The sequence below is a fragment of the Ambystoma mexicanum genome, chromosome 1q (genome assembly GCF_040938575.1).
Source record: "Ambystoma mexicanum isolate Mex_15411 chromosome 1q, UKY_AmexF1_1, whole genome shotgun sequence".
Classification (NCBI taxonomy): Eukaryota; Metazoa; Chordata; class Amphibia; order Caudata; family Ambystomatidae; genus Ambystoma; species Ambystoma mexicanum.
In genome coordinates, this window is record NC_090922.1 from 1,209,423,300 (window position 1) to 1,209,495,388 (window position 72,089).

A 72,089-nucleotide genomic window follows, 5' to 3' on the forward strand; every position below is an offset into this window, starting at 1 on the left:
AATGTGTGATAGAGGTGTGAAGGCCCTTGACATTTGAGTTATGATCGTATTTGTAGGAAACGATTGCATACATTTTTTTTTATCATTTGGTGTTTTTTCGTTTCTTTCAATTCTTTAATACAACTAAAAAAAAAACATAACAGAGATATATTGTGTCATGAATATGAGAGTACAGACACTAAATGTAATAGATTTCTGCCAATGCGTTGCGTTTAAACTTGGTCAAAAGTTATGATATTTCGTGTCAGCGTATTGTGATGTATCTGATGGAGTCATCACTTATTCCCCGGCTGTGACCTCCTCCTATGTGGCCAGGGGATGGCAGCTGCTACCTTATCCTGACCCTGGGGGCAGCGATATGAGGGAGGATCACATGGGGGGAGACAACCTCTCCGGAGATGTCATAGCTTCATCTGGTGAGACATGGTATCCCCCATTTTCTCTTGAAAATAAACCTCACATAATCAACACCCTCATGGCCTATTGATATACATCCAGTCCTTATCCCATGAAGAATAAGGAAATCACCCCCTCCAATTCCACTTATCAATCATCCAGAACTGATTCATTATTTAAGACTACTGGAAATGTTTATTCAAGTTTTCCAAATCAATCGTCAAACTTGAACCTCATCTCCCAAAATGACACCAATACTGGGACGAGGAAGAGGAATCAAGTACTACAGAGCGAAAGAGGCCAAAAGCCAGGCGAGCGCTCTAGTGGTTATGTTATGTAATGTTATGTGAAATGAACGTATAAAGTGCACGATCGCTGAAGCATCTTGGCGCTAGAAGGAGATGAACCAGGGTTTAAAGGCGGGTGATATAGCAATTAGAACAAATAGGTTTTCAGTGCGCGCCGGAAAGCCAAATGATTGCTTGTGGCTCGAAGAGTAGGTCGCCTAGAATTCCAAAGTGTTGCAGCCACCACAGGAAAAGGTTGGCCACCTACTCACTCTTAGTGATAGCAGAGAACTGAAAGAAGGCAGACATCTTTAGAGCAAAGCACACAGGGTGATAAACATAGCCAGAATAGTTCCTTCAAATAATCCACTCCTATGCCATAGAAAGCTCACTGGACAATGGTGAGAGACTTAAACTGCACTCACTGTAAATCAGCAAGCCAGTGGAGCGAGCAGAGGACCTGTGAGCACTTGTTAACGTGTAATCTTCTTTTCCACTTTGATAGTTCACTCGATTCTTTACTTCATCATTTGTCTTCTAGGATCCATACATCATCTTCATTCAGTATCTTGGGACGTTGTGCACACTTTCTTATGAAATCATCAGTTCATTTTCTTAGCTCTTTTTCATATTACTTCAGAGAGTTCTTCCTGTAGGTTGTCACACAGGAAAGCTGGTGTCAGACAAGGCATGGTCTCATGTTTCCAATACAGAGGAGGTAGGTTGGCAGGCTCTCCTGAGGATGTATACATCTGCTCCTCTACATTTCCCCCTCTGGTCGAGTCCTCAAACACCTCCTAAAGTTTTCTGCCTCTTTGTATCTTCTCTTGAAGAAGGGTTTCTTGGGTATCCATATCTTCGTCACCCCCCTCATTGTGCCCGCTTTTCTAATGTGTTCATCCACACTCCAGGTCATGTAACTGCACTCTCAATTTGTGGTGCAGAAGACCCAACATCCCACGTAGTTCTTATGATGCTTTGGATACCAGAATTTTGTTCCTTCGGGCACCACAATACTTGCTTTTATGCAGTCTCTGATGGTACTATCGGTCAGCACATTGTCTTCTGTTCCATCCTTTGTGTCAATCATGATCTTCATTCCAACTGCTGTCTTTGCCGTTATCTCTGGCATTGTCTAATTATTATCCTTACCATACAAAATCCAATTATTATCACCAATATTTCTCCCAGGAACTTGAATAAGTTTGCCATCCAATGCGGAATCCATGGAAACAGGAGTGAAAACCAACTATCATCTTCAATGGCCTCTGTCTCATCTACCATTTTTACGTGTAGATCTGTCAACATCGATATGCTTCTGTCCTGTTCTCGCCATCATGAGATGGTACGAATGTACAACATTATGGCCCAATCTTGGCGCAAACACCTCCTTCCATTACTGTAGCCATGTCGAGGACATATCTATTCTGGACGTCATCAACCTTCTGGCACTCAGCTCTTCTTTTATGGTGTTAAATCCCTTTATAGTGGCATTGATTGTTTGCAGCAGTTCCCACCTGGTGATCTATAGCCATTTGGCATTCACAGATGTTTGAAGTCCAGACATAAACATAGATGTGAACATCACCGCACTCCTGCTGAACAGTTTGTGCTCTTCAAGGATTTCTTCATAACCCGTTAGTGATTTCTGTGAGAAATAATTCCCTTTCTTCATTTGCCAGAGTTCTAGTGACCTTCTTTTCCTCATATGCTCGTCCACTTTTGGTAATCCCTCAATCTTCAGGTCACTCTGTGGAATCACCAATGCTGGAACATGGATATGTACCAAAGAACACTACCAAAGAACACACTCCACCCCAATTCCTGGGCAGTTTGATATATGCTGTAGATGCGCAGGTCCAATATCGATCCATTAAGACAGCCGTCCCTCTCCTCATTCCTGGAACATCATTTGTGTTCTTGCACCCTATATTATGCCCAATGTGATTTTATTTCCCTTGCTCCGAAAGCACAGTGTCGCACTAACCAACAGGAATACAGCCACTGGGCCTGATTCATCTTCCACCCATGTCAGCAATTTAGAGTATTTGGCCTATGACTTTAGACACTCATCATTCACCTTCTGCACCTCCTTCACTGCTTCCTTCCTCAGCGCATGAGCTGCACAGGCATCATTCCATCTTCCCATCCTTTGGTCGAACTCGCGTGTCCATAGATTAGCAGCTGTGAGTGTTCCCAGCAACCAGGCATTCCAGTCTTTTCCATCACGTCAGAGCAGTTCATCCTCTTCATTTCTTCAACAATCATCTTGTCTTGTCCTGCAGCAGGATACACAAGCACACAAGCATCTTGTCTGTCCATTCAGGCTCCTTTTTTATTCGGGTTGTCTTGATACAATCATCCTGGTATGGAAATGCCCTTGAAACTGTCCTCTTGTAGTACATGCTGCTAGATGACTGAGGCACTTCACATCTTGCACGACATCTCTTTAGAAATGAAGGGTCTTACTGTTGTCATGGCATGGGATAGGGGATGAGAGAGGGGATGAGAGAGCACATGTAGCCATTCTCATCAGATGATCTCTTCCCCACCTTCCCCCACCGTTCTAATGTCTTGGTACCACATGTTATTCCACAGGTGAGCCGAATTATCATGACTGATTAGATGACTGGAGTATAAATAAAAATTAGCAACTACAAGCCGATGTCAGTCACTGTCAATGGGTATCACAGATTATCCTTGAAATAGATATGTTCCTAAAAACAAATCTGGGTATTGATCTCTATTCCCATTTCCAAACCAGAACTGAAGTTGAGGCTTAGTACTGATGCAGTTTTATTTTTTCAAATAATTTCTGAAAAGTATGTTTTGTAGCATCTGCAATTCTCTGCAATTCCTGCTAAAAAATGTAAAGGAGTGTCCACTGAATTCCAGCCCAAGTTGTAAATGATTCCAATCGGGTGTCACACACCAGATCAGGACTCTTACCCTTAGCCTAGGATGTAGCGCTCAATTAGAACACTTTTCCTTTATTTTCAACGAATTCTAATTGAGCTGGCACCCAACCCGTCTCACACCCCCTTTTACCAATACCCCGGGTTACAATGGACCATGAACCAGGCCGATTGGTGGGAACACAATATTTATTTATTTTAAATTCAAAGAAAATCACACACGTTTTATATTGGGCAGCAATCACCAATGGGGTGATAATTACAATGAAAACCACTGAAATACACTTGGGTAACCTTCTACAAGAACACATCCAAAGCACAAATGAATAGGAGCACTCTTTGAATTAGGATAGATGGCACCCGAGTTAAGGTTTCCCCCTGCAATGTTCACTCAAACCTCATTCAATCATGTTGTTGAGGCAAACATGGATTTTAAAAGCCTTTGCAATGGCATAAAATGACACTCAGAATTTGACAAATAATTAATTATATGTGTGGTTAAATAATGAGATACATATGTTTTATCACAGGATCAGGGATGTAATATCACTAGCAACTACAAGGCAAGGTATCAGCAAAGGGCATACAGTTCAAAAAGCTTTGAATGAAAACAGTGCAGTCAAATTCACACGTTGAAAAGTCGCAATATAGACTTTTTTTGCAGTTTTAAATGTCAAAACAGATTTTTTTTAAACGGGTGAAATACACAGAATTGGAATGCGGTTTTTAGGCTGGGTGATAGATGCACATCACAGGGATAATATAGAAGTGAAAGAGTGACTATAGCTGAATAATTGGATGAGATTTTCAAGGAGAAAGAAATTCGGTTTTGGTAAAATAAAGCAGTTAGAAAGAGAAAATCGGTTTGGAAAGAAAAAGGACAAATTTCACTTACACTACATTTAATGGCTAGAACCCACCCGTGAATGTAAAAGTTACACTGCAGTTGTAACCCTTCATGCAGTGTACCCCTTTTCTTTAGGGAACATTTATTTATTTAATCAAAATATTGTTAAGGAGTTACAAGATGAGGTATATGAAAGAATGGCACTAACACTAATGGCGCTAACACTAGGAATTCAAGGACGGATGCACAGAGAATTCTAAAAGTCTTAAACAAGTTACCAGGGTATGAATAGGATTATTTAAAGAGTAGCACAAAGACAAAGGTTCAAGATGGGGTAGGCTATGTGTGGCTATGGGATGGGGAAATACTCACAATCCGCACTTGAGTTTGGGAGCTGGGACCACCAACTGGGTTTCTGGGCTCAAGGGTCTGGTCACCGCACAGCGGACTCTCCTGGCAAAAGAGAGCTGGGCAAGTCTGATCACTGGATGGCAAGGGTACAGCGGGCAGGCAGAAATTTGGCAAAAAGCCGGTCTGGTCACAGGATGCTCCCATAAGGGTATCACAGCTTTTGCCCCTTGTTATTGGGATTTTTGTTGGGTTTCTGGATCAATTGCCTTGCTGGGATAGGGTCAGCTATGCTTTGGCCTGGCAGTAGAGTCTGGAATCTTGCAAAGGAGGATCTGGAGTGTCTGGATACGCATGCGCTGGAAATTCAGGAGAGAGTGTCCTGCCCCTGTGAGCTCCCACCCCTTATATAAAAGTGGGTGACATCACTGGGTTTATTGTTGGGCAGAACTATGCTAGACCTACCCCCAAGAACTGGATAGGTCAGCCCCTAATGGTCGCTTCCTTCAGGAGGGGACTCATTTAAGGGGTTGTGTTTTATGTGTTTTATGAGGTGCAAAGCCATCCCACAGTCCTCTTTGCCAAAAATCAATCTTAACATAAATCACACATTTGTACAGTTGTGGCACTTTGGCAAATTACATAAACAGATTACATTTTTCACATAGAGGATGGCAGTCCAATTCTCACGTTTGTAGGACTTTTTATCGAATGTCTAATAATTTTTCGTAATTTTCAATGAAATTATTTTACCTAAAATTCTATAACTTTATAAATGTGTAGATATTATCATAAGGCAGGTAAGTATTGAATTTCAAAGCATCATATACACTTTACTCAGAATATCCAATTCTCTGCCATTTCTGTCCACAATATGCCAGTGAAGGCTACCACGTCTTGTTTAAAAGCCACAAAAATTATATTTAAACTGTGAAACATTTACATTCCTGCGAAGTCCTGTTGCAGAGATAAAAGTCTTAAAGGTTTATCAATAAAATAGTCTTTTTTGCCCAATGGCCAGCATTGCCTACCAAATAAGTGCATAGCTTACAATGCTGCTCTGGATTTGGTTTTGAAGCTCCCCAGTAGAAGTTGCGGGGAAGTGTTAGATGAATTTTCACATGTAGGCATCCCAGAATCTATTGTGTCAACCTGGAGCACAGACAGAAGTCTGACGAGTGTGTGATATTCTGCCTCCTGGTCCATTCAAAGTTTCAAAGGGCATAGTTAACACAGAGGTGTCCCAGAATCTACTGTGGCTTCTGTTGGGGGTAGGGCACTCCTGTTGTCAGCACCCAACTGTCCCTTGAGCCATGGCAGAAATCTATTTGGGCTGATTTCCCAGTCCAGCCAATACATTTATTTCTTTATTTTATTTTATTTTGTTCTGAATCAGAAGTAAGACTGTTGAAATAAAACATCCCATATATGTTTCCCAGCAAAACCCCCTTTACATTGCTAGGCCAGGAAAGGGCCTTAATCGAGATTACACTTTTAAAACAGGTATTTTTCTTATTTGCAAAAGCACATTTTGACACGTGGTGAAGTCTGCTGGGATGTCCCTCTCAGATTCGGTTTTTCTCTTCCATCTGAATTCCCAATATTGTTTTGCAGCCCTAGTCAGTTTCTCTCACACAGCAGTATGTTCAAGGCAAAGGTCCACTGACATTGACCTATGTGCCGAGATCTAGGGTTTGTTTTGAAGGGTTTATTTTGACATTTTGTAGCACAAAAGTCAGGCGTTTTCCCGTGCGGCTGAAAGTAAAGCTTCTGTTGATTTCCCAGATCTGGTCTGACACAGCCTCTCGTTCAGGGATAATGCTCTCTTCTGCTGGAGCACCATCTGAATATGGATGGGCATGGCTGGGTCTCTCCGATAAAAGCAGCGTGATGTTAAACAGATGAAAAGAGCATCATAGCAGCATCCTTTTCAATGTAAAATATTCCAATGGGAACTTTTTTAACAAACAGTAGAGCATCCCAGCTTTTCACTTCGCTTCTTTAATGAACACAAGAAAACACACTGGCGGCCTTTCTGGGTGTGCTCCCTGCTCCAACTTGCCTACTAGGTGCTTGGCAAGACAGTGCAGCCATCATTTTGTAGCTGCAAAACACAGTTTTGATGCATGGCCGTGGTGCTCAAAGGAGCCAGCACAGCCATTTTGCTGTTAACTGCTGAAGTGCAGCTTGGATATGCATGGGAATTCTGCTGAGTGGGTCAATGTATCCCACAAAAAGAAATATGTGCTAACCACACACTGTTTTATCATCCTTCTTCTTGGTCATCAACCAATTCTGCACAAGCAGAAATTCTTCTTCTTGTCGTGCTTCTTGGTCAACAAGTGCTGGAGGGGTGGTCTTGCCTTTGTAGATTTTTATGTCTCCTAAATGTAACCAAGCTCTTCTTCCAATTACCCTAACTACAGAAGGGGAAACGTCTTCTACACAGAAAAGACCATTAAATCTCAGTACGTGCCATCTACAGGTGTAATTCTTGATAAGGATCTGATCTCCATCATACAACTTTGATGGTGGCACTCGGGTTGGTTACTTGCCCATCCTCTTCCATGTTTCTTGACCCTTCCCTCCAATGTTTGACTTGATCTGCAATGAAAGAAACACTGGTAGTCATACATGTCAAATAATTGTGCATCTGCGCTACACTCTGGGCATCACTCCTGACTCTAGATGAGGGTGTAAGAGGTGTCCTCATGTGATGCCCTGTCACTAACTCGTGGGGCATACCATGATGGGCTGAGCATGGCCGATTTCGAAGGTCATATAAGGCTAGGGATAGGCAGTATAGACATCCCTTTTTCAAAGTTAATCTAATCTTGGTTATTCTCTCTTTTAGGAGGCCATTGAGTCTCTCACATAACCCGTTTGCTTGTGGATGATAGGCAGAAGAAAACATATGTTTAATATTATATAGAAGTCCTATTTGTTCAAATTGCTCATTGACTAAATGTGGGTAATTATTGGACCTCAGTACTTCGCACACACCACATCTTGTAAATACTTTGCACACAAAATACTTCGCTGTGAAAGTGGCATCAGGATGTGTATACGGACCGCTTCCACCTTGAGAAGGGACACAGTCCCACTAATAGATACCTATATCCATTACATGGCTGGAGCATATCAACGTAATCGATATGCAAATGTTGAAACTGACCATTTGGTCGAGGTATTACTCTAATTGTTCTCAGTGTAGGCCCAGCTGTAAACTTCTGACACACAATGCAATTCTCAATGAACTGTGCAACGTGTTCCAATAGACTGGGAACAAAACAATCTTCTGTAATGGTGGCAGCAAGAATTTCTCTGGTTATATGTGTGGGGTAATGCAATTTCATGAGCGCGGCTTTCAACAACCATGCTGGCATCACTGGTTTTCCAGTTCTGTCCTGTCTCCATAATCCTTCTGTGGGGGGTTAAACAACACCTCCTACATTTCCATAGCTCCTGCTCTTCTTGTGGGGCTCTACCCTGAATCTTTATTAGTTGCGTAACTGACAGCATATTAAACCCTTCTCATACTGGCATGCTTCTATTCAATATTTCCTTGACATTCTCAGTATCAAAACTCAAATCTTCGGAAGAATATGCAACCATTTTGGCTTCCAAATGTGCGGCTTTGTTTCCATGTGAGATAAACTCTGTAAGCTTAGTGTGCGCTGCACATTTTACGACCGCTATGGCTACTAGGGGTTGCAGTGTCTTAGTGAGCCTGTCCAATAAGGATGCATGTTGCACTGGAGTGCCATCTGCGCGGAGATAACGTCTCCTTTTCCAGCATGACAGCCCTGCATGTACAGTTGAGCTCACATAGGCAGAGTCACTGTACACCATCACTTCCTGCCCTTTGTGTTTTTTGAGCCCCACAATATGCGCTACCAATTCTGCTGCTATTGCTGAAAAAGTAACCGGTAGTTTGGCACTCGCCACTACCTCAAATTCACTGTTTAATCTGTTTCTTACAACTGCGGATCCTGAATGCCTCTCCCCACTAGTTTGGTTAATTTTCAAAGAGAATTTCCCCTCCTGCTAGAGCATTTTCTTTCACACAGGGTATATCATCATAAAATCCGACATAATTTGAGTAGTCATGCACATGATCACCTTCTTCCACAGGTATAGCTACAAACATGGCCAAATTCACTGTTTTACACCTCACTACCTTAATCGCTGGATTAGAAATAATCCCCTCATATGCAGATGCTCTTTGCGATGTTAATGTACCCTTGGGTTTCTCTAAAATGTCAAATAAGGTATGCTCCACGTAGAGAGTCATGGGACAGCCCATGGTAATAATTGTGGATTTCTCAATTGCAAATGCCACAGCAGCCAAGGATTGTTGGCATGGAAAATGTCCTCTCAGAACTGGATATGGAATCCCACTGTAGTACGCCAGAGGTTTATACCTTAGTGCTGTGTTTTGTGTGAGTACTGCTGTCATTACTGACACATTGGTGTGTGAAAACAAATAAAATTGTTCGTTATAATTGGGAATTCCTAAAACGTGAATTGTACAAATTTATTTTTTTAATTCCTCAAATCCTTCCTCCATTTCTTCAGACCATTCTATGTTTTCCTTACCAACTTATGCTTTCTTAAGTACTTACAAAAGCGGTTTTGTATATATGCTATAGTTAAACACCCAGGCCCTGCTGCATTTGACTTACTTTGTTTGGCTTTGGTGTCTTCGTGATAGCCTCAGCTCTTTCAGGTGTCACTTTCTTTCCTTCATGTGAAATTAACTGGCCTATGCACAACACCTCTTCCTGACAATACTGTAATTTCCCCTTGTCTACCTTGTATTCCTTGTCTGCCAATATAGTCATTAAGTGGACAGAATCTTGTCTACATTCATCCTCTGTTTCACTGCAGATTAATATGTCATCTACGTACTAAATACCGCAATCTTAAGTTCAATGTTGCCTAGATCCATCATTAGGACCCTGTTAAAGATTGACGGGGACTCACAATACCCTTGAGGTAAAAAAGTATGTTTTAGTATTTTTTGTCTGAATGTAAAGGAAGTAAGGTCTTGTGAGTATTTGTGTAACAGGATTGAGAAAAAAACATTTTTCAAATCAATCACTATGAAATATGCTTAGCTTCAACTGGGATACTACTCAATATTGTTGCAGGATTTGGAACTAATGGAAACTTGGCTTCTACAATCTGATCAAGAGGGCGCAGGTCCTGGATAAATCTCTACGACCTCCTTTTTGATTTTTTTTATAGGAAACACCACAGTATTGCACAGGGATTCCAATGGCACTAAGATTCCCTGATTCATCAATGCTGAAATAATCTTAAATATGGCTTCACCAGCTTCTCGAGACATAGGGTACTGCTTTGCTCGTGGTAAAATTGCTCCTGGCTTGAGTTTTATTTTAACGTCTCCTATTCCCTTCAATGGGCCTACACCATTGTTAGGAAAGATTTCATAATTGTAGGTAATTTTCCTTCCGTGTGGCAACCCCCAAACTTTTTGCTGTTGTTTTACACCCTGATCTAGACTTTGCCAGAGAAGCGCAGCCTTCCGCCGCGCTCCTCTGGGCTTTCGCTCAATTCTTACGGGGAAACTGACATGCCCTTAAGACAGTCAGTACCGGGAGACTTTGTTTCCCTTAGTCCTTTCCTCATGTTGCAGCTTTTGAGCAACATGGAACACGAGTGCACCGTAACTTACATTACCGCGCTCTTGGGTCTCTAGTCATTCCAAAGGCCCTAGAAACTCTCGCTGGACTTATCATGAAATGTGCAAGTGTGTCACGCACAGGACTGGTGGCAGCTATCGTTTCTTTGTGTTTTGAACCCCTTTTTTCCATGTTAACCGCGCTTCCCGCGTTTGGCCCAAATGGGTGGCCTGGCCTCCAAAATGGCCATGCCACGAGGTTGTTTGTCCTGTCCGCTGACCGTCTTGCCCCTTCACCTTCCCCCAGGTCGAGCCGATCTGGGGCAGTCTTTATTTGGTCATGCACTTTCCCGCGAAACACAACGCTTTCGCGGGCTTCTGCATGCCTTGTGTGTGCCTCCAGGATGTGGGCTGGGATGTCTGTTCCCAATACACATCCTGGGTGCCAGAGAGTCTAGAGTGTCCTGAATGCCTGGGACCACCATGGTCCGTGATAGGTCCACGTAAGGTGTGAGTGTTTGTGAGCGGATCTCCCATTGGGCCCTCTCCGTTTTGACGCAAAGGGAACTTTGGATAAGAGGAGGCTGAAAACCTCACTACCATGTCGATCTCCTGAGTTCTCACGAACAAAGGATAAGGAGCCAAGTATCCTGCAACTAAGAAGCTGAGTCAAGGAATCGCTGGTGACCCGCTGAAGGTTTGGCACCCTGCACTGCTGTCATCCTGCGAAACCACTCAGCCTCTGATCGAACGAGAAGGTCTGCAAAGGCGCTTCGACCCTTTCGAAAAGTGGGAACAACTATTCTCGGCATCTTCACCAAATCATGTACGTAAGCCTTCGGAAGCGTCCCTGGGCCATCCAGCGGACTGCCAGCCTACACAGGAATCTTGCTCTGTCACCGCCATCTGGTTTACTGCTAAATTCCGAGTCCTCGGCACTCTCACACGATTCGTACACTTGGCGTTCCCAGGTCTGAAGTGAGACGTGTGCTTTGCGACCGGAATACATGCGGTTGCCATGTTGCCCTGCTGTGGTAACAATCTGTGCATGTTCACTGCATTTGGGACACCCTCGCCCCTGACTCCTGCTGTCGCGGAATCTACACGGCGTGGAGACATCCTGCTGATCGCATCTGAACCTGCCAGTACCGAAACAGAACTGGAGAAGCCTGGGTCTACCCGCATCGGGGACCGGTGAGTAGTCAATACCCTAACCGGTCGCCCTCCCGCAGGAGCCTGTGGCTCTCCATCGCTGTCGTAAACAGCAACCCTTTTCCACACTCGCGCCCTGCTTCTGCCCACAAGTGGAGGCCGCGTTTGAGTAGCAGGGATCTGTTCATCATCGTTTTGTCCACCTCTCTGAACTGCCTGATTTCCCTGAAGAGACTCCCCTTTGCCCGTTGGCACCCACGTGTGCAGGTACTTTTGAGCACAAGGCTCCACTCTTCATAGGGCTCAGACTTCCTTCTAGTTAGGTGGCCTCTGATGTTGAACTGGGTCTAACGATTACTTGCACTGCCTGTTTTCCTCCCCATCTAGGTAGTCTGCATATTTTGTGCTTCTAATTCCTTAGACCCCTTGGTCTTGTATATTTATTGTATTGCTTGTGATGTGTTGGTTTATTTCAGTTTTACCGTGATTCTTTACTATGGTCGATGTTACAAAGGCCTTGTAATAAATGTGTCTATATTTTTAATATAACACCTGTCTGGAGTAATTTGTAAGCGTCCTTGCTTTGTGTGCTCATTGCGGCTTTCAGTCATCCTCACCCCTCTTGAGACCTAGTCTTGACCGCCGCCATTGCTACCCTGATTGGTCTGGCTTGTCCAGAGGTTACCCTATTCCAAGAAACTAGACTGGACTTCTGAACCTCTGCCCCTCCAGGACAGAGTTCAGAAATCCATCTTAACAACCATATGGGCCCATAGTCAAAAGGACACTTGCAACCTTTTCTAGGCCTTCCTAAAAGAACACTTGTCGGTGCTGCACTAGCACCATTTGCTGTGGGACTTCCCTTTTCTCTATCTTTATCCAGTATGTAATGCTCATGAAAAACACTACCTTATCATCTATATGTTCATCTCTGAACATATCTTCATCTGTTATGTCAGTCAATCTGTGTCCTTCCTCAAGAGCTATCACTGTCCTCCATGATCTGCCTTTGTCATCTACTCCTTCAAGCATTGCTATTTCTCCTCTTACTACAGCTGCTTCCACGTCTATAGCAATAGTCTGCCCTTCTTCCTCATCCATAGGTACTTGTGGTCTGAATAAGAACTCATCAGGTATTCTCACAATCTTCCCTACTAATCCAGGTAGCCATGCTAATAAAATGCTCACACCATACATGAAGACTTCTGGATCTACCAGGACTCCCTGTAGAGCCACTTGCCCTGTAAACACCAGTATTAACTCTCCTTAATTTAAATAGTGTATTCCTGGATAGGGACACGCTATTCCTTGATCAATGAATGTAATCGTCATGTTAAGTTTCGTCATTAAATCTCTTCCCAAAATGTTAACTGGTGTTTGTCGCAAATACAACAAGGGGACAAACATGTCACATTCCCCTATAGAAATAGGTAATTTATCAGTAAAAGAAACTATATTCATAGCTCTTGAGAATCCTTTAGCATTCATGACAATACCTGACATTGGATATTTCCCTCCCTTATACAAGAGTGAGTCACCCCAGTGTCTACAAGAAAAGAAAAAGATTTTGCCTCCTATCGTCACATCGACCGTTGGTTCCTCTTGGGGGGTCTGGTGTTATGGATAGTACTGAACACATCAAGTCACCCTGTGAGCTGTCCTATTGAGGGTACACATTCATCCCTGTCCCTGTGAAAGGGTTCCCTCCTACCACAGTGGCACTTTCTATGCTAGGTGTTAATATTTGCCCTATGTTCGCATTATGTTGTGTTTGCATAGGTGCTTATTGCGATTGCCCTTGCGGTGGGTGCATTTGCACTGACCCCTGCTGCTGTGCCTGTTGTGCTTGTGGCACCTTTGTCTGGTAGGATGTGTGATCCTGAGCAAACCCCTCTCGTGTTTGTGTTGCCTTCGTTCTTCCCTTCTCCCTTTCCATTCCCACCAGCAGGTGAGTGCAGCCATACCCCCACCCTCCATTTTCACTAAAATTGTGTAGGCAAAGTATCCCAAGGTCCTGTGTGCCCGATCACCGTGGCATCTCCTTCCTGGTTTCGCCCCTCCACCACCTTGGATTGACCTGCTCACATTGTTGCCGCGGGTCTAGTAACCCAGCCGCTGCCTCCTGCTTCCTTTCCATTCCCATCGGCAGGGGAGTGCAGCCGTGCCCCCACCCTCCAGTTTTACTAAAATTGTGTAGGCGAAATATCCCAGGGCCCCGTGTGCCCCGATCACCCCGGCATCCCCTTCCTGGTTTCTCCCCTCCTCCCACCCTCCACCTCCTGGGATTGGCCCTCTCATGTTGTTTCCATGGGTCTAGTAACCCAGCAGCTGCATCCTGCTTTCTTTCCATTCCCACCAGCAGGTGAGTGCAGCCGTAGCCCCACCCTCCATTTTTACTAAAATTGTGTAGGCCATGTATCCCGAGGCCCTGTGTGTCCGATCACCCCGGCATCTCCTTCCTGGCGTCGCCCCTCCACCACCTCGGATTGGCCCGCTCACGTTGTTGCCGCGGGTCTATTAACCCAGCAGCTGCCTCCTGCTTCCTTTCCATTCCCACCAGCAGGTGAGTGCAGCCGTATCTCCACCCTCCATTTTTACTAGAATTGTGTAGGCAAAGTATCCTGAGGCCCCGTGTGCCCTGATCCCCATAGCATCTCCTTCCTGGTTTTGCCCATCCTCCTGCTCTCCACCGCCTGGGATTGGCCCTCTCACGTTGTTGTCGCGGTTCTAGTAACCCAGCAGCTGCATCCTGCTTCCTTTCCATTCCCACCAGCAGGTGAGTGCAGCCGTACCCCCACCCTCCATTATTACTAGAATTGTGTAGGAAAAGTATCCCAAGGCCATGTGTGCCCCGATCAACCCGGCATCTCCTTCCTGGTTTCGTCCCTCCTCCCGCCCTCCACCTCTTGGGATTGGCCGACTCGCCTGGTCATAACTGACCCTCCAAGGGCAGCCCTCTGCCCAGCAGCCCTTTGGCTAAGGGCCCTAAATTCAAGGGCGGCTCCAACAGAGGTGGCTCCAGAAAGTGTCTGCAGGTGTCCGCAGGGGAAGCCAGTGAGGCCAGCAGTGAACAGACACCAACGAAACTGTAAGTGGGGCCTGGGTGGGGTGTAGAGCAATTACTCTACTCCAGAAAGCCCCTGCCACTCTACCTTACCTTTCCATAACACAAACTGCCACAGACTTACACCATGCACACCTAGAGAGATTTGGCCACCAACCTAAATCTATTCATAGCTGGACTGTAAATGATGTCCTGCATAACATACTAACATACTTGCCAATGTTAACTAGTGCCACTCCCCTAGAGAATGGTGAAGATTAGCCAGCCTCACATTAGACAGGTGTAACAATGTTAGCATGAGCCACACTTAGATGAAACTGTGGTTGTTACCAAATGCCACACTTCGATGGAATCGTGATCACTAGCCTGCCACACATCTAGACAGGATATTGAAGATTAGCAAACGCCACACTTAGATGGAATGATGGAATTCTTAACTTTAGCCTGCATCACATCTAGATAGGATTATGAATGTTAGCATGTGCCACACTCAGATGGAATTCTTAACTTTAGCCTGCGTTGCATCTAGATAGAAATGTGAATGTTAACATGCACCACACTCAGATGGAATTCTTAACTTTAGCCTGCGTTGCATCTAGATAGAAATGTGAATGTTAGCATACACCGCACTCAGATGGAATCCTTAACTTTAACCTGTGTCACATCTGGATAGAAATGTGAATGTTAGCATACACCACACTTTGATCGTACTCTTAACTTCAGCCTGCGTCACATCTAGATAGGATCATGGATGTTAGCATGTGCTACACTCACATGGAATTCTTAACTTTAGGCTGTGTTGCATCTAGATAGAAATGTGAATGTTAGCATGCGCCACACTTAAATGAAACTGTGAATGTTACTAAGTGTCACACTTAAATGGAATTGCAAATGGTAGCATGTGCCACACTTTGATGGAATTGTGAATGATAGCATGTACCTCACCTAGATAGAAGTATGATTGGTAACATATCCCTCATTTGGTTGGAATTGGAAATGGTAGCATGTGCCACACTTTGATTAAATTGTGAATGATAGCATGTACCACACTTAGATGGAATTAGAAATGATAAAAATGTGCCGCACCTAGATAGAATTATGATTGGTAGCATATCCCTCACTTGGATGGAATTGTAGATGATAGCATGTGCCACACTTGGATGGAATTGTGAATGGCAGCATGTGCCACACTTAGATGGAATTAGAAATGATAAAAATGTGCCGCACCTAGATAGAATTATGATTGGCAGCATATCCCTCACTTGGTTGGAATTGTAGATGATAGCATGTGCCACACTTAGATGGAATTAGAAATTATAGCATCTACCTCATCTAGATAGAACTATGATTGGTACCATACCCCTCACTTAGTTGGAATTGTAAATGATAGCACATGCCTCACTTAGATGGAATTGTGAATGATATCATGTGCCGCACTTAGATTGAATTGTGAATGGTAGCATTTGCCACACTTAGATGGAATTGTGAATGTTAGCATGTGCCACACTTAGACGGAATTTTGAATGATAGCATGTCCCATACTTAGGTGCAATAGCGAATGATAGCATGTCCCCCGCTTAGATGGAATTGTGAATGATAGCATATGCCACACTTAGATGGAATTGTGAATGATAGCATATGCCACACTTAGATGGAATTGTGAATGATAGCATGTCCCACACTTAGGTGGAATATGTGTGATTATTCCTGTCATTAAAGATGAATTCATAGGCCCGATGGATGCGAGTTTGCGCATCAAGTGGCCTGTCCTGCATGCATGTATCCCTTGAATGGAACGCGCGCCATTCAAGGGATACAACCCAGGACGACTTTTGCATGTAGGGCAGGCTAATTGATGCGCAAACTCGCATCCATCAGTCCTACGAATGACTCTTTAATGACAGGAATAATCACACATATTTCAGTCTGTGGGGCGAGAACTATAGAGAATCATAATTTTGGGGGAATATTCAATTTAAAGTATTCAACTCAGCTGGAGAAGTAACCACAGTTACTCCAACTCCAAGGACGTTTACCTTGAAGACGACTTTGGTCGAAACACTTGTCGGCTGACCCTGTGGCGAATTAAATATATATTTGTGTTGCAATCTCTGCAGTTATTTCATATTTCATTCATCAACCATATGATTTCAATTAAATTGAACAAGCGGAGCGTGACACGCCAAATCTGAAAACATTTTCTAGTTTCCACCATTCCCCGGTGGACATGGAACTGCAATGCCACCTCTGGAAGGACCAAATGAAGGATGTAAGACAGTTCTCTTCTTCCTCCTGCATGGAGAAAGAGGGAGGACTGCAGGCCGCCACTCAACCCTGGGAGGACAATGCTGTAAAATTGTATTTTTTCGATTGATGCCAGAGCCAGAGCACCCAAAGACACTGCCAACCAAAGTGCGTGGGACATCTGCCCCACTCACTCAGTCACAGCTTCCCATCCTAGAGGATGCTACTAAAACAGCACTGCAACACAAGCCCTGACCAGTCATCACCAGGATACCTGCTCTTCCTTAGCAAATGTTAATACCCTGCTACCAATATGTGTGCAAGTCAAAGGTCATGCTCCATGACAAGTCAGCAGCTAGGCCTCAGCCAGGACCTTCCTTTAACTCTGGCTGTTGCTGTGATTCGTGGCATAGTAGTTGCATAATGGTGGGGCAGTAGCGACAGCATGGCTCTCTCTCAAATCATCCTCCCCTCAAAGGAAATGGAGCCTCAAAGGTCAGTGTTGGTTCTGTAGAGCTTGCGCAGCTTGGAGATCATTTACAGCTATAGGAAATTGGAGTGTAGGGCGTACACAAAGGATTTGTTGTGGCAGACCTATAAGAGGGTACTCCAACACTGCTGCAACCTTCACCATTCTAATGTGTTATACACTTACTGGTAGTTAATTGCAAAATCAAGTGTAAGTATGATTATTAATGATTTTTAAGAAAAGCATGAATTCAAATAACTTTTGGAAGGCACTCTCAAAATGACCTGACAAGACGAGTAGAGCTGTTGGTGGCCCTCTAGGTTCAGACAGTGAGTATTCTTCTTGAAATGGGGATAAACTGTGGAATAACGTATCAACAGTCAACAAAGGGACACATGTAAAGGTGTAATAAGGCAGGACTCCAAGTATTTTGTATTCTCAAAGACCTTCAACGCCTGTGTTCGGGCAGAATTCCATTTTTGGGGATTCTGCTTTCTCATTTTATGGGATCACTACTCTTTTTGCAGTTCACCTTTGTTTTGTGGGTTTTCAAGTTTATTTTGGTAGTCAGAGGGACTTCTACTGAAGTCCCCCCGCAACTACATCTCTTATTCCCTTATTAAGAGTATATGGTAAATGGTCACCCATACTCCCAAGCCCAAGGGTACTTCTTAAGCAGCTCCATTTTGCTTTACAGTGATTTCACCCTCCATTGGTTTTAGGGGGTAGCCTGATGGCAGCTAATATTTCATTTGTGTCACCGAGCGTGCAAGACGATTTACCCTATAAATAGCCCAATGAACCATTATCGTAGCCATTGGGGTTCTGTTTTTTTTAAGTCCTAGTCTCAGCCATTTTGTTTTAGGGACTTCCTTTGTTCAGGGAAACAATGAGGCAGGCCTCAAATGGACATTGTACCTGCGCGTACTCTTTTTGAGCCCAAGATGGAACCCTCTAAAGTGGTTTGAAGTGGGGTAGCTCAGCTCCTGGCCCTGGGCAGGCCACTACACTTTCTATGGGGGTTGGTATGGCTCTTTGGTGGTTTTTGGGGTTAACCTGATTGGCTGGCTATGAAAACCTATATTTCAAATCCCCTAATGGGAATGGTGAGCTGGCAGGAGCCAGCACCTGTGAATTAAGTTGCATATTGGGGAAACCCTGTTCCTACACATTTTTCTGCTCGATTTTTGTAATGTATTTGTATTTGTATTTATTTGTATATATAGCGCTTTACACCAAAGCGCTGCACAATTGAACAACTTAATACATGAAACATAAAACAATATAACGGTAGAAGCAAATTACAATATGAATCAGTCAACAAAACAGTAAGAAGAGCAATTAACTGAAGGGAATAGGGAGAGTAGTGGAGTAGGACTGTGTGGGAGGGGGAGGGGTGAGGAGGAGAAGGATGAGGGAAGGGGAAAAGGTGAAAGTGGGGAGGTGGGGGAGGGGAGGGAGATATTCAAGGGGAAAGATAAAGTAGGGAGGGGAAGCAGGAGGGGGAAGGGGTTTCAAGGAGGAGAATGTAGAAGGAGAGATTTAAGGGAGGTGCGGAATGAGGAGAAGGTAGGGGTAGAGCAGATTGCGAGAAGTAGCCTTGTTGGCTTGCCTGCTGGATGATTAAGCCAATCAAAGCCATTGTGAACAATTTTCAGACCCAGTGTGGCAATACTGGTGGGACTGGTGTCTCTTTCCTCTGCTCTGGATTGCATTTTCAAGTGGTGGGCCATCCTTATAGGGTCTTCCTCATCCTGCTGCTGGTGCTCCTCATCTACTTGGGCAAGGCCTCGCATCCAAAAATAGAAGTAGAGTTTCCTCTTAGTGCGCAAAAGTACATCCATCCCGTTTGTGTAGATGCCAAAGCAACTACTGGGTTATGAGACACTTCTGCAAGTCCGATTGTTGTAGACACTACTTTCTTTGGTACAGAGGATCTGGTAAATAACCCCTTGAAATCGACTAATTTATCTAGTGGTCTCCTTCAGACCTACCCTGTAGTTCATGTTATCTCTAGATAGTTGACAAGAAGTAAGTCCTTCCTATTAGAGACCAAGAAAAAGTCCCTGACTGAGTGTTACTGTGGAATGACTTGGAAGTGAGGGGTATCTTTAGAGGGACAACTCTCCTTGTAGGAGCTGTGAGGTTAAACTCCTCTCTTTAGTGAATTTGATTGTCAAGTGGCAACCTCTAGCTATGAACACCTACCCAGATCCAAGAGGAAGAGGAACACTAGGCCTAATTCTTCCCCTAGACCTTGTGTCAAGAAGCATGTGAACCAACCTGTTCTTACCCTAGAGGTGGATAGGATTCCTGAGGGGTCTAGGATCTAATTTGATGGAGACCACCACTCTGGATCATTAGGACCCTCTACTGAGGGCCCTGTTAAAAAGCCTACTATAGGTAGAGAGGAAGAAACCTTATTTGTGTGTATTTCAGAACAGACCCACTCTCTTAGTAGGAAGAACATTTCAAAAGGGTGTTGTAGGTCCTTCAGTCTACCGAGGCTGAGTCTTATCAGCAAAGTTTAGTTAGAGACAACTCCAAAAAGTTATTATGTCATCCAAGGGCATTTTAACTGACAAGAACTGGGTGACCTCCCTTGAAAGGGATTTGTTGCTTCTGCTTAACGTCTGTGGTGTGGTGTTTTAGAGCAGAATTCAGTTTCTGGGGGTTCTACAGTCTCATCTTATGGGAACCCCTACCCTTTTAGCATTTTCGTCCCTTTGGTTTTGGGGTTTTCGAAAATGTTGGTGTTCAGAGGGACTTCTGCTGACTTCTCACTGCCATCATATCTCTTTTTCACTCAATAAGAGTTTACGGTTCTGAGTCGCCCATGAAGCTCCCAAGCCAAGGGATGCTACTTAAGCACCACATGTTTGCCCCATGGAGATTTTATCAATCTAAATTGGTTTTAGGGGATAGACTGATGGCAGATAATCTTTAGTTTTGTCTTCTTCAGGGCTGCAAGACGCTTTGCTGCATTAGTAACTGAATGTACCTCAATGGTAGCCATTGGGCTCTAATGGTATTGTATTTTAGGGGGTTCCTTTGTTCAGGGAATCCATTAGGCAGGCATAGCATTGCCATTATACACATTATACACATGTGGTATTTTTGTGAACCAATGATGGAACCCTGTGTAGTGGTTTGAACTGGTCTAGGCCAGTTCCTGGCCCTGGACCGGCCACTACTCTTCCCATGGGTGTGGACCTGGGTGTTTGGTGGTTTCTGGGGCCAACTTGGTTGGCTGGCCATCAAAACCTTTGTTTTAAATCCCCCTAAGGGGATTGGTGGGCTGGCAGAAGCCAGTCCCTATTGGGGAAATTACATATATGGGAAACCTTGTCCCAACCCTCAGTTCCTCTCAATTTTCAGAAGGTAAGCAGGTGGGATTACCTGCTGGTCATTTTGCCACCATAAACCATAGCTGATTTTGAGACCCAGTCTGGCCACAATGGCGGGACTGGTATCTCTTGCCTGTACTCCGGTTTGCATTTTCGTGTACTGGATGCCTTTCGTGGCACTTTCTCAGACGGTTGCTGGTCCTTCTCATCTGCTTGGGTCAGCCCTTCCATCCTGGGATCATTTTCCCTGCCACTTTACTGCAGCTTTCCAGCGTTTGTTGCCAGGGTCTCCTGCATTGGTGCTGGAAGCCTCCAATGCCTGAAAGGGACCCCAGCGCCCAAACAAATGTGCTTCTCTGGGCTGTCCTAGGTCACCATCACCATTGCCTTGCTATTGAGTTCATTTGTACTGGTGTGACCTCTGCGTTTACCTGCTGAACCAATGGGATTTGCCACATGCAGGTTCCTCCATACTCATCAAGCCATTTCTGATGCTGATTCCACTTCTGGATGGTAGGTCTCTTCTGTTAAGGACAATTGTTTGTCTTTTAGGCTATGGGGGTCATCATTGGTTCAGGATTCAAGTCCCTGTGTGACCGGATCCTTCACATCACCCTGTAAAATTGAAGCACTTACTTACCGTATTGCTGTGCTTTCCTGGAATGCTATTTTCAATAACTAACACTGTAGGTACTTACCTTTGGGTCTTTTGTTGGCGGGCTATTCAAGATACGTATTCAAGATACTGATCATCAGGGGTCCCCATGGTCTGTTGTTGTCAGGTTATGCAAGTTCCATTCAACTGCATTTCTGCATTAGTTTTCATTAGGGGATTAATCCTGCTCTGGTGCTGATGGGTCTTGACCCCTCTACTCAGTTTCTTCTTATAGGTCTCCACTGGGGTTGACTGGTTGGGCTGCTTTCTTCTAGGCACCTGTTGAGAGAAACTGGGACTTATCTGGATGTTCATCATAATCACAGGTCAGCCTACTGAGTTTGTCCTGTTGGTGCACTTTTGGGCCTAGCGACTGACTTACGAAAATATATCCTGGACTTTGGAAGCTCTTATGGGCTGTGTTGGACATGCAGAACATGAAGGGCATGCTGTATTTTCATGTCTACTACTTCTAAGTGCTATAACTGTATGGTGTGCATACGTATTCTGCATCCTGCTTGTATTTATGGTATAACAGGTGACGTGTGATACTCTTGGATTATGAACATGATTGTAATTACTGTTTGTAATATTATCTATGAGTCTAATCTCTATTTACCTCTAAAGGTACATTAGTGTACTATCTTCCACCGGGTATGTGGCTTGCATTTTAGGGTAAAGAGTGCATAAGGCCTTAACTGGCCATTAACTATTTGTATGTCTAAACTATGGTCTGCTGAGTGTTGTTTCACCTGAGTACTTAATTTTTCTTAAGATAGATCTGCAATGACTCTCTTGACACTGGATCTTTCCCCTCCTCCCTTAAGCACTCCCTTGTGTGTTCACTTCTGAAAAAACCTTCAGCAGACCCTACCTGCCCTGCCAAATACCGCCCTATTTCCATCACCCCCTTGCTGGGGAAGCTGCTGGAGAAGTTGGCATTGTCCGAACTCAACTCACACACTGAACTTGTTGATGTTCTCAACAACCATCAATCTGGATACCTAGCATCCAGAGGCACGGAAACGGCTCTTCTGTACACCCGTGAAGAACTGGTTCAATCGCTGGACTCCAACTCCCCAGCTGTCTTCATCCTTCTCGATCTCTCCTCTGCCTTTGACACAGTCAACTATTCCATCCTCATACAAAGGCATCCTTTCTTACTGACTGCTCTTCCCAAATCATCCTGGGCACCTTCTCCTCTTCTACTTCCTTTTCCACCTGTGGTCTCCACCAGGGTTCTATCTTCTCCTCTTGGCTCTTTAAAATCTACCTTGCTCTGCTTGCACACCTTATCTACTCCTCCTCCAACTTCCAGTGTTACGCAGATGACACACAGCACTTTTTCAAACTTCCTAATGACCCCCTTGCACCCTCCTTCATACCTGACTGCCTATCTGCCATCCAGTCTTGGTGCACCTCCAACGATCTCTGCCTAAACTGAGATCTTTCCCATTTGGACCCCTGCTCTCTCCTTCTTCCCTTCACTCTGGCCTTCCTCCGTGGGCTCTCCCCCTGCTCCTTTCGATTGAAACAGCCAGAAACCTCTTTCATTCCTTCCTCACACTCAGGACTTTGCCAAGAAGTCCCACTTTCAGCTCTTCCTTCTCAAAGGAATTCTCCCCTTCCTCACTTTCCCCAGAGGCTTAATGTTACCCGAGCCCTGGATCTCTCTAGGCTTGGCTATTACAACAGCCTCCTCCTTAATCTACCTTCACCCACTCTGCGACCACTCCAGCTAATCCGAATAAGTCAGCAAGACTTATCATTGGCCTTAAGAAAGGCTGTCTGGGCCCGGGGACCACACTATCTTCAACTTGATCTCACTAAATGCTCTACCTCTAGACCACTAAGCTCATCTGTAAACCAACTCTGTGTGTAAAGCGTTTTGCTAAGCAGAGGGTAGGTGGTCGATCGCTTTCCTCAGCTGGCTCCCTCCTATGGAACAGCCTTCTCCTGTCTCTGCGCCTTAAGCCTGACTTCCTTGAATTCCAGAAGCTCCTCAAGACTTGCTGTGACTGGTGTCCGGGGCCCTTATGCATCCTCAGGGCCCCTACCTCCCCCACCCAATTGTCTCAGCTCCTGTCTACCCTCAGCACTTGCCTTGCACACCCTCCACACTTGGATATTCGCACTTACACGTAGCATGGCCCCTGGCCATGCAGCACTCAATTAACACAAGCACTTCATCTGTGGTTCACCCATGAGCCCCGTCTCCCTAGCACTTACGGCCTCTTCCCACTTCCTTGCAGCACGTGCACCTTCTGAATACTCACAAGGCATAGTTGGTCCCTTCCCTCGCCCTGTTGGTGCTTTGAAACAGTATTTTACTAGCTGTATATGCACCTAACAAGAAAACAATGAATAAATAAAATATGTGTGTGAACTTGTAATATTTTTCAGTGTTGCAATGTGTTATATTCTTTTTACGGTAACTATTGGGATTAATTGTGCCTAACTGCTATCCTGACTGCTCTGCTGCGCTTATCATAAGAGTCTGGTCTTTTCGTCCGGGTCCCCCATAGTTCTACCTTTAGGACAGCCCCCAGAAATCACCCTAATAGGTTGCCTGCTAGGATGGACATCTGAATGATCCATGTATGTGCGTTATCTCTGGTTTTTATCAACTCGTACGTTGGCAGAATGGGGTGCCCAAGTCTTGCGCCTAATCAAAAAGCAGCATGTGAGGTATCCACGATCTTTTTCCCCCTTGAATGTAAAAGTGTATTTGCAGTATACCACTCCAGTATAAGGGGAGAACTGAAGGGTAGTGGCAAAAAAGTCAACACTGTGACTGCTCTTTTCTTGTGATCTCAAGAGGGATACATACGTATTGGATTTCTGTGGGCTAAAAACCCTTCTCGGCCAGTGCCGATTACAAGGGCATGCTTTAAGTGTCTCCCTTTGAGAGCGGAGGTTGCGGCGTGGGGCAGTGATGGCGATGTCCAGTCCTGTTTGCTGTGTGACGCTCCCAGGCAGGACTTGGCCCATTTCCTGCTGCTTTGCTCGATTTTTTCAGAAGTTAGAGCAAAAACCCTGAGACCGCGTTTGCGTGAATTAGGGTTTTTCCAGTATAGACCCGACTAGCTTTATTTGCGCTATGGGGCGACCCACCACGGCTGGCTGGGCTCTCGTGTCATTTTTGTTTACCATGCTCTGCATATAAGGAAATGTTTACTGAAATCTTACAATCTTAGATTGTAGATTGATTTGCCATTTTAATTGTGCGCCGGGGTGTATCACATTTTAAATATATCCTTTATCTCTTTTATCTGCACTACAATGTCTTATTATTGTATTTTTGTATGTTTTTCTTTTTATGGAAATTGTTTTCTTATTGCCGAAATAAAATGTATTTTATGGCTCATTGGAGTGAATATGAATTTTCAGTAATAAGGGTCAAGCGACATCAGGCGTCCTGCCCGTCCCTGTTCTAGAATGAGTGGATTGGAACTCACGCCAATATCACAAGGTTTTTTTGAGAAACTATTTTCACTTTAAAATTCACTAAATTTTTATGAGAACAATCTAGCAGTGAGAGCTTGTTTGAAATTATCATTTTCGGTTATTCATATAACTATGCATTCAATGTATACTGTGCTTTGGAGGACCCGGGCTTCCACACAGTGAAAGCAGAACCCTTATACTTTGCATAAAAACAAGCCCTTTGAAGGGATTCAAAACCTACGTACAAATTCATTCCAAACAGCTGGATGAATAGATCAATTTGTATAAGCCCTGATGAAGTGCGTCAGCGCAAAACACGTCATCTTCACTGCATTGCAAATGAGCGTAATCGACAGCATACATTGTGTATGGAATAATAGGAATAAATAAAATGACAATTTTACACACATGAGCTCTCACCACTGGATTAGTCCCTTAAAAGTGTGAGTTCATGCTCACGTTAAAATCTGTTCTCAACAACCATCCATATATAGGTTGAGTGGCGAGCCACTCATCTTTAAACAGGCATATACGCATAGGAGCCTTGCCTTTCCATGGAAAGAGGAGATCCACCGACTTAACGGGGCTTTGTTAAAGCACTGGTTTATTCTTGATTGAAACTTACGTTGTTTACTTATTTTCCTCCTCCCGCTGCTGCCTGTCATGGCTGAGTTGACACAGTATTTTGCATCCAGCTGAATAAGTGACGTGTAATTGGCTTGTAGTCATTCGTACATCAGCGAATGTTCGGCAATAAAACGACGTGCACGCAAGTGGATGCAGGCCCCAAAGTCTACAGAACATAAAGAGGAGAGGAAGACGGCCATTGCCGAATGTTTGCAGTAGGCCCCTAATGCCATGTTTACATCATTTGTGCTGGCATGGCGCTTCTAAATAGTCTTCTAATGGCTGTTTTACTAGACTGATGTGCACTAGGAAATGCCAAATCATGTAATGCCTTACTAGCTATGCCAGACTCATCCCCTAGCAAACAACAGGGGCATCATCAGGACACCGTCCATTAGCCAATAACCGGGCGGCAAAGTCAGTATAAATTGGCTGCAGTGTCTGAGCCACTTCACACCTCTCGCTGGCTTCCTTCCCTTTGCACGGAATCCAGCTCCTTTGGCAAACTCAGCTCTGCAAGTGCTTTTAGCAAGATGAGGGCTTCTCTTCTGTGTTTCTTTCTTCTCTCTCTCCTGGCTGCACATTCTGTAGTGAAAGCAGACGGCCCATCTGTGAAGCTTTGCGGCAGGGAGTTCATCAGAGCGGTGATCTACACGTGTGGAGGATCCAGATGGAGAAGAAATGTCCCGGGCCCTTCTCAAGACCTTCCAGGTACAGCAGCAATGCTAAAAACCTACATTCTTACTCAGTTTCATGATTTTAAACCCGTGTTCCCGAACGTAAGATGCTCCAGTCCCTCTTCCAGGTTTCCCTATTCTGATCTCAATTGCAGGCCACACATCACCTTGTTAGTATGGGTATTAGCATAATTGATCTAAAAAATGTGTTTTTCGGTCAAATTTGTTTCAATATATATTTATGGAGTGGGTATGGGTATAGATTAGGTTGAGGGGAAGTGGTGACGGGGTTGCAGAGGTCTCCCCCCTCATTTTAAACTGAAAAGGGGTCAAATAAATTTGATCAAATGTGATTAGGTCAAAGGTTTTAGGTCAAATAGACCCAAAGTGTTATATGTACAGCACGTCTTGATGGAGAGTGTTATATGTCTCTGTTGCTTCTTGGAGCTACAGTCGCCCTATTTCATGTGTCTAAAATGAATGCTGACATTATGTTTGGTGTAGCCATGAAAGGACATCTGGAAAACCGCCCTTTAAGTTCTTGATGCAAAAGTAGATCCCAAAAAAAACAGGTGCCCAGCTGCTGAAGACACTTTACAACAATCTACCCATTAAGCTGAAGAGGTAGGCCAGTACCATGGTAGGGACGGTGTTCTTTAAATGGTCCTACCTGGCCCTGAATAGATAATGGAATATGTTGCCTGGCTGCCTGAGAGTGGATTGTGGACTGGTATCCAATGAATTTATTGCTGAGTTCATGTTACAACTCTGCAATGCAGAGGATCAGGTGAGACCTAATTCTTCACAACCCTGTCCTCTCCTGATGAGCATATACACTAGAAAGGAGTTCACAAAAGCTTAAGGAGAGACATTGACCAAAGCGAATGCACGCCAATGGTGATGGTCACACAGATCTCCATTGAAGGTCCATGTATGCTCCTAGCAAGTGTGACATGAGAGGAGAGTTCTGATGAATACCTCACAGTTGAGGGATCTGGATATCTTCAAGATGAGGACACGGTGTGTTTCCACTCTTTGATGAACAATGATGCTTCGTCCGCTCCCCAGACGAGCAGAGAGGGTGGGCTGAGCAGAGCAGGCTACTTCCCCCCACAGGCTCAGCTTGCAGCATTCATCTGGACATAGAAGTTAGTCTTTGTCTAATGAGAGACACAGACCTGTGCAGGCCCACATGCCACACCGTGGCATGTGTGGTTGTGTCTATTTGTAGATCTCGGATGACACCTCACTGTCCAGTTCACAGGAGTTCTGAAGAACACAGCAATGTTACAGCCTGGGGCATTAATAGCACATGCACAGGTTGTGTTGGCTGCGAATGGGCTTGGAGGCATGATTGCAGAGATCGATAGCTTACAACCTCTATCCCTGCTTCTCTTTTCCTGTTTGCACCACCAGGAGACCACAGTAATCAGTTGCAATCTTGCAGTGGCGAGAGAAATAGGGCTTTAGTAAGGTTACTGCAATAATGGCCAGTGTACGGGGGTCGGAGCAATGGGGTCAATGTAGAAACTGGCATTTCAATATGGCACATGAATGACATGGCACTGATAAAACTGGCATGAGCAATTTTCGGGGGCAATGTTAAAATGGCATGGTCATTTTTGTGTGGTAGGTTAGGATGTTTTGGGGGGTACAATGTAGGAACTAGAATGTCAAGGTGCTTAACTAGGACAGAACTAGGGTAGCACTGTTAGACGTAGCCGTGTAGTACAGGATAAACTGGGGCAGTTTGAACCCAGCCTGGAATTGGCATGACAAAGTGTAAATTGACAGAGTGTGGCACTGAGCTGAACTCTAGCACACTGAGAGTGCCATTATGTATTTGGCAGGCACATTAAACATCCGTGTAGCAGCAGCACCCCTCAGCATGCAGCGAAAGCAGCCTTGCATACACTAGCAACTTTGATTCGATTTTCAGGCCACTGCGATTTATATTTTACTCGCCCATGAATGATGCTCTGCATTACAGTTCCTGGCATAGGATTCTCCATTTTGTAATGATCACTTATGATTATTCGGAAATGGGGTAGTTTCTACTCAAATGTGATTTAGGATTGGTGTATTCCCGTGTGTGGCAGCGGCACTCATGTGTATCCACTTTGCATGAAGTGTTCTTATTGGGTGCCCAGTTTTCTGATGAGCAGATGGTGTTCAGGACGGTCCCTGTGCACTGCGGCAGACCTGCCATCAGACGTATTGCAAGCAATCATGTGTTCCCCTTCAGGAATGCCTGTACATCCAATGCCATTTCATCTAATTTCTTCTGAAAACTGGGCTGCAAAATTCACATTTGAACCCAAATGTCCCAGTAGGATAGGATGTGCTCCGATTTCAGGTAGGTACTTACGTATCTGTTGTCTTTAGACTAAGGGGGCTGCCCATGCCTAAACCTTCCTAGCCCGCAGAGCGCTTCAGCATAAGACGCGGACACGGGAGCAATTGCCAACATGTCTTTATTCTTCGCTCCCCGCACTGCTCACCGGTCCCATGCCTAACACATACACTAGACAGCTTGCCCCGATGCCACAGTACCACTTGTTTGAAAGTTCACCATATGATGGGCCGCATAATAAGTTACAGAACGATACGTAAGATGTGAAAGGTCATAACAGAGACATTCTAATACCTGTCATGGTCCGAGGGAGCAACACAAGACAGACCAGGGACTCATATAGAGGATCAAAGATAAGGTTGGAACCAGGGTAAATGAGTGTGGATGGCTCTCTTTAAAGAAATATGAGAAGTCAGTCAGCAACAAAGGAAGTAGGGTGAATGCTCACATTTCCGGAGCTAGGCAAAGTTCCACTACCTCCTAAACTAGGGCTATGCTAGGAATGCCTAATTACCTAGTATCTTTCTTCCTCACCCATTTAGCCTTTTTATGCTGATACGCCATAGTTGGCATTTAACCTATTTGTATAAGGTAGGGAAGTCCTTGAATGTTTTCCCGCTTTATTTGCAAACATTTCCATGCAGTAGATTCCGGTCTTGGTCCTTAAGATTTCGGTTCAATTTATGACCGACAAAGGGGGTATTAGGTTCTAGACTTAAATGGCCTCTGACACAGAGAAATTGTCGGTTTTGCAATAACCATGGTAATTTGGAAACAGACATCTGGTGGTGAGCTGTCCGAAATGATTAGATGAGAGGAATATTTGTTTTACTAGGTATTTTAAGGATTTTAGACTCTTAACAGAGGATAAAGCATGGTTAATGATTTTCAGGGGAAAGCACATATCATTGATTTTAACAAACAAACTCCAAAGAGGACCTGGGACCAAAACACCAACCAGACCCCCTTCCCACCAAGGGAAGTAGGAATTGATACAAGGGGTCACGATGCACCAAAATGGGGCAAAACTCACAGGAACGACAAAGGGCTACCACCAGGACGCCGGGCCTAGTGCCCAGCTGCAGAGGACATTCATCTCTTGGTGGAAGATGACAGTCATGCCACCGACCTTGCACGTACATCCACCCAGGAACACCGTGAGAACTGCAACAGCCAAGGTATCTCCAAAGAGGAAAAACCCCACAAAAGGGAGCTGAAAGGCAGCCACTATGTGGGGTTCCCTGGCCTACCAACCCACAAATGGAGAGGATGCTTGGTGGAAACACAGACCCACATAGTCATGGCTCAGCCACATCCACCGAAGGAGAAACTGAAACTGAACGTAGAGCCAATAGCATCAGCATGGCAGCGAGGACAGGCGCCCAAGTGTAGAACCCATAGACGGCAGCACAGAGCATCCAACGGGAGTCCACAAGGGCCCACTGCAGAGTCGCAGCCGCCATATGGCCCACTGGGCCCCCAACAGCCTCCTCCACTACAGCCAAGAAGGACTTCCCACCAAACCAGGCAAGAGACCATTCTCGGTCACCAAGTCGGGGAGGAAGAAGTCGCAACCCTTAACAGGGACGACACATGCAGGAACCCACCAGCCACACAACTCTGAAGCCTAGAGTCCAAGAACAGGGAATTGTCACACAGGAGCGGGCTGAAACAGACAGACCTCGGAGAGGAGGACCCATCTCCTCCAACAGGATCCCAGAAGCCCATGGAAGCCGACACTAGAGAAACAACAGCAACCACTGAATCACAGCCAGGGACACCCCATGGAGGCAGAAGATGAGAAAGACGAAGAAGAGGACCAGACTCCCCTGATCAACTGGGCACCAAGAAGTGCCTCCATGACCTCATACCAGAGGTACTGAACCCCTCAGCTGAAGAAGGGGCAACAACAATTCCTCAAACCCACGAACCCTGCCCCTCAGAGGCAAGCACGACTAGAAGAGACCACTTCCTTGCCCACATGCATCCATCAGCCAGGGAAAGAATCCTCCGAACACAGGAAGAAGTAAACCAGCTGTGCCGATCAGGAGAGCACAGCCTGCAGCGACCGAAATTCCAGCACTCAATACGGCCCAAGAAGGACCCCCATGCAAACCTCTGAGACAGAAGGAGAGAAAGACTGCAGCCACCAGGCCAGTCTAATAGTTGTTGCCATAACCTGCCAGGCACCAGAATTATTATCTGGTATTGCCCTGCCTGCTGACAGCAGTGAAATAGCCCACAGCAGACTGTGTGTAATGTCAATATGGGTTGGCTGTGATATAATTGTGATTTTGAGGTGGGTGAAATTGTAATGTGGATGTTGTGACTGCATTGGGGATGTGATGTGAATGTGGGTGTAATGGTTTATAGACAAAAAGTCGAAAACATAATGTCGAATAGCAAAATGTCGAAAACACATACATATAATAGGAAAAGTCATAATTTAGAAAAAAAAATGTCAAAAAAAAAATTGAAAACCCAAAACACTTTTTTTTTTTTTTTTTTTTACCCAGATAGTAACATTTATTATGGGGGGGGTCCCCCCCAACCCCCCCCCCCCATCCCAAACACCTACCCCAACCCCCCCCTCCTCCCCATCCCCCCCACCCCCCATAGATATACCTTTAATTATTTTAAAAAAATCTTTAATATAATATTAAATAATTAATTAATTATTTAAAAAACCATCCCAAACCCCTATCCCCAACCCCCCCCATCCTCCCCATCACCCCCACCCCCCATGGAAATAGCTTTAATTATTTTTAAAAAAATTTTTAATAAAATATTTATTATTAACACATAAAATCGAAAAAAGTCGAAAAAAAGTCGACATTTTTGTTTTTCGACATTTTTGTTTTTCGACTAAATATTTTCGACATTTTTACTTTCGAATATATTGTATTCGAAATTATGACTGGATACCGGGTGTAATGCATTGTGGTTTTGATGGGAACTTTATGTGGACGGGATTTGGTTGTGAAATCATTGTGAGGAGTCACAAAAAGCATTACTCAGCCACTTGTTAAATGTTGCAGCATGTAAAAGTGATAAGTGTGAGGTAGGATGAATCCTGCAGAGTCATCACTCATCCCCAGCCTAAAGTGTCCTCCAATGTGGCCAGAGGAAAGTAGCCACTACCTGATCCTGACCCTTGGGGTGGCCTTCTGTGGGTGGATCACATAGGAGGAGATGGCTGTCAGGGGAGAGTGGTGACTCCAGCAGGAGAAAAGAAGTATTGTTCTCTTTCTTGTGAAGAAGATCCCTTAATTCCAGACTTTTTGATGGCATGTTGTCATTGTTCAGAACCATTTAGATGTAGATGTCTAATAGCTACTTTGTTCCAACAAAACCCTATTTCATTCTTCATGTGTGCATGATAAGCCTTGAACATATTCAACATCTAATGTTTATGGTGATTGTTGTCAGTATAAAGCTGTCCCACAATGTAACTTGAAATCATTGGAACTTCCTTGGATTCCAAGTCCCAGAAAGCCTCAAGTACTCATGTACTACGAGGAAGAGGAGCAAGGAGTCAATGTAGAGGGAATGTGACACCAAGTGTAATCTACAGGCTACTTGTCAGGCTCCAAGTCAGCTATGCAGGACATTTAAACCTGGATATCAACTGCAGCTGACAGATCAAAGAAGGGGAGAGGAGGGCTGCAGAGTGTGCAGAGCAGGAAGCAAGTTCATAGGTAGAGGCAAACACACAGAGAAGAACCGTGGGGAGAGCAGGAAACATCAGTAGCAGGCTGGCAGCGTGCAGGAGTAGAGAAGAGGAACTCTGGTGAAGTTGAAGTGAACAGTACGCAGCAGGGCCAGGTGAGACGTGGTCCTGCAGAGCTGCACTAGTTCTGTCCACGAAAGACTCTGAAGCCGACACAGGAGCCAAACACGACTCTGCTAAGAAGGAGAAGCTTGCCCAGCAAAATCTCTTCAAAGCAGCTGCACGTGAACCGATGCGTCAACCTAAAGAAGTAGGAGTGAGGAGAGGAAGAGAGCGGAAATGAGAGGGAGCGCCAGGAGCACGAGAGAGGGCAATGAGGTGAGCCACGGATGATCAAAGGGAGTGAAGAGGAGGGTAGGGAGAGAGATGAAACGATACAGAGGGTGGGGCAAGTCCGTGTATACTTTTGAAGATGATGAGAATGAGTATAAACGTTGCCCTCTGTCTCATGGATAAGCCCCCTAACTGACGATGGGCTGGGGAGGTGGATGTGAAGCGGAAAAAGAAGAGTGTATTGACAGCAAAGGTTAGGACTTTGTCAAGAGGTGAAAAAGCATGGTTGGAAAGGCCAAACTGCTAGGTCACATCCCTTCTGCACGAGACCACAAGCATCCCCAGACATGTTTCGGCCTTGTTGGGCATCATCAGTGTGCAGTAGCTTGAGTCTCTAGACCAGCAGGCTTGATACCCGTCCCACTCGGGGTGACGAAACAAAAACAAAGGTTGATGGCAATAGTGTTGTAAAGCGGTTTATTGGTTTGTGCAATGCAAAAAAGGTTAGTCGACATGTGTTTCACTAACTGGGTGCTTTTCAGAGCTGTCAATTTGTTACTAATCTGAACACTGAAATGACACCAGCCATTCAAAATAATTAATGTATTGCTTTGATTATCTTAGTTCTCAATTTTCGACTCCACTCTTAACAAACGCAAGAGGATTGTTATTGTTTTGTAGTCATGTATTTGTATATGCATATTTGTCATTGGTGGTTGGTGCAGGGCACCTCTAGTTGAGACATGGGAAAAGTGTGGCCTTCACCTAGCACAAGGATTGCTCTCTAAGTGAAAGTTATAAAATAACTAAAATTGCATTTGTGAATATTTTTTATAATTACACAAAAGTTGACCTTAATGTGTTGTGTTTCAACTGAGTTATTTCAAAAATATTTCCTAACTCAAACAGGACTACACATGATTTCCTGTTGCTTCAGGGTCCGTGTAGTACCATGCAATTTGCGGAAGGGGAAAAAGTGTACAGCAAATAAAGGTGAATACCTGAGGAGCGAATAAAGTGGGCAGCATTTCCCAGAAAAACATCTCTATACGGTTTGCACAGAGAGATTGTGCTTCTCAAAAACAGAGGTCGAAGTCAGCGGGAGCGGTCGGGCGCGGTGCTCCCATGCTTTTTATTTTTATGTTTCACTGTTCCTATACTTTTATTTTAAAAAGAAACCGTTCTTGAATGGTTTAGTTTTATTAATAAAAGTGTAGGAAGAAGTTGAAGCTTGCCCTTCAGTGCGCTGCACTGAACATTCCCATAAAAGGCAGGTGTGTTTATTTGGGGGTTTGTATTGTGAGTCGGAGGGGCTGTGGCGATGGGGTTTGTGGGGAGCGGGGGCAGGCCAGCAGGGAGCATAGTTCCACTACTTCTTTTCGTACACTTCGATCACTGACTTGCAGAAAACCACAGAGATGCAGAGAAATAGTTATTCAAAGCAGTGTCATCAAAATCAGCCTTGTGTGATGTGTACAATACCGGAATTCTTGATGTTGTCTGTTTTTTTTTCAGCACACTGGGTACATATGCAAATTTGTAAAAGGGATGGCAACACAGCATGACAAGTGATAGTTCATTGCAGTTGAACCTTTAATGCACGAATAAAAGCTAAAATAAATCCAACAAAAGCTCAGCAAAGTTTTCCCCCAACATTAAAACTCTAAATAACTCCAACAAAAATGTTGAAACTAGGTTGACATTGTCTCCTCAACATTTAAGTCCAAATAAACCCTGCATAAATGTGTGGCTGGCAATAAGTGTTACTGGATTGTTTTTACTAGGAAACAAGTTCTTAACAATCCACAACAAATCTTCCAATTTAAGACAAAACAATCCCTGCTTGTAAAAACCATGAATAAGTCTTAAATAAAGCCAGAAAAAATTAAACTTGAAAACAATCTAGAGGTAATCCAAAAATAATCCAAAAAGTGGATTTCTTTTTTGATAGACCTATTGCCACCTCTTTCCATCAAATTATTCTAGAATCACCTTTCCTTCGCCTTCCTTCACCTCTGTCCCTCCTAAAATGCTACACTCACTCTCAAAAAACCTTTCTCCTCCTTCCTGATGTTACCCTCCTCCAACCGCAGCCTTTTCCTTCTCTTGCCTCCTTCCTCCCCTCTCCTGCTTGTACTTCCCACTCACTCCTGCAACATCCCTTTTCTCCAAAGTCCTACACCTTTTGTCCGGTAGGATCCCCTCCAAAGCCATGAATTCTGGGTAATTGAGTTAGTAGTGGATTTAAATTGCCCATTTCTGTGTGCTTAGTTTCCTTGACCTCTGACTGGTTGTGTGCTCTAAACCCTGTCCCCATCCCATATATGTCCACACGTCCTTTATGGGTCCCGCTAAGGGACCAGGACGCTAATAACAGGCTTGCCATTTGCGAGTCTGTTATTAGCGCCCTCCCCATTCCCATTGAGCACTATGGGGGCTCAAATGGGGAATGGTTTGTTCAATGGGGACTTACCGGTCCCACCAGGGTCGGAATGCACCGGTAAGTCCCCATTGAACAAGACCGAACTCGGACACGGTATGGCAGGCAGCCATGGTGCTAGCAGCACCATGGCTACTGCCCATCTCGTAATTAGGCCCTATGACAGGTAGTGTAGGGGCCATGAGCGAGGGGACCAGGGGTGAGAGAAAAGGTCAAGGAGGGGCAAGAGGACTGGGAGAGGACATCCATTCTCAAGTTGGGGTGAAAAGCCATGCAGGCAAGAGCCAGGAGAAGGATGTGCAGGCACAGAGTGGAGCAGCAAGGACCAGCGGGAAGAGGACAACGAGGCCAAGTGAGGCGGACACATGATGGTGCCGTAGGTGTAGCTAGGCAAGTAGGAGACATGGTGCCGGGAGCGCCACCAAGGCTAGGTGTGTGATGCCACAGTTTACCTAATGGGACTGGAAACATTGGGACTGGCATCGAACACTTGGAAGAAGGCTTGATCCAGATGGAGCCGTGAACGGCGAGGTAGAGAGGAAGAAGGGTAAGAGGGGGTGAGCAGCACAGCACTGCGGCCGGCCACGATCGGACAGGCCAGATAGGAACAAGGGCCTTAGAGGGGGCCTTGGTTGGGGGGGGCTGCTTCGCCTGTCCGCTCCCTGAATTGGGCTACACACAATGGAGCCAATGGAGGTATATTGGGGTGGGCTGATATTATATGAGTTTGGATGAGGCCATATATACATCTATGGTTTTATTTGTAGATATTCCTTAACGATTGCTGCTTATCTGTAATTTGCCATCCAAGATGTCAGTACCCGCTTCTGAATACTATTGTGTAGCTTCTTAAATCTCAAATAAGTAAACTCAATACTTTTTTTTGTCTCAGATCAGACCATTCTCAGATCTTAGTGCAAAACAAAATGGTGACTTTCTGTTGCCCACCCTTTTCAACTGCTGCACATCCCCAATCCTCACTCTGCCCACCCACTGAGTTAATGTTGCTTCCCAGTGAGACATGAACCGTTCTCTCTGGCTAGAAAATCTCTCAGCCACTATTCCAAATTAATCAGACCAACCAAACCAAAGAAATCACATCCAAATCCAAATGTCCAGACGTAAGTACATCAAGCAAGCGTCTACCCAGAAAGATAGCTCACCCCATGAAGTGTCTGCCTATGAGATTTATGAGTAGCCTACAATTTGGAACTCCGACACAGCCGATTCCACATGTCATGCCACCGAGGGTGAGGAACATAGCATTAGTCGAGTTGTAAACTACAGCTCTGTGTCTTCGTCCCAGCATGTATTTCAATTTCCCTCTTGGGTTCATCCCTACACTCAATGAGAGCTAACCCCTAGAGCTTGTCAAGGTCACAGCGGCTAATTTATAAACCCAGTTTACCAGCAGCCTCATCTTACTGTTGAAGGTGAATCCCTTGGTAGGAGCGGGTCTGGGACTGCTTCCTTGGTTCTGGTTCCTTCCGCAACGATACAATAACAGGTACAGAAGCAAGGCATTTTCCATGTTTCGATGCCTTACACAATCCATGTGGTAAATGCATTAGGAACATTGCCGTATGTGCATGCCCACATGATAGGGACCGGTAAGGGGGGCTTTTAGGAACAAAAAAGGCAGTTATCCTTACACAGCAACTGTATGCATACCACAAAACAGTGGGCAGAACCGTAGGGATCCCTACCCCTCTGCCGGCATCTAGCCTGATACTGTTATCTGAACTTTGTGGTTAGACCATGGTTTGCTGCTATATATACATATGGGCCTTGCCGAGCCACAGTGAGCTCTTGGCTCGCCGAGCACGGCAACCACAGCAGTTAGGTACTCTTGAGCGCTTCCATTAATACTATTTATAGCATTATGTAATTAATCTACTTGGATGAAAGATGAAGTATCTCAAACATACCTCTATCTCGCAATCCCGTGCATTCAATTTAATTTAAGTTTTCCCTGTATCTCGTCCATCCGACCCACTCCACTCCTGAAAGCTTGCCATAGGTTATTCAACCACGTCTAGGAATAAGTGAGCAACAGGCAATTTACAGAGCCCCCACACCCGACCCACTCGCTGACCAAACCCAGATCTACCCTAGACCACGTGAAAGTCTTCCTGGATCGATAATTGGGGAAATGTGTTATTTATATTGCTGAGGAACTAGGAAGCACAATGTAAAAATAAATGATTGTTCGCGTAATTATTCAATTTTTGTGTAAATGCCGAAAATGAATACCTGTTTTTCATGTTCTTCCTAGAAAGAAGAAGCTCCTTCTACTTCTCTGCCGGAAACCTTGATTTAGGAGACTCTGAAGAGAACGCCCTGCAGAAGTTCGGGTTCGAAAAGGAGGCGCGCCGGGACACAGAGCCTCAGCAGCCTCAGCCTGCAGGCCAGCCGTGGCAGGGCCAAGAGAACTCTGTCCAGGGAAGACGTGACCTCAACCAGCTGCTGACCACCGCCTGCTGCAAGAGTGGGTGCAGCAAAAAAGACCTGAGCTCCCTCTGCTAGGCCACGCCCTTTGCAGTTGGATGCGGTGGATCTTAATTTTAGTGTCAGTGTACACCCATGGCGAAGACACAGCACTGTTTTTGGTTAATCGATCTATTTCACATCTGTATTGCCTTACATGCTAAAATGTATTTATACGGAATGCAAAAAATGTGGCTAACGTATGGACATACTGGGCCGGATTTACAAAGCGTTTTTCAATTCGATTGCACCATCATAAAATGTTTTTTTGTAATTGGTGATTGTATTTTTTTAGATGAAAATAATGTTGTCCTTCGTCTTTTGTTCTCTTGTTTTGAGAGAGTCCAAAAATAAACATAGAATTGGCGATCTTTCTGTTTTTTCTCATTTATGATGTTAATGTGCACTGTACATTGCTAATGGATTGAAGTTACTTCTTAGTATTAATAACAGTTCTTAAATTACAATACATAAGTAAGTTACATAGGACAAGAACACTGGCACACCCATCATCCAGGCAGGGGCTTCCTAACTGCCTGGGCTAGGAACCTTCACCAAGCATTCTATCATTCACAACCAAACACACCCGATGATATCACAACATTCAACCATGCAAACCAAGCACTACACAACCCTTCTCCTTCCCTTACAACACCACACACATGTGCACCTGAACAGTCTTACTGTCTGCGCCCCCCCCCCTCCTGTACTCCATCTCCCTTTACTTTTCTTTGATTTAGTTAATGGTGCCACCTTTTACTAAGCACAGGAGATGGGTCACAGGCCACACCCACTGAGGTATCCCAACTTTACAACCAAGTGCAGTAAGAAGCTAGTCTAGTGCTATAGGTCCTCCACCAGTCTGGTTAGGTAAATCGGAATTCCTGTAGGCGATGAACCACCTGCAAGGTGTCTCCCTCATATGGACAGATAGGATATGCAGGTTTACATGATATGATAGGATAGGTTATTTGTAATGCGCGTAATACCCAGAGGTTTCTAAACGCGGAGCCGCGGATCGAACCTGTGTTGCTCCGTGTCGTCTTGCTTCCAAGGCGAGCACGATGACGCTGAGCTATCCTCCCGTATAGACATCCAAACACGAGAATGATGACACCAATACCACAACGAATGGCCACACCGAAGCGACAAACATTTTATTTCTATTTAATTGGACTTTTACTTTTCTGTACTCACGCTGGAATTATTTTAGTGGTCCCTAAATGCATTACAATGTCTAGGACGTCTAAAATACGATGAATTGACCTCATTTAACACATATATATATGTGGGTGTAGACCCCCACATACCTTTCCCCCTTTTTTTTATTAACTTGACCCACCCCCTGTGCCCCACATATGCATATATGGTGAAATGGGGCTCTCTAATATCGGTATTTTGAGCTTCTCAGCTAGCGGAGTTCTTCCGTGTATCTACATGAAAGATGAACTTCATTTATGATCTCTGTGGTAGAGCAGCAGTTCAAGACCCATACATGGCAGAAAGGTGTGGGAGGTCCAACCTGACTATTATTCCCCATCTCGAGTTGAGACAATGTTTCAAGCTTGGAGGAAAACCCAGTGTGTTACTGGATCTGTGCGGGACTGCGTTCGGACCAACAAATTATATGGGCTGAGAACCCTTGAGATAAAGCGGTTTAGGCATTCAGCTCCCTGTGGAGAAACTCTACCGGGTTGTACCTGAGAGGGGGAACAGATTAGGCCAACCTGCATTTGGGTTGTCTGGCGCTGACCTAAAACAGAGTGATCTAGGGAAATGCATGCCAGCGGGTTTCTCCAGTGCATTGTGAGTCCCATGATTCTACGGATGCCAGAGTCCTTCCAGTCGCACCAGCAGGACTACCCTCTTGCCATCTCTCTCTTTGTGCTGGCTCTCCAGCGTGTCACATCCATGCCATTAGGGAGGGGATCCCTTCCTGCGTTCGCAGGGAGGGGGCTTGGGTTCACCTTAGCAAGAAGGCCCATAGTCACAGCCTTTATGTGACATTGTGTAGTAGTCAGTAGGGTGTTCCAAGCCCTACTCGGTGCAAACAGCTAGTGGAACCTACTATGGCATTCTCTAGGAGAATGTTTAGGGACAATATCACGAGAGTCCGGTTCTGCAAAGAGTGGCAAGTAAAGGGAGCGAGAGACTGTGGTAGGGGCATGACGGAGGCTGGGGGCTTGTTTACCCATGTACTGCATTTGAGCTTTTGATCCAATAAAGACACTCACCTGGACATGGTGTGGACTTCAGGTGTATGACTTTGCAGGGACCCTTACCTTTCCGTAGCAAGAATCTTCTTGATAGAACACAAAGCAAACACCTGAGCAACTCTGTCCACCCAACTCCCTCTCTGGATATTACCAACCACGTGGTCACTCCACCCACCTTCTCAAACAGACCAGGCTTACTACCAAGAAGCCCCATTTGTGAAAAAGGGCCCTTTTGGCAATCTAAATGTAAACCACCTACATGTATCCCACCTTTACCCCTGGGGCTCCTTCAGTCCTTGGAATATTAAAGCCTGCCTCAATTCGGGTTCAAGCATTATGGTCCTCATCACCCATAGACTGCCGGATCCCAACCTTAGTTCCTCACAGAATGCAAATAATTCCTATCCATGGCTGGCAACCTGCATATAACTACTTACTCATGGGGTACCGAAGTACCTGGATAGAGCATGGAGATAGCGGACATGGTCAAGACCTACAGGCATCAGTAAAAAACTGCTTCACACAAGATATCCAGGGTCCTACACACCTTTTCAGGCATACCTTGGGTATATCAAGGCCTCCCGGGATTTCACTTTGGACAACCTAAAAAGCCAACCCTCATTTTGCTCACATCACCTCTTCATACCATGCACGTTTTTGTCACCCAGGACCAAGCTTAGCACATGGTCAGGCCCTTCATGGCTTTAACAAACTTTCAGACCAGGAATGAAAGTATCACTGGGAAGCTTTGTGAACCAGTTTGCATTTACCCCGGAGGACTAAAGTTCAACCCCATACCAGCAAACCTATACCATCTTTGCCAGTGTTCTAGCCCATCAAAGCAGAGGAGATGCTGGAAAGCTGCAACTGCATAGGAACATCCAAAGCCTATATGTTTCCAGGCCCAGCTTCCTAAAGACCTTTTCTGATACGCTGATGGCTTAATGCAATTCCCTGCAACAATCCCTTCCACTCGTAAAGCAGCCACCATCACCCCCCTCTTGAATAAACGCGACATGGACCCCACTGTTTTAGCTAATTACAGCCTGATTTCTCCCCCACGCCCCTTCTGGATGCCAATCTAATTGAGAAGGTGGTCATGAAGAAAACCAAGAATACTGTGGACACCATACGTTTTTCAATGAAATCTACACTACCATACACCAGTGAGGAAATACTTCTGAACTTGGACAGCAGGCACCCAACATCAGTCATCCTCCTAGACCTATCGGCTGATTTTTAACCCCATGGACAACTACATCATGCTGCATAGATTGAAGCAATATTTGTGCATCCAAAGCACTGTCCTAGAATGGATTGCATCCTTCCTGAAGGGCATCACAGCCAGGATGAAAGGCAGTAACGTCAGGTCCAATGCAACCTCCTTCAAATGCAGAGTTCCCCAGGGACCTTTCCTCTCACCATAGTTATTCAGCACTGACCCATACCTTCCAATACTTCAAGGCTGACTTGAGTATTTATGCCAGTGACATGCAGATCAGATTCAGTCTGGATACCAGCACAAATACCTGTCTGAAACCGATCGCAGATTGCCTACCAGCAGTTCAGAAATATTAGCGAGCCAACTATGCCTTCATTGAGGGAACACTGAATTCTTTATCTGTAGCAAAATCTACGCCAATGTCATGTCCTACATCTGTACCAAAGATATGGACCCATCCCCACACCAGTCAGGAATGTAAAGAACGTAGGCATCATCTTTGACCGGAATCCTACATGCTCACACCCCACTTCAACCACAGTACCAAATGCCATTTTCTCCTGTAAATTGCTGCACAAAATCCTCGGTGCTCTATACATGAAATCCAAGGTCCAGATCATCCTGGTTTTGATCATTTCTAATTTAGATTTTTGTAAATATCTGCTAGTGGGCCTTTCCAAGAAAGAGGAAATTGCTTACTTTCAATCAATCTAGAACAAGGCTCTCCAGCTTATTTTATATTTCAGGAAAGTTAATCACATCTCTGCTGCCCTCTTCAAGCTGCTCTGGCTTCCAACCACAAACGCCATTTGTTAAAGCTCCTCCGCATCACTGGAAAGGCCTAGTGGGGTGTTGACCACAAATATTTAACCAACCGAGTCACCAAATACATCTCCCAAAGGGCTTCTGTGATCATAAGGATTCAATAGTTTGTCAATGACTTCTTACAAACTCAACAAACTCAAGAAAACAAGCACTGGCAATGCCAACAGTTGGGACGTGTAATGCTGTTCTTTGCACTTTGCATTTATAGGCACCAGGGTGCAAGGAGAAGAGTGCAAAGTATCAAAGAAGGTGGCGATAAGGGGTGCAGGTGTGCAATAGAATGAGAAGGGGAATAGAGCAAGAGAGGAAGCCATTGATAGAGGGTGCCAACAATGATGAGCAAGAGGAAATATGAGCGAGAAAGGGGGAGAGTGAGAGGATAAGAAATAAAGTGAGAGTGTGAGAGGAAGGATGAGAGGGGATAGGGAAAAGGAGTAAGGTGGGTGGCTGGGGGAATTGTTAGGGATGTGTGGGTGGGGGAATAAGGGGTATATGGAGGGCGGGGCTAGAGAGAGAGAGGGATAGGAGGCGTGGTGAAGTTGATGGGGTAGAGAGAGAGGGGTGGGTGGGTGGTGGTAGAGAGAAGGGCTAGGTTTGGTGGTCAGGGTAGAAAGGGTGAGGATAGGGTGGGTGGGGGTAGAGCGGGTGAGCATAGGATGGGTGGGGGTAGAGAAGGTGACAATAGGGTGTGAGGGTGGGGGTAGAGAGGGTGAGGGTGGGCTTGGTGGGGGTAGAAAGAGTTAGTAGGGTGGGGGTAGAGAGAGTTAGTAGGGTGGGTGAGTGGTGTTAGAGAGAGTTGGAAGGCTGGGTGAGGGTAGAGAGGGTTGGTAGGGTGGGTGGGGTAGGGTGAATTGGTTGGGTGGGTGGGCGTACAGGGAATTGGGTTTTTAGATATAGTTGGGTGGGATGGGGTAAGGTGGGTGGGTTACAGTAGAGTTAGTGGGGTTGGATGGTTGAGTGGGCATAGAGAAAGTGGTGTATGGGGTGGATGGCAGTAGAGAGTGTGGGGGTAACGTGGATGAGTGGAGGTATGGTGGGTGGGAGAGAGTGCGGGTGGGCGAGAGAGAGAGGAGGCTGGGTGGGTGACGGTTGAGAGAGTGGGAGTAGGTTGGGTGGGGGTGGAGAGAGTGCGGGAAGGATGGGTGGGTGGGGGAGGAGAGAGTGGGGCTAGGGTGGGTGTGTGGGGGTGGAGAGGTGGGGGTAGGGTGAGAGGGTGGGGGTGGCAGAGTGGGGCTATGGTGGGTGGGTGGGGGCGGAGAGAGTGGGGGTAGGGTGGGTGGGGGTGGAGAGAGTGCGGGAAGGATGGGTGGGTGGGGGAGGAGAGAGTGGGGCTAGGGTGGGTGTGTGGGGGTGGAGAGAGTGGGGCTAGGGTGAGAGGGTGGGGGTGGCAGAGTGGGGCTATGGTGGGTGGGTGGGGGTGGGGGTGGAGAGAGTGGGGGTAGGGTGGGTGGGTGGGGGTGGAGTGATAGGGGGTAGGGGGGGTGGGTGGGGGTGGAGTGATAGGGGTAGGGGGGGTGGGTGGGGGTGGAGAGATTGGTCGGGGGTGGCGAGATTGGGGGTAGGGTGGGCGGGTGGGGGTGGAGAGAGCAGGGGTATGATGGGCGGGTGGGTGAGGAGAGTGTGGGGGAAGAGTGGTGGTAAGGTGGGTGGTTGAGGAAGACAGAGTGGGGTTAGGGCGAGTGGGGTAGAGAGAGTGGGGCCTGGGTGGGTGGGTGGCTGGGGTACAGAGCGTGGGGGTAGAGTTTGGGGATATGGTGGGGGGCTTGGGGTAGAGATTGTGGGGGTAGAGTGGGTGGAAGTAGAGAAAACAACAGTAGGGTGGGTTGGGGTAGAGAGAATGGGTGTCGGGTGGGTGGGGGTAGAGAGGGTGGTGATAGGGTGGGTGGGGGTAGAGAGGGTGAGGGTAGGGTGGGTGGGTGGTGGTAGAGAGGGAGAGCACAGGGTGGGTGGGGGTAGAGAGGGTGAGGGTGGGGTGGCTGGTGGCAGAGAGATAGTAGGGTGGGTGGTGTTAGAGAGAGTTGGAAGGCTGGGTGAGGGTAGAGAGAGTTGGTAGGGTGGGTGGGGTAGAGTGAATTGGTTGGGTGGGTGGGCGTACAGGGAGTTGGGTATTTTAGTGATAGTTGGGTGGGGTAAGGTGGGTGGGTTACAGTAGAATTAGTGGGGTAGGATTGTTGAGTGGGCATAGAGAGAGTGGGGTAGGGGGTTGGATGGCAGTAGAGAGTGTGTGGGTAACGTGGATGAGTGGAGGTATGGTGGGTGGGAGAGAGAAAGTGCGGATGGGCAAGACAGAGTGGAGGCTGGGCGGGTGAGGCTAGAGAGAGTGGGTGGGGTAGAGAGAGTGGGGGTAGGATGGGTGGTTGGGGTAGAGAGTGGGGGTAGGGTGGGTGGGTGGAGGGTAGAGAGTGGGGGTAGGGTGGGTGGGTGGGGGGTAGAGAGTGGGGGTAGGGTGGGTGGGTGGGTGGGGGGGTAGAGAGTGGGGGTAGGGTGGGTGGGGTGGTGAGAGTGGGGGTAGGGTGGGTGGGTGGGGTGGAGAGAGTGGGGGTGGGGTGGAGAGAGTGGGGTCAGGGTGGTGGGTCACGTGGAGAGAGTGGGGCTAGGGTGGGTGGGTTTGTTTTAGAGAGTGGGGGTAGGGTGGGTGGGTGGGGGTAGAGAGTGTGGGTAGGGTGGGTGGGTGGGGTGGAGAGAGTGGGGGTAGGGTGGGTGGGTGGGGTGGAGAGAGTGGGGGTAGGGTGGGTGGGTGGGGTGGAGAGAGTGGGGGTAGGGTGGGTGGGTGGGGTGGAGAGAGTGGGGGTAGGGTGGGTGGGTGGGGTGGAGAGAGTGGGGGTAGGGTGGGTGGATGGGGTGAGAGAGTGGGGTCAGGATGGTGGGTCACGTGGAGAGAGTGGGGCTTTAGAGAGAGTAGGGCTTGTAGAGAGAGTGGGGGTAGGTTGCGTCATTGGGGGTAGAACGTTTGGGGATAGGGTGGGAGGCTAGGGGTAGAGATTGTGGGGATAGGGTGGGTGGAAGTAGAGAAAACAACAGTAGGGTGGGTTGGGATAGAGAGAGTGGGTGTAGGGTTGGTGGGGGTAGGGAGAGTGGGGGTAGGGTGGGCAGGTGGGGGTAGAGAGAGTGGGGGTATTAGAGATAGTGGGGTCAGGTGGCTGGGGGAAAGGAATGGGGTAGGGTGGTGTGGGAGAAAGAGTGTAGGGGTAGGGTGGGTGGGTGATGGTGGAGAGAGTGAGGGAATGGCAGAGAGACTGAGGGTTGTTTGTAGCGAGTGTGGGGGTAGGTTGCGCCAGTGGGTGTAGAGAGTTTGGGTTAGGGTGGGTGGCTAGGGGTAGAGAGAGTGGGGTTAGGGTGGGTGTTAGTAGAGAGAACAACGTTAGGGTGGGTTGGGGTAGAGAGAAGGGGTGTAGGGCGGGTGGGGTTAGAGAGAGTGGGCGTAGAGTGGCCAGATGGGGTAGAGAGAGTTAGGTTATTAGAGATAGCGGGGTGGGTTGGTTGGGGGTAGAGAATGAGGGTTGGGTGGTGGGAAGAAAGAGTGTGGGGGTAGGGTGGGTGGGTGAGGGTGGAGAGAGTGGGGGAATAGCAGAGAGAATGGGGTTGCTTGTAGAGAGAGTGGGGGAGGGTAGCTGGATGGGGCAGAGAGAGTGTTGGTTTGGAGGTAGAGAGTGAATTGGTTGGGTGGGTGGGCTTACAGGGAGTAGGGTATTTTAGTGATAGTTGGGTGGGGTAAGGTTGGTGGGTTACAGTAGAGTTAGTGGGGTAGGATTGTTGAGTGGGCATAGAGAGAGTGGGGTAGGGGGTTGGATGGCAGTAGAGAGTGTGGGGGTAACGTGGATGAGTGGAGGTATGGTGGTGGGAGAGAGAAAGTGCGGGTGGGTAAGACAGAGTGGAGGCTGGGTGGGTGAGGGTAGAGAGAGTGGGAGTAGAGTGGACGGTTGCTAGTAGAGAGAGTGGGAGTAGTGTGGGCGGGTGAGGGTAGAGAGAGTGGGAGTATGGTGGAGAGAGTGGGAGTAGGGTGGGCGGGTGGGGGTGGAGAGAGTGGGAGTAGGGTGGGCGGGTGGGGGTGGAGAGAGTGGGAGTAGGGTGGGCGGGTGGGGCTGGAGAGAGTGGGAGTAGGGTGGGCGGGTGGGGCTGGAGAGAGTGGGAGAAGGGTGGGCGGTGGGGCTGGAGAGAGTGGGAGTAGTGTGGGCGGGTGGGGCTGGAGAGAGTGGGAGTAGGGTGGGCGGGTGGGGCTGGAGAGAGTGGGAGTAGGGTGGGCGGGTGGGGCTGGAGAGAGTGGGAGTAGGGTGGGCGGGTGGGGCTGGAGAGAGTGGGAGTAGGGTGGGCGGGTGGGGCTGGAGAGAGTGGGAGTAGGGTGGGCGGGTGGGGCTGGAGAGATGCAGATGGTGTTCAGGACGGTCCCTGTGCACTGCGGCAGACCTGCCATCAGACGTATTGCAAGCAATCATGTGTTCCCCTTCAGGAATGCCTGTACATCCAATGCCATTTCATCTAATTTCTTCTGAAAACTGGGCTGCAAAATTCACATTTGAACCCAAATGTCCCAGTAGGATAGGATGTGCTCCGATTTCAGGTAGGTACTTACGTATCTGTTGTCTTTAGACTAAGGGGGCTGCCCATGCCTAAACCTTCCTAGCCCGCAGAGCGCTTCAGCATAAGACGCGGACACGGGAGCAATTGCCAACATGTCTTTATTCTTCGCTCCCCGCACTGCTCACCGGTCCCATGCCTAACACATACACTAGACAGCTTGCCCCGATGCCACAGTACCACTTGTTTGAAAGTTCACCATATGATGGGCCGCATAATAAGTTACAGAACGATACGTAAGATGTGAAAGGTCATAACAGAGACATTCTAATACCTGTCATGGTCCGAGGGAGCAACACAAGACAGACCAGGGACTCATATAGAGGATCAAAGATAAGGTTGGAACCAGGGTAAATGAGTGTGGATGGCTCTCTTTAAAGAAATATGAGAAGTCAGTCAGCAACAAAGGAAGTAGGGTGAATGCTCACATTTCCGGAGCTAGGCAAAGTTCCACTACCTCCTAAACTAGGGCTATGCTAGGAATGCCTAATTACCTAGTATCTTTCTTCCTCACCCATTTAGCCTTTTTATGCTGATACGCCATAGTTGGCATTTAACCTATTTGTATAAGGTAGGGAAGTCCTTGAATGTTTTCCCGCTTTATTTGCAAACATTTCCATGCAGTAGATTCCGGTCTTGGTCCTTAAGATTTCGGTTCAATTTATGACCGACAAAGGGGGTATTAGGTTCTAGACTTAAATGGCCTCTGACACAGAGAAATTGTCGGTTTTGCAATAACCATGGTAATTTGGAAACAGACATCTGGTGGTGAGCTGTCCGAAATGATTAGATGAGAGGAATATTTGTTTTACTAGGTATTTTAAGGATTTTAGACTCTTAACAGAGGATAAAGCATGGTTAATGATTTTCAGGGGAAAGCACATATCATTGATTTTAACAAACAAACTCCAAAGAGGACCTGGGACCAAAACACCAACCAGACCCCCTTCCCACCAAGGGAAGTAGGAATTGATACAAGGGGTCACGATGCACCAAAATGGGGCAAAACTCACAGGAACGACAAAGGGCTACCACCAGGACGCCGGGCCCAGTGCCCAGCTGCAGAGGACATTCATCTCCTGGTGGAAGATGACAGTCATGCCACCGACCTTGCACGTACATCCACCCAGGAACACCGTGAGAACTGCAACAGCCAAGGTATCTCCAAAGAGGAAAAACCCCACAAAAGGGAGCTGAAAGGCAGCCACTATGTGGGGTTCCCTGGCCTACCAACCCACAAATGGAGAGGATGCTTGGTGGAAACACAGACCCACATAGTCATGGCTCAGCCACATCCACCGAAGGAGAAACTGAAACTGAACGTAGAGCCAATAGCATCAGCATGGCAGCGAGGACAGGCGCCCAAGTGTAGAACCCATAGACGGCAGCACAGAGCATCCAACGGGAGTACACAAGGGCCCACTGCAGAGTCGCAGCCGCCATATGGCCCACTGGGCCCCCAACAGCCTCCTCCACTACAGCCAAGAAGGACTTCCCACCAAACCAGGCAAGAGACCATTCTCGGTCACCAAGTCGGGGAGGAAGAAGTCGCAACCCTTAACAGGGACGACACATGCAGGAACCCACCAGCCACACAACTCTGAAGCCTAGAGTCCAAGAACAGGGAATTGTCACACAGGAGCGGGCTGAAACAGACAGACCTCGGAGAGGAGGACCCATCTCCTCCAACAGGATCCCAGAAGCCCATGGAAGCCGACACTAGAGAAACAACAGCAACCACTGAATCACAGCCAGGGACACCCCATGGAGGCAGAAGATGAGAAAGACGAAGAAGAGGACCAGACTCCCCTGATCAACTGGGCACCAAGAAGTGCCTCCATGACCTCATACCAGAGGTACTGAACCCCTCAGCTGAAGAAGGGGCAACAACAATTCCTCAAACCCACGAACCCTGCCCCTCAGAGGCAAGCACGACTAGAAGAGACCACTTCCTTGCCCACATGCATCCATCAGCCAGGGAAAGAATCCTCCGAACACAGGAAGAAGTAAACCAGCTGTGCCGATCAGGAGAGCACAGCCTGCAGCGACCGAAATTCCAGCACTCAATACGGCCCAAGAAGGACCCCCATGCAAACCTCTGAGACAGAAGGAGAGAAAGACTGCAGCCACCAGGCCAGTCTAATAGTTGTTGCCATAACCTGCCAGGCACCAGAATTATTATCTGGTATTGCCCTGCCTGCTGACAGCAGTGAAATAGCCCACAGCAGACTGTGTGTAATGTCAATATGGGTTGGCTGTGATATAATTGTGATTTTGAGGTGGGTGAAATTGTAATGTGGATGTTGTGACTGCATTGGGGATGTGATGTGAATGTGGGTGTAATGGTTTATAGACAAAAAGTCGAAAACATAATGTCGAATAGCAAAAATGTCGAAAACACATACATATAATAGGAAAAGTCATAATTTAGAAAAAAAAATGTCAAAAAAAAAATTGAAAACCCAAAACACTTTTTTTTTTTTTTTTTTTTACCCAGATAGTAACATTTATTATGGGGGGGTCCCCCCCAACCCCCCCCATCCCAAACCCTACCCCAACCCCCCCCTCCTCCCCATCCCCCCCACCCCCCATAGATATACCTTTAATTATTTTAAAAAAATCTTTAATATAATATTAAATAATTAATTAATTATTTAAAAACCATCCCAAACCCTATCCCCAACCCCCCCCATCCTCCCCATCACCCCCACCCCCCATGGAAATAGCTTTAATTATTTTTAAAAAAAATTTTAATAAAATATTTATTATTAACACATAAATCGAAAAAAGTCGAAAAAAAGTCGACATTTTTGTTTTTCGACATTTTTGTTTTTCGACTAAATATTTTCGACATTTTTACTTTCGAATATATTGTATTCGAAATTATGACTGGATACCGGGTGTAATGCATTGTGGTTTTGATGGGAACTTTATGTGGACGGGATTTGGTTGTGAAATCATTGTGAGGAGTCACAAAAAGCATTACTCAGCCACTTGTTAAATGTTGCAGCATGTAAAAGTGATAAGTGTGAGGTAGGATGAATCCTGCAGAGTCATCACTCATCCCCCAGCCTAAAGTGTCCTCCAATGTGGCCAGAGGAAAGTAGCCACTACCTGATCCTGACCCTTGGGGTGGCCTTCTGTGGGTGGATCACATAGGAGGAGATGGCTGTCAGGGGAGAGTGGTGACTCCAGCAGGAGAAAAGAAGTATTGTTCTCTTTCTTGTGAAGAAGATCCCTTAATTCCAGACTTTTTGATGGCATGTTGTCATTGTTCAGAACCATTTAGATGTAGATGTCTAATAGCTACTTTTGTTCCAACAAAACCCTATTTCATTCTTCATGTGTGCATGATAAGCCTTGAACATATTCAACATCTAATGTTTATGGTGATTGTTGTCAGTATAAAGCTGTCCCCACAATGTAACTTGAAATCATTGGAACTTCCTTGGATTCCAAGTCCCAGAAAGCCTCAAGTACTCATGTACTACGAGGAAGAGGAGCAAGGAGTCAATGTAGAGGGAATGTGACACCAAGTGTAATCTACAGGCTACTTGTCAGGCTCCAAGTCAGCTATGCAGGACATTTAAACCTGGATATCAACCTGCAGCTGACAGATCAAAGAAGGGGAGAGGAGGGCTGCAGAGTGTGCAGAGCAGGAAGCAAGTTCATAGGTAGAGGCAAACACACAGAGAAGAACCGTGGGGAGAGAGCAGGAAACATCAGTAGCAGGCTGGCAGCGTGCAGGAGTAGAGAAGAGGAACTCTGGTGAAGTTGAAGTGAACAGTACGCAGCAGGGCCAGGTGAGACGTGGTCTGCAGAGCTGCACTAGTTCTGTCCACGAAAGACTCTGAAGCCGACACAGGAGCCAAACACGACTCTGCTAAGAAGGAGAAGCTTGCCCAGCAAAATCTCTTCAAAGCAGCTGCACGTGAACCGATGCGTCAACCTAAAGAAGTAGGAGTGAGGAGAGGAAGAGAGCGGAAATGAGAGGGAGCGCCAGGGGCACGAGAGAGGGCAATGAGGTGAGCCACGGATGATCAAAGGGAGTGAGAGAGGAGGGTAGGGAGAGAGATGAAACGATACAGAGGGTGGGGCAAGTCCGTGTATACTTTTGAAGATGATGAGAATGAGTATAAACGTTGCCCTCTGTCTCATGGATAAGCCCCCTAACTGACGATGGGCTGGGGAGGTGGATGTGAAGCGGAAAAAGAAGAGTGTATTGACAGCAAAGGGTTAGGACTTTGTCAAGAGGTGAAAAAGCATGGTTGGAAAGGCCAAACTGCTAGGTCACATCCCTTCTGCACGAGACCACAAGCATCCCCAGACATGTTTCGGCCTTGTTGGGCATCATCAGTGTGCAGTAGCTTGAGTCTCTAGACCAGCAGGCTTGATACCCGTCCCACTCGGGGTGACGAAACAAAAACAAAGGTTGATGGCAATAGTGTTGTAAAGCGGTTTATTGGTTTGTGCAATGCAAAAAAGGTTAGTCGACATGTGTTTCACTAACTGGGTGCTTTTCAGAGCTGTCAATTTGTTACTAATCTGAACACTGAAATGACACCAGCCATTCAAAATAATTAATGTATTGCTTTGATTATCTTAGTTCTCAATTTTCGACTCCACTCTTAACAAACGCAAGAGGATTGTTATTGTTTTGTAGTCATGTATTTGTATATGCATATTTGTCATTGGTGGTTGGTGCAGGGCACCTCTAGTTGAGACATGGGAAAAGTGTGGCCTTCACCTAGCACAAGGATTGCTCTCTAAGTGAAAGTTATAAAATAACTAAAATTGCATTTGTGAATATTTTTTATAATTACACAAAAGTTGACCTTAATGTGTTGTGTTTCAACTGAGTTATTTCAAAAATATTTCCTAACTCAAACAGGACTACACATGATTTCCTGTTGCTTCAGGGTCCGTGTAGTACCATGCAATTTGCGGAAGGGGAAAAAGTGTACAGCAAATAAAGGTGAATACCTGAGGAGCGAATAAAGTGGGCAGCATTTCCCAGAAAAACATCTCTATACGGTTTGCACAGAGAGATTGTGCTTCTCAAAAACAGAGGTCGAAGTCAGCGGGAGCGGTCGGGCGCGGTGCTCCCATGCTTTTTATTTTTATGTTTCACTGTTCCTATACTTTTATTTTAAAAAGAAACCGTTCTTGAATGGTTTAGTTTTATTAATAAAAGTGTAGGAAGAAGTTGAAGCTTGCCCTTCAGTGCGCTGCACTGAACATTCCCATAAAAGGCAGGTGTGTTTATTTGGGGGTTTGTATTGTGAGTCGGAGGGGCTGTGGCGATGGGGTTTGTGGGGAGCGGGGGCAGGCCAGCAGGGAGCATAGTTCCACTACTTCTTTTCGTACACTTCGATCACTGACTTGCAGAAAACCACAGAGATGCAGAGAAATAGTTATTCAAAGCAGTGTCATCAAAATCAGCCTTGTGTGATGTGTACAATACCGGAATTCTTGATGTTGTCTGTTTTTTTTTCAGCACACTGGGTACATATGCAAATTTGTAAAAGGGATGGCAACACAGCATGACAAGTGATAGTTCATTGCAGTTGAACCTTTAATGCACGAATAAAAGCTAAAATAAATCCAACAAAAGCTCAGCAAAGTTTTCCCCCAACATTAAAACTCTAAATAACTCCAACAAAAATGTTGAAACTAGGTTGACATTGTCTCCTCAACATTTAAGTCCAAATAAACCCTGCATAAATGTGTGGCTGGCAATAAGTGTTACTGGATTGTTTTTACTAGGAAACAAAGTTCTTAACAATCCACAACAAATCTTCCAATTTAAGGACAAAACAATCCCTGCTTGTAAAAACCATGAATAAGTCTTAAATAAAGCCAGAAAAATTAAACTTGAAAACAATCTAGAGGTAATCCAAAAAATAATCCAAAAAGTGGATTTCTTTTTGATAGACCTATTGCCACCTCTTTCCATCAAATTATTCTAGATCACCTTTCCTTCGCCTTCCTTCACCTCTGTCCCTCCTAAAATGCTACACTCACTCTCAAAAAACCTTTCTCCTCCTTCCTGATGTTACCCTCCTCCAACCGCAGCCTTTTCCTTCTCTTGCCTCCTTCCTCCCCTCTCCTGCTTGTACTTCCCACTCACTCCTGCAACATCCCTTTTCTCCCAAAGTCCTACACCTTTTGTCCGGTAGGATCCCCTCCAAAGCCATGAATTCTGGGTAATTGAGTTAGTAGTGGATTTAAATTGCCCATTTCTGTGTGCTTAGTTTCCTTGACCTCTGACTGGTTGTGTGCTCTAAACCCTGTCCCCATCCCATATATGTCCACACGTCCTTTATGGGTCCCGCTAAGGGACCAGGACGCTAATAACAGGCTTGCCATTTGCGAGTCTGTTATTAGCGCCCTCCCCATTCCCATTGAGCACTATGGGGGCTCAAATGGGGAATGGTTTGTTCAATGGGGACTTACCGGTCCCACCAGGGTCGGAATGCACCGGTAAGTCCCCATTGAACAAGACCGAACTCGGACACGGTATGGCAGGCAGCCATGGTGCTAGCAGCACCATGGCTACTGCCCATCTCGTAATTAGGCCCTATGACAGGTAGTGTAGGGGCCATGAGCGAGGGGACCAGGGGTGAGAGAAAAGGTCAAGGAGGGGCAAGAGGACTGGGAGAGGACATCCATTCTCAAGTTGGGGTGAAAAGCCAATGCAGGCAAGAGCCAGGAGAAGGATGTGCAGGCACAGAGTGGAGCAGCAAGGACCAGCGGGAAGAGGACAACGAGGCCAAGTGAGGCGGACACATGATGGTGCCGTAGGTGTAGCTAGGCAAGTAGGAGACATGGTGCCGGGAGCGCCACCAAGGCTAGGTGTGTGATGCCACAGTTTACCTAATGGGACTGGAAACATTGGGACTGGCATCGAACACTTGGAAGAAGGCTTGATCCAGATGGAGCCGTGAACGGCGAGGTAGAGAGGAAGAAGGGTAAGAGGGGTGAGCAGCACAGCACTGCGGCCGGCCACGATCGGACAGGCCAGATAGGAACAAGGGCCTTAGAGGGGGCCTTGGTTGGGGGGGGCTGCTTCGCCTGTCCGCTCCCTGAATTGGGCTACACACAATGGAGCCAATGGAGGTATATTGGGGTGGGCTGATATTATATGAGTTTGGATGAGGCCATATATACATCTATGGTTTTATTTGTAGATATTCCTTAACGATTGCTGCTTATCTGTAATTTGCCATCCAAGATGTCAGTACCCGCTTCTGAATACTATTGTGTAGCTTCTTAAATCTCAAATAAGTAAACTCAATACTTTTTTTTGTCTCAGATCAGACCATTCTCAGATCTTAGTGCAAAACAAAATGGTGACTTTCTGTTGCCCACCCTTTTCAACTGCTGCACATCCCCAATCCTCACTCTGCCCACCCCACTGAGTTAATGTTGCTTCCCAGTGAACATGAACCGTTCTCTCTGGCTAGAAAATCTCTCAGCCACTATTCCAAATTAATCAGACCAACCAAACCAAAGAAATCACATCCAAATCCAAATGTCCAGACGTAAGTACATCAAGCAAGCGTCTACCCAGAAAGATAGCTCACCCCATGAAGTGTCTGCCTATGAGATTTATGAGTAGCCTACAATTTGGAACTCCGACACAGCCGATTCCACATGTCATGCCACCGAGGGTGAGGAACATAGCATTAGTCGAGTTGTAAACTACAGCTCTGTGTCTTCGTCCCAGCATGTATTTCAATTTCCCTCTTGGGTTCATCCCTACACTCAATGAGAGCTAACCCCTAGAGCTTGTCAAGGTCACAGCGGCTAATTTATAAACCCAGTTTACCAGCAGCCTCATCTTACTGTTGAAGGTGAATCCCTTGGTAGGAGCGGGTCTGGGACTGCTTCCTTGGTTCTGGTTCCTTCCGCAACGATACAATAACAGGTACAGAAGCAAGGCATTTTCCATGTTTCGATGCCTTACACAATCCATGTGGTAAATGCATTAGGAACATTGCCGTATGTGCATGCCCACATGATAGGGACCGGTAAGGGGGGCTTTTAGGAACAAAAAAGGCAGTTATCCTTACACAGCAACTGTATGCATACCACAAAACAGTGGGCAGAACCGTAGGGATCCCTACCCCTCTGCCGGCATCTAGCCTGATACTGTTATCTGAACTTTGTGGTTAGACCATGGTTTGCTGCTATATATACATATGGGCCTTGCCGAGCCACAGTGAGCTCTTGGCTCGCCGAGCACGGCAACCACAGCAGTTAGGTACTCTTGAGCGCTTCCATTAATACTATTTATAGCATTATGTAATTAATCTACTTGGATGAAAGATGAAGTATCTCAAACATACCTCTATCTCGCAATCCCGTGCATTCAATTTAATTTAAGTTTTCCCTGTATCTCGTCCATCCGACCCACTCCACTCCTGAAAGCTTGCCATAGGTTATTCAACCACGTCTAGGAATAAGTGAGCAACAGGCAATTTACAGAGCCCCCACACCCGACCCACTCGCTGACCAAACCCAGATCTACCCTAGACCACGTGAAAGTCTTCCTGGATCGATAATTGGGGAAATGTGTTATTTATATTGCTGAGGAACTAGGAAGCACAATGTAAAAATAAATGATTGTTCGCGTAATTATTCAATTTTTGTGTAAATGCCGAAAATGAATACCTGTTTTTCATGTTCTTCCTAGAAAGAAGAAGCTCCTTCTACTTCTCTGCCGGAAACCTTGATTTAGGAGACTCTGAAGAGAACGCCCTGCAGAAGTTCGGGTTCGAAAAGGAGGCGCGCCGGGACACAGAGCCTCAGCAGCCTCAGCCTGCAGGCCAGCCGTGGCAGGGCCAAGAGAACTCTGTCCAGGGAAGACGTGACCTCAACCAGCTGCTGACCACCGCCTGCTGCAAGAGTGGGTGCAGCAAAAAAGACCTGAGCTCCCTCTGCTAGGCCACGCCCTTTGCAGTTGGATGCGGTGGATCTTAATTTTAGTGTCAGTGTACACCCATGGCGAAGACACAGCACTGTTTTTGGTTAATCGATCTATTTCACATCTGTATTGCCTTACATGCTAAAATGTATTTATACGGAATGCAAAAAATGTGGCTAACGTATGGACATACTGGGCCGGATTTACAAAGCGTTTTTCAATTCGATTGCACCATCATAAAATGTTTTTTTGTAATTGGTGATTGTATTTTTTTAGATGAAAATAATGTTGTCCTTCGTCTTTTGTTCTCTTGTTTTGAGAGAGTCCAAAAATAAACATAGAATTGGCGATCTTTCTGTTTTTTCTCATTTATGATGTTAATGTGCACTGTACATTGCTAATGGATTGAAGTTACTTCTTAGTATTAATAACAGTTCTTAAATTACAATACATAAGTAAGTTACATAGGACAAGAACACTGGCACACCCATCATCCAGGCAGGGGCTTCCTAACTGCCTGGGCTAGGAACCTTCACCAAGCATTCTATCATTCACAACCAAACACACCCGATGATATCACAACATTCAACCATGCAAACCAAGCACTACACAACCCTTCTCCTTCCCTTACAACACCACACACATGTGCACCTGAACAGTCTTACTGTCTGCGCCCCCCCCCCTCCTGTACTCCATCTCCCTTTACTTTTCTTTGATTTAGTTAATGGTGCCACCTTTTACTAAGCACAGGAGATGGGTCACAGGCCACACCCACTGAGGTATCCCAACTTTACAACCAAGTGCAGTAAGAAGCTAGTCTAGTGCTATAGGTCCTCCACCAGTCTGGTTAGGTAAATCGGAATTCCTGTAGGCGATGAACCACCTGCAAGGTGTCTCCCTCATATGGACAGATAGGATATGCAGGTTTACATGATATGATAGGATAGGTTATTTGTAATGCGCGTAATACCCAGAGGTTTCTAAACGCGGAGCCGCGGATCGAACCTGTGTTGCTCCGTGTCGTCTTGCTTCCAAGGCGAGCACGATGACGCTGAGCTATCCTCCCGTATAGACATCCAAACACGAGAATGATGACACCAATACCACAACGAATGGCCACACCGAAGCGACAAACATTTTATTTCTATTTAATTGGACTTTTACTTTTCTGTACTCACGCTGGAATTATTTTAGTGGTCCCTAAATGCATTACAATGTCTAGGACGTCTAAAATACGATGAATTGACCTCATTTAACACATATATATATGTGGGTGTAGACCCCCACATACCTTTCCCCCTTTTTTTTATTAACTTGACCCACCCCCTGTGCCCCACATATGCATATATGGTGAAATGGGGCTCTCTAATATCGGTATTTTGAGCTTCTCAGCTAGCGGAGTTCTTCCGTGTATCTACATGAAAGATGAACTTCATTTATGATCTCTGTGGTAGAGCAGCAGTTCAAGACCCATACATGGCAGAAAGGTGTGGGAGGTCCAACCTGACTATTATTCCCCATCTCGAGTTGAGACAATGTTTCAAGCTTGGAGGAAAACCCAGTGTGTTACTGGATCTGTGCGGGACTGCGTTCGGACCAACAAATTATATGGGCTGAGAACCCTTGAGATAAAGCGGTTTAGGCATTCAGCTCCCTGTGGAGAAACTCTACCGGGTTGTACCTGAGAGGGGGAACAGATTAGGCCAACCTGCATTTGGGTTGTCTGGCGCTGACCTAAAACAGAGTGATCTAGGGAAATGCATGCCAGCGGGTTTCTCCAGTGCATTGTGAGTCCCATGATTCTACGGATGCCAGAGTCCTTCCAGTCGCACCAGCAGGACTACCCTCTTGCCATCTCTCTCTTTGTGCTGGCTCTCCAGCGTGTCACATCCATGCCATTAGGGAGGGGATCCCTTCCTGCGTTCGCAGGGAGGGGGCTTGGGTTCACCTTAGCAAGAAGGCCCATAGTCACAGCCTTTATGTGACATTGTGTAGTAGTCAGTAGGGTGTTCCAAGCCCTACTCGGTGCAAACAGCTAGTGGAACCTACTATGGCATTCTCTAGGAGAATGTTTAGGGACAATATCACGAGAGTCCGGTTCTGCAAAGAGTGGCAAGTAAAGGGAGCGAGAGACTGTGGTAGGGGCATGACGGAGGCTGGGGGCTTGTTTACCCATGTACTGCATTTGAGCTTTTGATCCAATAAAGACACTCACCTGGACATGGTGTGGACTTCAGGTGTATGACTTTGCAGGGACCCTTACCTTTCCGTAGCAAGAATCTTCTTGATAGAACACAAAGCAAACACCTGAGCAACTCTGTCCACCCAACTCCCTCTCTGGATATTACCAACCACGTGGTCACTCCACCCACCTTCTCAAACAGACCAGGCTTACTACCAAGAAGCCCCATTTGTGAAAAAGGGCCCTTTTGGCAATCTAAATGTAAACCACCTACATGTATCCCACCTTTACCCCTGGGGCTCCTTCAGTCCTTGGAATATTAAAGCCTGCCTCAATTCGGGTTCAAGCATTATGGTCCTCATCACCCATAGACTGCCGGATCCCAACCTTAGTTCCTCACAGAATGCAAATAATTCCTATCCATGGCTGGCAACCTGCATATAACTACTTACTCATGGGGTACCGAAGTACCTGGATAGAGCATGGAGATAGCGGACATGGTCAAGACCTACAGGCATCAGTAAAAAACTGCTTCACACAAGATATCCAGGGTCCTACACACCTTTTCAGGCATACCTTGGGTATATCAAGGCCTCCCGGGATTTCACTTTGGACAACCTAAAAAGCCAACCCTCATTTTGCTCACATCACCTCTTCATACCATGCACGTTTTTGTCACCCAGGACCAAGCTTAGCACATGGTCAGGCCCTTCATGGCTTTAACAAACTTTCAGACCAGGAATGAAAGTATCACTGGGAAGCTTTGTGAACCAGTTTGCATTTACCCCGGAGGACTAAAGTTCAACCCCATACCAGCAAACCTATACCATCTTTGCCAGTGTTCTAGCCCATCAAAGCAGAGGAGATGCTGGAAAGCTGCAACTGCATAGGAACATCCAAAGCCTATATGTTTCCAGGCCCAGCTTCCTAAAGACCTTTTCTGATACGCTGATGGCTTAATGCAATTCCCTGCAACAATCCCTTCCACTCGTAAAGCAGCCACCATCACCCCCCTCTTGAATAAACGCGACATGGACCCCACTGTTTTAGCTAATTACAGCCTGATTTCTCCCCCACGCCCCTTCTGGATGCCAATCTAATTGAGAAGGTGGTCATGAAGAAAACCAAGAATACTGTGGACACCATACGTTTTTCAATGAAATCTACACTACCATACACCAGTGAGGAAATACTTCTGAACTTGGACAGCAGGCACCCAACATCAGTCATCCTCCTAGACCTATCGGCTGATTTTTAACCCCATGGACAACTACATCATGCTGCATAGATTGAAGCAATATTTGTGCATCCAAAGCACTGTCCTAGAATGGATTGCATCCTTCCTGAAGGGCATCACAGCCAGGATGAAAGGCAGTAACGTCAGGTCCAATGCAACCTCCTTCAAATGCAGAGTTCCCCAGGGACCTTTCCTCTCACCATAGTTATTCAGCACTGACCCATACCTTCCAATACTTCAAGGCTGACTTGAGTATTTATGCCAGTGACATGCAGATCAGATTCAGTCTGGATACCAGCACAAATACCTGTCTGAAACCGATCGCAGATTGCCTACCAGCAGTTCAGAAATATTAGCGAGCCAACTATGCCTTCATTGAGGGAACACTGAATTCTTTATCTGTAGCAAAATCTACGCCAATGTCATGTCCTACATCTGTACCAAAGATATGGACCCATCCCCACACCAGTCAGGAATGTAAAGAACGTAGGCATCATCTTTGACCGGAATCCTACATGCTCACACCCCACTTCAACCACAGTACCAAATGCCATTTTCTCCTGTAAATTGCTGCACAAAATCCTCGGTGCTCTATACATGAAATCCAAGGTCCAGATCATCCTGGTTTTGATCATTTCTAATTTAGATTTTTGTAAATATCTGCTAGTGGGCCTTTCCAAGAAAGAGGAAATTGCTTACTTTCAATCAATCTAGAACAAGGCTCTCCAGCTTATTTTATATTTCAGGAAAGTTAATCACATCTCTGCTGCCCTCTTCAAGCTGCTCTGGCTTCCAACCACAAACGCCATTTGTTAAAGCTCCTCCGCATCACTGGAAAGGCCTAGTGGGGTGTTGACCACAAATATTTAACCAACCGAGTCACCAAATACATCTCCCAAAGGGCTTCTGTGATCATAAGGATTCAATAGTTTGTCAATGACTTCTTACAAACTCAACAAACTCAAGAAAACAAGCACTGGCAATGCCAACAGTTGGGACGTGTAATGCTGTTCTTTGCACTTTGCATTTATAGGCACCAGGGTGCAAGGAGAAGAGTGCAAAGTATCAAAGAAGGTGGCGATAAGGGGTGCAGGTGTGCAATAGAATGAGAAGGGGAATAGAGCAAGAGAGGAAGCCATTGATAGAGGGTGCCAACAATGATGAGCAAGAGGAAATATGAGCGAGAAAGGGGGAGAGTGAGAGGATAAGAAATAAAGTGAGAGTGTGAGAGGAAGGATGAGAGGGGATAGGGAAAAGGAGTAAGGTGGGTGGCTGGGGGAATTGTTAGGGATGTGTGGGTGGGGGAATAAGGGGTATATGGAGGGCGGGGCTAGAGAGAGAGAGGGATAGGAGGCGTGGTGAAGTTGATGGGGTAGAGAGAGAGGGGTGGGTGGGTGGTGGTAGAGAGAAGGGCTAGGTTTGGTGGTCAGGGTAGAAAGGGTGAGGATAGGGTGGGTGGGGGTAGAGCGGGTGAGCATAGGATGGGTGGGGGTAGAGAAGGTGACAATAGGGTGTGAGGGTGGGGGTAGAGAGGGTGAGGGTGGGGGTAGAAAGAGTTAGTAGGGTGGGGGTAGAGAGAGTTAGTAGGGTGGGTGAGTGGTGTTAGAGAGAGTTGGAAGGCTGGGTGAGGGTAGAGAGGGTTGGTAGGGTGGGTGGGGTAGGGTGAATTGGTTGGGTGGGTGGGCGTACAGGGAATTGGGTTTTTAGATATAGTTGGGTGGGATGGGGTAAGGTGGGTGGGTTACAGTAGAGTTAGTGGGGTTGGATGGTTGAGTGGGCATAGAGAAAGTGGTGTATGGGGTGGATGGCAGTAGAGAGTGTGGGGGTAACGTGGATGAGTGGAGGTATGGTGGGTGGGAGAGAGTGCGGGTGGGCGAGAGAGAGAGGAGGCTGGGTGGGTGACGGTTGAGAGAGTGGGAGTAGGTTGGGTGGGGGTGGAGAGAGTGCGGGAAGGATGGGTGGGTGGGGGAGGAGAGAGTGGGGCTAGGGTGGGTGTGTGGGGGTGGAGAGGTGGGGGTAGGGTGAGAGGGTGGGGGTGGCAGAGTGGGGCTATGGTGGGTGGGTGGGGGCGGAGAGAGTGGGGGTAGGGTGGGTGGGGGTGGAGAGAGTGCGGGAAGGATGGGTGGGTGGGGGAGGAGAGAGTGGGGCTAGGGTGGGTGTGTGGGGGTGGAGAGAGTGGGGCTAGGGTGAGAGGGTGGGGGTGGCAGAGTGGGGCTATGGTGGGTGGGTGGGGGTGGGGGTGGAGAGAGTGGGGGTAGGGTGGGTGGGTGGGGGTGGAGTGATAGGGGGTAGGGGGGGTGGGTGGGGGTGGAGTGATAGGGGGTAGGGGGGGTGGGTGGGGGTGGAGAGATTGGTCGGGGGTGGCGAGATTGGGGGTAGGGTGGGTGGGTGGGGGTGGAGAGAGCAGGGGTATGATGGGCGGGTGGGTGAGGAGAGTGTGGGGGAAGAGTGGTGGTAAGGTGGGTGGTTGAGGAAGACAGAGTGGGGTTAGGGCGAGTGGGGTAGAGAGAGTGGGGCCTGGGTGGGTGGGTGGATGGGGTACAGAGCGTGGGGGTAGAGTTTGGGGATATGGTGGGGGGCTTGGGGTAGAGATTGTGGGGGTAGAGTGGGTGGAAGTAGAGAAAACAACAGTAGGGTGGGTTGGGGTAGAGAGAATGGGTGTCGGGTGGGTGGGGGTAGAGAGGGTGGTGATAGGGTGGGTGGGGGTAGAGAGGGTGAGGGTAGGGTGGGTGGGTGGTGGTAGAGAGGGAGAGCACAGGGTGGGTGGGGGTAGAGAGGGTGAGGGTGGGGTGGCTGGTGGCAGAGAGATAGTAGGGTGGGTGGTGTTAGAGAGAGTTGGAAGGCTGGGTGAGGGTAGAGAGAGTTGGTAGGGTGGGTGGGGTAGAGTGAATTGGTTGGGTGGGTGGGCGTACAGGGAGTTGGGTATTTTAGTGATAGTTGGGTGGGGTAAGGTGGGTGGGTTACAGTAGAATTAGTGGGGTAGGATTGTTGAGTGGGCATAGAGAGAGTGGGGTAGGGGGTTGGATGGCAGTAGAGAGTGTGTGGGTAACGTGGATGAGTGGAGGTATGGTGGGTGGGAGAGATAAAGTGCGGATGGGCAAGACAGAGTGGAGGCTGGGCGGGTGAGGCTAGAGAGAGTGGGTGGGGTAGAGAGAGTGGGGGTAGGATGGGTGGTTGGGGTAGAGAGTGGGGGTAGGGTGGGTGGGTGGGGGGTAGAGAGTGGGGGTAGGGTGGGTGGGTGGGGGGTAGAGAGTGGGGGTAGGGTGGGTGGGTGGGGGGGGGGTAGAGAGTGGGGGTAGGGTGGGTGGGTGGGGGGGTAGAGAGTGGGGGTAGAGTGGGTGGGTGGGGTGGTGAGAGTGGGGGTAGGGTGGGTGGGTGGGGTGGTGAGAGTGGGGGTAGGGTGGGTGGGTGGGGTGGAGAGAGTGGGGGTGGGGTGGAGAGAGTGGGGTCAGGGTGGTGGGTCACGTGGAGAGAGTGGGGCTAGGGTGGGTGGGTTTGTTTTAGAGAGTGGGGGTAGGGTGGGTGGGTGGGGGTAGAGAGTGTGGGTAGGGTGGGTGGGTGGGGGGTAGAGAGTGTGGGTAGGGTGGGTGGGTGGGGTGGAGAGAGTGGGGGTAGGGTGGGTGGGTGGGGTGGAGAGAGTGGGGGTAGGGTGGGTGGGTGGGGTGGAGAGAGTGGGGGTAGGGTGGGTGGATGGGGTGAGAGAGTGGGGTCAGGATGGTGGGTCACGTGGAGAGAGTGGGGCTTTAGAGAGAGTAGGGCTTGTAGAGAGAGTGGGGGTAGGTTGCGTCATTGGGGGTAGAACGTTTGGGGATAGGGTGGGAGGCTAGGGGTAGAGATTGTGGGGATAGGGTGGGTGGAAGTAGAGAAAACAACAGTAGGGTGGGTTGGGATAGAGAGAGTGGGTGTAGGGTTGGTGGGGGTAGGGAGAGTGGGGGTAGGGTGGGCAGGTGGGGGTAGAGAGAGTGGGGGTATTAGAGATAGTGGGGTCAGGTGGCTGGGGGAAAGGAATGGGGGTAGGGTGGTGTGGGAGAAAGAGTGTAGGGGTAGGGTGGGTGGGTGATGGTGGAGAGAGTGAGGGAATGGCAGAGAGACTGAGGGTTGTTTGTAGCGAGTGTGGGGGTAGGTTGCGCCAGTGGGTGTAGAGAGTTTGGGTTAGGGTGGGTGGCTAGGGGTAGAGAGAGTGGGGTTAGGGTGGGTGTTAGTAGAGAGAACAACGTTAGGGTGGGTTGGGGTAGAGAGAAGGGGTGTAGGGCGGGTGGGGTTAGAGAGAGTGGGCGTAGAGTGGCCAGATGGGGTAGAGAGAGTTAGGTTATTAGAGATAGCGGGGTGGGTTGGTTGGGGGTAGAGAATGAGGGTTGGGTGGTGGGAAGAAAGAGTGTGGGGGTAGGGTGGGTGGGTGAGGGTGGAGAGAGTGGGGGAATAGCAGAGAGAATGGGGTTGCTTGTAGAGAGAGTGGGGGAGGGTAGCTGGATGGGGCAGAGAGAGTGTTGGTTTGGAGGTAGAGAGTGAATTGGTTGGGTGGGTGGGCTTACAGGGAGTAGGGTATTTTAGTGATAGTTGGGTGGGGTAAGGTTGGTGGGTTACAGTAGAGTTAGTGGGGTAGGATTGTTGAGTGGGCATAGAGAGAGTGGGGTAGGGGGTTGGATGGCAGTAGAGAGTGTGGGGGTAACGTGGATGAGTGGAGGTATGGTGGTGGGAGAGAGAAAGTGCGGGTGGGTAAGACAGAGTGGAGGCTGGGTGGGTGAGGGTAGAGAGAGTGGGAGTAGAGTGGACGGTTGCTAGTAGAGAGAGTGGGAGTAGTGTGGGCGGGTGAGGGTAGAGAGAGTGGGAGTATGGTGGAGAGAGTGGGAGTAGGGTGGGCGGGTGGGGGTGGAGAGAGTGGGAGTAGGGTGGGCGGGTGGGGGTGGAGAGAGTGGGAGTAGGGTGGGCGGGTGGGGGTGGAGAGAGTGGGAGTAGGGTGGGCGGGTGGGGCTGGAGAGAGTGGGAGAAGGGTGGGCGGGTGGGGCTGGAGAGAGTGGGAGAAGGGTGGGCGGGTGGGGCTGGAGAGAGTGGGAGTAGGGTGGGCGGGTGGGGCTGGAGAGAGTGGGAGTAGGGTGGGCGGGTGGGGCTGGAGAGAGTGGGAGTAGGGTGGGCGGGTGGGGCTGGAGAGAGTGGGAGTAGGGTGGGCGGGTGGGGCTGGAGAGAGTGGGAGTAGGGTGGGCGGGTGGGGCTGGAGAGAGTGGGAGTAGGGTGGGCCGGTGAGGCTGGAGAGAGTGGGAGTAGGGTGGGCGGGTGGGGCTGGAGAGAGTGGGAGTAGGGTGGGCGGGTGGGGCTGGAGAGAGTGGGGGGGCAGGTCGGGTGGAGAGAGTGGGGGTAGGGAGGGGCGGGTGGGTGGAGTGAGTGGGGCCAGGGTGGGGCAGAGAGAGTGGGGCCATGGTGGGTGGGTCACGTGGAGAGAGTGGGGCTTTGGAGAGAGTAGGGCTTGTAGAGAGAGTGGGGGTAGGTTGCGTCATTGGGGGTAGAAAGTTTGGGGATAGGGTGGGTGGCTAGGGGTAGAGATTGTGGGGGTAGGGTGGGTGGAAGTAGAGAAAACAACAGTAGGGTGGGTTGAGATAGAGAGAATGGGTGTAGGGTGGGCAGGTGGGGGTAGAGAGAGTGGGGGTATTAGAGATAGTGGGGTCAGGTCGCTGGGGGAAGAGAATGGGGGAAGGGTGGTGAGGGAGAAAGAGTTTAGGGGTAGGGTGGGTGGGTGAGGGTGGAGAGAGTGAGGGAATGGCAGAGAGACTGAGGGTTGTTTGTAGAGAGAGTGGGGGTAGGTTGTGCCGGTGGGTGTAGAGAGTTTGGGGATAGGGTGGGTGGCTAGGGGTAGAGAGAGTGGGGGTAGGGTGGGTGTTAGTAGAGAGAACAACGTTAGGGTGGGTTGGGGTAGAGAGAATGGGTGTAGGGTGGGTGGGGGTAGAGAGAGTGCGCATAGAGTTGGCAGATGGGGTAGAGAGAGTTAGGTTATTAGAGATAGCGGGGTGGGCTGGTTGGGGGTAGAGAATGAGGGTCGGGTGGTGGGAAGAAAGAGTGTGGGGGTAGGGTGGGTGGGTGAGGGTGGAGAGAGTGGGGGAATAGCAGAGAGAATGGGGTTTCTTGTAGAGAGAGTGGGGGAGGGTGGCTGGATGGAGTAGAGAGAGTGTTGGCTTGGAGGTAGAGAGTGGGGGTAGGGTGTGTAAGGCTGGGGCTGAGAGAGGAGGTAGGGTGGGTAGGGGGTGGTGGTTGAGAGGATGGGGCTAGGGTGTGTGGGTGAAGGTAGAGAGGGAGGGGCTAAGGTTGGTTGGGGTACAGATAGTGGGGGTGGGGTGGCTGGGTGGGTGGAGTGGAGACAGTTGGGGGTGGCATGGCTGAATGGTGGTAGTTGGTTTGGGGCCAGAAAACATGAACAACAAAGCAGCCTCGGGAGGATTTGTCAAATATAGCCCAAAATAGCCCAAACATAACCCCCTTTGGACATAGAGAGAGCGCGAGTGCGAGTAGGGTGGATGAGGGTAGAGAGAGTTGACATGGGGGGGGGGGGGGGTTCGAAGCAATGATCAGAACTGGGAACTGGAGCAAATAAAGCAAGACTGTCAGCTACTTTCTTTATGGGACTGCATATGCATGCACCCAGTACAGGTGTATGTGTGTAGATAGCTTGTCGGAGGGGGCAGGGGGTTGTACATGGGAATAGCGATTAATGGGTACGTATTGGAAATTCTGGGGGCCATAGGCATAGGAAAGGACAGTAGTGCTAGAGCCAAAGGACATAGGATGGGCAGTTCCGATGCAATTGACATGTCACAGAGAAATGCCGGGGCAATGGATGTAACAGAAGCAGTTCTGTTGGGTATGGGCATGTCAAAAGGCCCTTCTGGGAATAATGGGCAAAGCAAGGGCTGGTACGGGGCAGTAGTTGTGGAAAGGCAGGTTGTAGGGGAACAGGCATTGCAGGGATAACTCTGGGGCCAGGAGCATTACATGGTAAGTGGATGTGGGATAGGGGGGTCTGGGGCAATTGACATGTAAAGGGGAACTTCTGGGGCCAGGCATATGCCAACGGGCATTCTTGTGTGAGAGTCATGGGATGGCAGTTCTGTGAAAGTGACAATTCTGAGGACAATAGACTTGGAAAGGAAATACATGTGACATGGGCAGTTTTTGGACGCAGATGTTACTTAGGCACTTCTGAGGGCAAAGGCCACAAACTGAGCCGTCTTGAGGTAAGAGGGCATGGCGTGGTGAGTTCCGCTGCAATGGATATGGAAAGGGGCAGTTCTGGGGGGAAATAACGTGACATGGCGGGGTGGGGGGGCGGGGTGTTCTGGGGGAAATGTGTAGGCTAATGGATGTGGCACAGGGAACTATGGGACAATAGAAATTACAAACTGAACTGTTTTAGGTAAAAGACATGACATGCTCCATTCTGGGTGCAATGGCATGGCATGGCACAGGAAGGTCTCGGAGAAAAGGATTTGCTGCGGGCAGTTTTGGGGCAATGGACAGTATGTGGCAGCTCTGGGGGCAATGACCATTGCAAAGGACAGCTCTGGGGCAACGGAAGTAAGATGGGAAGCCCTGGTGACATTGGGCACGGTAAGCAGCAATTGTGTGGGCAATGGACGCAGCACAGGCACATTTGGTGGGGACACATACAGCGAGAGGAAAGGGCAGTACTGGGGAAAAGTATGGGACATGGGGGATTATGGGGACAGTTGGCACGGCAAGGAGAAATACAGAGGGCTAATGTTGTAAAATTGACAGTTCTCTGAGCAATGACTCGTTCTGTGAAATGGGTATCCGGCATGTACAGGTGCAGTTATATGGTCAGGGACATGGCACATGTATTAATGTGGGCAACAGCCCTTAGAGCACGGTGGCTAAAATCTTCCCTGAGCGCAAGCCGGCAGATACCGTGATTACTGGAGGCATCTATATTTTGTAAGTCGACTTGCAGTGCTTTGTGATATTGGCAGTGGGCAATTTTGTAAAAAGAGCATGTGGCCAGTCGTCCAAACCTGTGGTAATAGATCATGTTTATCTTCCTTCTTAGTGTCCCCTTGTCAAATGTGTCATTCTATTTCTATACATGTTTTAGCGTGTTGCTGGCTAAGTCTTAAGCACTGTTTGTGCTGTCTACAGTGGACTGCCCATGAGGTGATAAGGAACTTCAAACTGTCCTGCTCTTGTAATACTGACAACATTAATTGTTGTGCTTCTAGTATTTGTTGGACAATTAAACACTCCAATGATGGTTTCATTATTTTTTTGCCATTCAGATACTATTTATTGTTTTAATGTACAGGTTGGTCATAAGTCATTTTGTAATCATTATTTTATTTTAACCCCATGTTTGCAATGTTTTATGATGTTGTGGCTGAATGGGTTCTGCGCCTGAAATAAACATACATTTGAGTTGAAATTGAAGGGGAAATTTAGGGCAATGGTTACAACATGGACAGTACTGTGCCAGTAGATAAGAAAGGGGAGGTGTGGAGGGCAAGAGACAGAGCTAGGGGCAACTGTGCAGGCAATGGCCATGATATGGGTAGTTCTTGAGTAAAGGATTGTACATGTCCAGAGTCATTTATTAATTACTAGACACCCATTTACCAGGATTATAGCTTCACGGTTTGAAATATGTAACCAAAGCAGTTCTGAAGGATATGGGCATGGCAAGGGGCGGTTCGGGGGCAAGGATGTGACACCTGAATTCTGCGGTGAATGGACTTGGAATTGGCAAATTTCTGGAGGCAATGGCTGCTAAATGGGCAGTTCTGGGGCAACATGCATGTCAAGAGACAGTAGTTCTAAAGCTTATGTGGCATAGGCAGTTCTAGAACAAATGACAGACAAGGGCTGTTCTGGAGTAACAGATATGGAAAGGAGCAATTCCGGAGACAGTGGAAATTACATGGGCAATTCTGGACCAATAGACGTGGCATTTGTATCACTGGGGCAATGCAGGCGCTAGGTAGCACTCAGGTAGCAACTCAGGGGACAAAAGGCATAGGTCAATTCTAGGAGCAATGAAGGTGACATTGTGCAATGGAGTAGGCAATAAGATGTGACTTTGGACGGTTCTGGGGAAATATAAACCTTACCTGGCAATTGAAGGGACAAATAGACATGGTACGGGTTTTTCTAGCAATGTGCTTATTACATGCGGCAATTCAGGTGGAAGTGGGGGCGCGGCACATGGCTGTTCTGGGACAATTCTGAGAGCAAATACATGGACATGTCTTTAAGACAGAGTGATATGAAGTGATTCAGGAGAAATGGGATGGGACAGAGGTCCCCAGCATGGTAGCATAATTCAATGGCATTCCATTTTTCTTTGTTCGACTTTAAAGACATGAGTGAATCTGACGTCATTGCACTCCTCTGTTCCATTAAACCATCCACTTGTAAAGGTCATCAAGGACTGTGCCCCTTCCATAGCCCCCATCATCACGGCATTGATTAACGCCTCTTTCCGGTCTGGCCATGTCCCTGTGGTACTAAAGGAAGCGTGGGTTCGTCCGCTCCTTAAAAAAACCCTCCCTCGATCCATCCATCCCAGGTAACTACAGGCCTATTACCACTGTCCCTTTCCTATTATAAAACCTGGGCAAAGCAGCTTACCTGCAAGTTCTGAAATTCCTAAAAGACAACCACCTTCTTGGACTACGGCAATCAGGGTTCAGGCCATGTCATGGCACTGAAACGGGCCTCCTTGACCTAAAAATCCAGACAGATGACCGCAGAGATGCAGGAAAACCTGCACTCCTTCTGCTCCTAGATCTCTCCACTGCCCTTGATTTGGTAGATCATAAGACCCTCTGCCATCACCTCTCCATAGCAGCTAACTTCTCCACCAGTGCCTGTAACTGGATAACCTCGTTCCTGCAAGACAGAGCAATGAAGGTCTTCTCCGTATCCACCTGTGCCAACCCTAGCACCATTAAATGCGGGGTCCCACAGGGTTCATGCATTGCTCCCACCCTTTACAACCTCTTCACGAGGCCACTGTTCAAAATCTTGGACACCCTGAGTAACTCATATACAAACTATGCTGATGACACCGAGGTGCTCAACTGCCTCTCGGGTGACTACCTGTCCGATTTGAAGACTCTCAACTCCATCTACTCTACAATCCATTCCTGTCTGGCAGAAAACTGGCTATGCCTCAACAGTGAGAAAACCTAGCTTCTGCTGATTGGCTCCACATTCACCTTGAGCAAACTGGACAAACAATACACCTCCTCTAACATTGACAATATTCCCATCACTGTTTCACAAGCGATTAAAACCTTCGGTGTCTAGTTGGAACCCAACCTGACCATGAACAGGCAGGCTAATGCCATAGCTTCCCCCTCAGCTTTCCACTCTAAACTCATCAATACAATGAGACTGTTCTTGTCCCAACAAAACTGCCTCACCATCGCCAGGGCTATAATTGGATACAGATTGGACAGCCGGTCAAGTGGCACAGCGAGTAGAGCGCTCGCTTTGACACCCGTGCAGAGCCTGTTAACGCAGGTTCGAATCCCGGCGGGGCCAAACTCAGCCTTTCATCCTTCCGAGGTCGATAAATGAGCACCACACACCGTGGGTAATAATAAGCAGCGCTCGGATACCTGAGGGTTTGTAGCGTTATATAAAAGCCTAATTATTATTATTATTATTATTATTATTATTGTAACGCCCTCCTTGTAGGAACTTCATGCAAAAATCTTGCCAAACTTCAACTTGTGCAAAACAACACTCTTAGGACTGCCACTGGCCTTTCACACAGGGATCACATCTCAGGGCTCAGAAGACAGGTCCACTGGCTACCAGTCAAGGAAAGGATCATTTTCAAAAGCTTTGTCCTTACGCATAAGAGTCTCCACGGCCAGGCCCCCACCCCCACCTTGTCCAAAGGATCTCCAAACCCCCTGTTTCCAAGCCATCTAGAACACCCTACCCCAACATGATAACTGCTCCCAGGACAAGCAAAGCCTGTGCTGGTGGCACCAGTTTCCCAACCATGGCTGCCGCCTACTGGAAAGCCATCCCTGTCACACGCACCTGTGTCTCTGCAGGAGCGATGGACGAGCCTCCCTTGACCCAGAGTCTTCACTTCCCCTGTTTCACCCTGAGGAATACCTGTCAAATACAAGGTGTACACTCAGACCTGAATTCACCCGATTCCCCTGGGCCCTTCCCTTCTCTTTACTGTGTGTTGTGATGTCCCCCTATGGGCTTACCTTGATCTTTAGTAGGTTCTGCACTCCATCCTGCATTTGCAGGGGCGTGATTCACTCATGTGATTGGTGCCAATGTCTGTAGGCTGAGTTCAGATGCCAAAAGCTGTTTTATGCCTTCACAGCGAGGCAGAGTTCAAGGTGCCAGATTCTTCACTGGCTAGAAAGTCCTTCCCACAAGTGAATGTTGCGCGGAGAATGTTGAGTGTCCAAATTGTCCGTATTGTCTTTGTTTGCTGGTATTTTTGTGGCTGAGTAGTGCTGCGTGTAGAAGCTAGCTGCTTGTAGGTTTGCGCAGCACCTTCAATTCTAGCGCGCCTGGTAATGTCTCTCCCTTTCCCTTGCAGGAGAAATTATGTGGTATTAGCGCCTCGAGTCCGCGTTCAGCGCTACTGGAGACTTGGTGGTTTTGCACAAGTGTCCATGTTATTGGAGCGAGCGCAATGAACAATGTCTCTTCTTTCATTCAGGGGTTTGTGCACTCGTGCAACTCGTGCAACTAACCTGGATTCCAGCATCGCGGGAAGATTCAGTGAGTATGCGCAGCGTTACTGATGTGCGCATGTTAACATTGTTCTTCTTTGTTCTTACAGGTGCCGGTGTAGAAGTCCCCTCTTGACTTGAGATAGCTGTGGCATGGAGTAAGAACCAGGTAAACTGAAGCTGAATGATCCGGAGCGGGTAAGCAGCAGTAGGATGATCCGGAGCAGGTGAGCTGAAGCAGGATGATCCGGAGCAGGTAAGCAGAAACAGGATGATCCGGAGCAGGTAAGCAGATGCTGGCTTATCCAGAGAATGGCAAGTGTGTTGCTGAAACAGCTCGCAGTAAGCAACACGAAGCACTGGAAATATCTTGGGTGTGGCTTATATAGCCAGCCACACCCAAACACTAGCGAGCTCATGAATCATCATAGACTTCCTGTTTGGCAACAGGAAGTGGTAACCAGGAAGTTGCTACAAACACTAGGAACGGATTAAAGGAGGGATTTGCTATGGGTTCCTTGTGTGCCTATGCCAGGCCTGCCAAGCCTCCAGTCAGCTTGTCCCAACTACCTGCCTGATAACCATGACAGTCTTCCCCCTCAAGACCCCCCCCAATGGTGTGTATGAGGGCTTTGGTTTCTCAGGACGGTCCCGATGGAATTTCTGCACCAATCGGGGGGCATACACGTGTGTGCTGGGTTCCCATGATCTTTCCTGGGGTCCGTACCCCTTCCAGTCAATCAAATAATACAGGGTCTTTTGTACTTGTTTGGAATATAATATGTTCTTGACCTCATATTCTGATGCTTCTTCACACACTTGTATGGGTGCGGGAGGTGTGGAAGTTCGGGTTCCTGGGTGTGCTGGTTTTAATAGTGACACGTGAAATATGGGATGTATATGCATATGTTGAGGTAACGCCAGTCTCATGGCTGCTGGATTAATTACTTTTTCAATTGTATATGGGCCGATGTATCTAGGCTGACATTTTTTGGTACCCTGTAAAGCAATGTGTCTAGTTGCCAGCCAGACCGAGTCTTCCACTTGATAATCGGGGGCTTTTCGTCGATGGCGATCAGCATTTCTTTTCTCTGTTTCTTTGGCTTGCTGTAGGTTCCTGCTGGCTTCTCTGGATGCTTTCATGATGCTGGCATGTAGATTATTTACTGCAGGCATTTCAATGTTTTCTGGCAGATCGTAGACCGACGTTCTGGGGTTTTGACCATATATATATTAAAGAAGGGTGTTGCTTGAGTTGATTAATGTGTTGAGTTGTTGTAGGCATACTCTGCCATCCATAGAATTTCTGTCCAGCTTTGGCTTGTTCGGTGTAATAGACAGCGCAAATACTGTTCCATGGTCTGGTTCGTGTGCTCGGTTTGGCTGTCCGTTTGAGGGTGGTGACTAGAAGACAGACGGACTTCTACTCTTGGCAGGGCACAACATTTTTTCCAAAAACGAGATACAAATTGGCTGCCTCGGTCAGAAAGATTACGGTAGGGAATCCATGTAACTTGACGATTCGGTCTAGAAAAACCTGTGTCAGGGTCTGAGCTGAGGTAATACCTTTTAGAGCTATGAAATGGGCCATTTTGGAGAAGAGGTCCACTACTACGAGGATGGTATTATAACCTGAGTTAGGAGGTAAGTCAGTGACGAAGTCCATTGATACTGTGTGCCAGGGCGCTAGCGAAATGGCGACTGGCTGAAGGAGGCCGGCTGGTTTTTGCCTGGATGTTTTGTATTGTGCACATACCTCACAGGTGCCTATGTAGGTGGCAATATCCTCT

General features: G+C 47.4%; 1 protein-coding gene across 1 annotated transcript; it reads left to right on the plus strand.

Moving 5' to 3' along the window:
• The first annotated feature begins 25,909 nt into the window (after positions 1 to 25,909).
• Positions 25,910 to 37,772, plus strand: INSL5 (insulin like 5). Its single transcript, XM_069635378.1, has 2 exons — positions 25,910 to 26,156; positions 37,194 to 37,772. Exons 1-2 carry the CDS (start codon positions 25,979 to 25,981, stop codon positions 37,442 to 37,444), a joined length of 429 nt encoding a protein of 142 aa, XP_069491479.1. The 5' UTR covers positions 25,910 to 25,978; the 3' UTR covers positions 37,445 to 37,772.
• The last annotated feature ends 34,317 nt before the right edge of the window (positions 37,773 to 72,089 follow it).

Excerpts from the sequence above, each read along its gene's own strand:
- INSL5 (XM_069635378.1), top strand. The coding sequence starts at position 25,979 with ATGAGGGCTTCTCTTCTGTGTTTCTTTCTTCTCTCTCTCCTGGCTGCA. Across the intron at positions 26,157-37,193 it reads CCCTTCTCAAGACCTTCCAG|AAAGAAGAAGCTCCTTCTAC; the intron begins GTACAGCAGCAA and ends TGTTCTTCCTAG.